Source organism: Quercus suber, unplaced genomic scaffold (genome assembly GCF_002906115.3).
Source record: "Quercus suber isolate HL8 unplaced genomic scaffold, Cork oak 2.0 scaffold_292, whole genome shotgun sequence".
NCBI classification, from domain to species: Eukaryota; Viridiplantae; Streptophyta; class Magnoliopsida; order Fagales; family Fagaceae; genus Quercus; species Quercus suber.
Genome location: NW_027069748.1, coordinates 452358 through 524446, shown reverse-complemented (window position 1 = coordinate 524446; position 72089 = coordinate 452358). Strand labels below are relative to the sequence as shown.

General features: G+C 33.2%; 3 protein-coding genes, 2 long non-coding RNA genes and 1 other non-coding gene across 8 annotated transcripts in view; 4 read left to right on the top strand and 2 right to left on the bottom strand.

Annotated features, from left to right (window-relative positions):
• LOC112015721 (coatomer subunit delta) overlaps positions 1-3543 on the bottom strand; it is a 10297-nt gene extending 6754 nt beyond the window's left edge. For 2 of the 3 annotated variants that reach the window (XM_024048147.2, XM_065782174.1), the window contains exons 1-4: positions 3436-3543; positions 2509-2596; positions 1213-1252; positions 1-15 (exon numbers count right to left, since the gene is read on the bottom strand). The exon at positions 1-15 is cut by the window's left edge and continues 209 nt beyond it. In XM_024048147.2, coding sequence (XP_023903915.2) covers positions 1-15; positions 1213-1252; positions 2509-2511 — 58 coding nt within the window. In that variant the 5' untranslated portion in view covers positions 2512-2596; positions 3436-3543. The remainder of the gene's footprint in view (positions 16-1212; positions 1253-2508; positions 2597-3435) is intronic. The other variant, XM_024048149.2, reaches the window with a different exon arrangement.
• A 1898-nt stretch (positions 3544-5441) lies between these two features.
• LOC112015730 (G-type lectin S-receptor-like serine/threonine-protein kinase At4g27290) lies at positions 5442-10274 on the top strand. The gene is made up of 7 exons (XM_024048162.2): positions 5442-6563; positions 7298-7414; positions 8623-8783; positions 8890-9100; positions 9232-9469; positions 9556-9706; positions 9860-10274. Exons 1-7 carry the CDS (start codon positions 5537-5539, stop codon positions 10163-10165), a joined length of 2211 nt encoding a protein of 736 aa, XP_023903930.2. The 5' UTR covers positions 5442-5536; the 3' UTR covers positions 10166-10274.
• A 6861-nt stretch (positions 10275-17135) lies between these two features.
• On the bottom strand, positions 17136-18673 carry LOC136071183 (uncharacterized). Its single transcript, XR_010632495.1, has 4 exons — positions 18601-18673; positions 18422-18508; positions 17684-17764; positions 17136-17511 (listed from the first exon to the last, which is right to left on the bottom strand). It is a non-coding gene; the product is annotated as an uncharacterized LOC136071183 (long non-coding RNA).
• A 9670-nt stretch (positions 18674-28343) lies between these two features.
• Positions 28344-29240, top strand: LOC112015587 (uncharacterized). The gene is made up of 2 exons (XR_010632494.1): positions 28344-28996; positions 29104-29240. It is a non-coding gene; the product is annotated as an uncharacterized LOC112015587 (transcript).
• Positions 29241-30737: 1497 nt separating this feature from the next.
• Positions 30738-37652, top strand: LOC112020563 (E3 ubiquitin-protein ligase MIEL1). Its single transcript, XM_065782173.1, has 12 exons — positions 30738-30914; positions 31043-31130; positions 31277-31333; positions 32596-32628; positions 32736-32810; positions 32928-32971; positions 33068-33108; positions 34185-34267; positions 34401-34492; positions 34592-34661; positions 36218-36256; positions 37180-37652. The coding sequence occupies exons 1-12, from the start codon at positions 30841-30843 to the stop codon at positions 37300-37302; spliced, it is 819 nt and encodes a 272-aa protein (XP_065638245.1). The 5' UTR covers positions 30738-30840; the 3' UTR covers positions 37303-37652.
• A 5567-nt stretch (positions 37653-43219) lies between these two features.
• Positions 43220-45806, top strand: LOC136071187 (uncharacterized). The gene is made up of 4 exons (XR_010632498.1): positions 43220-43520; positions 43733-43785; positions 45357-45471; positions 45577-45806. It is a non-coding gene; the product is annotated as an uncharacterized LOC136071187 (long non-coding RNA).
• The last annotated feature ends 26283 nt before the right edge of the window (positions 45807-72089 follow it).

The following is a 72089-nucleotide window of genomic DNA, read 5'->3' as shown; positions in this document are numbered from 1 at the left end:
GCCTTGAAACAAGCACTGAAAAGAAAAAAAAAAAAGGAATACAGAGCAAGGAATCAATAACAGATCCTGGTCTAGACTGAACACATCTAGGAACAGTCAGCCAAAAAAAAAAAGGCAAAAAGTATTTTCTGCCCAAAATGTAGGGAGAAAGAATCATTTCATTGATATGAAATATATATATATACATAGACACACAGATAATATCATAAATACAGCAAATACCATAGTAAACACATTTGACAACAGAAATGCTCAAGGCTCTATGATAATATGAGTTTTTTTTTCAAAATACAAATCAACCAAATTCCATAAACAACATACCATGTGGTTTGACCATAAGGAAATTGAGTACTTTTAACCAGGCTTTATTAGGAAAGTGGCTTTGAATATTGGAGTAGAACAGGATCAGTTGCGAAGATGTGTCATTGGAGTGAAGTACAGAGTTTTAAGAAAAAAGAAAAAGAAAAAGAAAAAGAAAAAGAAAAAAAGAAGCAATTTCTCTTCTAGTGGACAGTAAATAGGATGTCTTGGAGGTCACACAATCTGGTAAATTTGATATTAGTTCTTACCATTATGAAGCTTTTACAGAAAAATTTGAAGAACATATGGAAGGTAATGGTTCTGAAAGGTTGCAATCTTTGACTGGACAACTGAATGGGGGAAGATTTTTTCAATGAACAATATTCAAAATTTGGGCATAATTATAATGGATTGGTGTAATATGTAAAAGGAAAGATGAAACAGTAAATCAGCTTTGACTTCACTAAGTGGTAGCAAGACAATTTAGGTTAACTGTTTTTCTTTCAATGTTTGGGGTAAGAGGGATGATTCCATATACAGTTACTAATTTGTTTGCTTGCTGGCAATGAAATCTGACCAGTCTAAGAATATCTATTCCACTATTATGTGGATGATTTCAGGAGAAAGGAATAGCTGGACTTTTGAAGGAATTGAGTTTTCATTGGTTTCACTTAAATCTCTATTCCCGAAAACCTTGTTTGATTGGATATGCATGAAATTCTCCAAACCCGTAAAAAATAATAAAATAAAAAAGCAAAAATAATTGTAATAAATTTTGTTAGATTTATCAAAGAAAGACAGTTGATCAAGTTGGATGGTTGTTGAGAATCTTGAGATTTATAGCAAGGGAATCAAGGATTTTTTATTACTCAACTCAAAAGAAAAAGTGCAAGTGACGAGCAAAGAACTCACCTTTCCCAGACTTGCTTATGATGGAAGCCGCAAGAACAACCTATATCACAAATGAGTGTGATTAAGAAGCAATTCACACACACACACACACACACACACAAAATCCTATTCAGATAGATACTACAAATATAGGAAAAGCCAAAAAAAAAAAAGTGCCAAAAGTGAATTGAAGCAGCATCCAAACTAGGTTCAGTCTTAAACAAAAAGTTCAGGGAAAGCTTAAAGGAGAAGAACAGAGAAGAGTAGGAAATTTATCATATACTATCAAGCTTTAGACTCTCCACCTCATAATCCATGTTGTTACCTAGTTTATTTATTATTCAGTAAATGATCTGCCCTTAAGGTATAGAGTGGGGATCAAAATGTTCAAACCGGAGTAAATTTTTATTTCTAAGAAAGGAATTTGAGCATTTTGTATGTATATATCTGGAGCAGATAGATAAGAAGATCAAATTCATGCATAAGGCACAATTCTTCAAATTTAACTATTACAGAGTTCTTCAATATTTCATTTTTTATAAAGGAGCTCATATAGAGTTCATATAGGAGCCCCGCCATAGCAGAACTCAACCAACTACTTCGTGTTAATAGTAAAATAAAACATCCAGGTATCCTTGTCAATATAGGGTCGCTTCTAAATTGGTCTCTTGACTTACACCCTGAGTATTACAACAATGTCAATGTATCCCTTCTGTCAACATCCATTAGAATCTTGGTGTTAACCAACCAAAAGCAAAATTGTTTTGAACATAAAATAAGGAAAAAGAATGATGTCATTTTGAACATAAAAAAGAAAAAAACAGTGTTGTTTGTAGCCCGGTTAACAGCAAAAATGTGACAGACCAAAATAGAAGGGTTACATTTGACATCGTTTATCTGAAGGTGTAAATTGTAAGTTTAAAACTTGAAGGACTGATTTAGAAGTAACCAAAAACTAGTGTCAAGTGCATTTTAGCCAAAAAGTTTCTATACTTCTAACAGACCACCTTTCACGATAATCATGCATCACTCTATGGTAATGCAAACTTTTATGAAGATTAAAGTTCTAAGGGTGGCATTGCAGTTGAATGCAATTTTAAGCAGTAAAAATTGTTAACCATTCAAGAAAATGAAGAACTACTATGAATGATACTCTGTGTGCAGCAATGCAATATCCAGCAAAGAGACTTGTCTCATTCCACTTAATGAATTATGGAATGAAATTATATCCAAATCTCATAATTCCTTTAAGAAACAGCATTCAGAAATGAGAAAACAAAAGATTAAGAAAAATAATAATAAAGTATAAAATCTTACCATCTTGGATCTTGGTTATTCAAAACTGAGAACCGACAGAGACCAGCTGCAAAAGGCAGGCAAGAAACACTGTCTTTGTATCAAACACCTAAAGAATAAAAAATCCTCATCAACCTCACAAGTATCACAACCACTTATATAACACAAATCATACAACCAACTCTTACAAATGTGCGCACACACACACACAAATCTATATGTAGCAATAATAATCTCATGCAACGAGTATATGCATCCTCCCTCTCACTGTTTGTGAACCCCAAATCTGTTGCACACGTGCACACACATTTGTTATAGCAATTATCATCTTTTACACACGTGCACGCACACAAACACAGAGCTCAACTATAGCAATAATCATCTCAAGCAACAGAGATATAGCTTATAGCAATAATAATCTCATGCAACGGTTATATGCGTCCTCCCCCCTCACTATATATCCGATCCGACCTTCGTTAACTAACTATAGGCATCATCTTGCATACAATTTCCATTCAATTTGTCAAAATCTAACGAATTCAGAAATTCAGAATCAGATCAAGAAACATTTTCCTCCACAGAATCCAAAAAAGCTGCGAAAATATCATAATGACAATGATAATTTCAACATTACTACATCAATAATCGGCGAGGTTAAAATCTGAAAATCAAATCACGAAACTCAAAAATTACGAGCGGATCAATCCGGATAGCAAAAAAAGATCGTTTGGTAGCCGAGAAAATGTAGGAAAATGAAAGAAAAACTCACTGAAACCTAATCTCGATCTAAAATTCTGATTACCACAATTCAATCACTAGGCAAATTCTACATTGAATTGAATACTACGAAGAGAGCGCTGAGGAAAATGAAGTGAATTCTAGGAATAAAATGAGAGAAAATTCAGAGATTAAAGGGATGAGATCTGATCTGAGAAAGAGAGAGCTTACCAGCTTGATCTACTTGATACTTCGTCTTCTAAATTCTAATTCTCTTCGAGAGAGAGAGAGAGAGAGAGAGTGTGACAACGAAATCGAGTGGGAAATTTTTGTGAGGAGAAAGATAATAGGAGATTAGTTTTATGGGCTTTTTCTTGGGCCGATTATGTTATCAGACACTTTTGCATGCAAGATTGCAAGTGCAGTCCATACTATTGGGCCTTATTGGGCCAGAATTTTGGGCTAAACCTTAACGTAGACCAAATAATTTTTATTTTTATTTTAATAAATATGATCTTACTTTTAATTTATAACGCCCAATTGCTCATTATTATCCGGGTAAGGCATTGATTGATATATATATTTTTTTGGGTGTAAATGGGGTTCAAAGTTCAAGCCCAAATTTCTTATTTGATGATAAAAGCCTTTACCGATCAAGCTAATTGAAATCCACTATTTTAATTTTTTTTTTAATCAGCTAAATTCTAACTAACCCAATTCTAAAAGTTTAAAATTATAAGGGAAATTAGACCAATCTTCTTTGAGATTTCATCAAATAACACTTCTTCAAATGTTTCAAAAATGACACTTAGAAGTTGTTTGGTTCGCTGTGATGTGCCCTTGATATTAGGTACATTACGATGATATGACATTAAGGTTTTTTATTTAATTTTTTTTAACATTACCATAATTTAAAATTATAAAATATATTATATTATCTTAATCTCATCACCTTCCTAAACAATGTAATATTGTATTGAGATTACATTATTACATTAATGTAATAATGTATTTTTTTAAAAAAATTATTATATATATATGTACTAATTTTAGCAATTTTGTTCTATAAAATTACATTTTTTCCCCTTAAACAATATCATTGATTCTTTTAAGAGTAATGCTATACTCATAAACTTTTTTACAACATTTTTACAAACTGTTTTGGTAGCAACTTCTTATTGGTTCGCACATGAACCTATCACTCACATTATTTTTTTATTTATTAGTAACCACTTATTACATCAATAATTTATAATAATAATAAAAATTTGTAGCACTAGTATTTCCTCATTTTGGCGACAATAAAAAAATTTATAGATCTAAAATCTAAAACAAAATATACAAGCCAAAAAAAAAAAAAAAATATACAAGGAAACTTATAAAAAAAAAAAAAAATCCCAAAAAAGAGAAGAAGAAAACTTACAAAAATTAAAGTACAATTTCAAATAATAAATATGGATCGTTTACTCTACAAATATTATATTTTCTGAATTATGCATTTTTGTACACACTTGCTAAATTCGTGTTTTATTTTTTATTTATTTTATTTATTTTTACGTATACACAACGCATAACTATCATCACTCTTTGATTAGACCATACAAGAAAAATTCTGCCTAACTTTTCCTCACGAGTCTGAGCACTAAAAATATTCGGTCCTCAGAGACAGAAATTCCTAAATTCTGACCATGGAGATGGAGGGTCCTCTTGTGGCTTCAATTGCCCGAAAGACTTCTTGTTACAAATATCCTTCTCCCCTCACAATCTATGCGACAAGGCAGTAAGGCGCTCTCCATTTTCATTTGAAGACAAAATGCCAATAACTTTCCGTGTGGACTTCAGCATACCAATGCATGAAAAAGCAATTCTCATGGTTGAAATGTAGAAAAGTTCTCCTTTTATGTGGGGCAAAACTTTGTGTAGTGCTCCATTGCACTTGATTGGTTATGTTGAACACAAGTCAACCTTTGTAGTTCACAACCTATACGGCTATACCATTTTAAGTGCTATACTATATAGAGGTTTATGTTTAAGGAGGCCTTAAACTAGAAAGTAGAAACCAATGGGTATTATTTCCTTCATTCTTTTCCATACTTCCATAATATTTTTATTCTCCAAAGTCTCCTTTACACTAGATAGCATTACTACATCCCAATTTATCAGTGAAGAAAACACCTTAGTTTCCCAAGATGGAACCTTCGAACTGGGTTTTTTCAGTTCTGGTAGTTCCAACAATCAATACTTGGGAATATGGTACAAGAATATCCCAGTTAAAACCATTGTTTGGGTTGCAAATCGACTCAACCCGATCAATGACTCCTCTGGCTTGTTGATGATAAACGATAGTACATGCAGTGTTGTGGTTATGAGTCGGAATAACAGTGTTGTTGTTTGGTCTACAAAAGCACGAAACCAAGCCAAGAATCCGGTGTTAAAGCTCCTGGACACTGGAAATCTTGTACTAACAGTAACAGATGAGAAAGACGAAAATTCAAGAATCACCTTGTGGGAAAGTTTCGACTATCCGACTGATACATTTTTACCAGGAATGAAGCTGGGATGGGACTTAAAGAAAGGTGTTAACTGGTCTTTTACAGCATGGAAGAAACCAGATGATCCATCTCCTGGAGATTTCACCTATGGGATATTAGAAATGGGAATTCATTCATATCCTGAAGCATATATTTGGAAAGGCAACAAAAAATTCTACCGTACTGGTCCATGGAATGGCCTTAGGTTCAGTGGTTCACCAGATTTAAACCCCAATCCAGTTTATAATTACAACTTTGTCTCTGATGAGAATGAAGTGTACTACACGTACACCCTCAAAAATATGTCTCTAATCTCAAGAGTAGTGGTGAACCAAACCACCCATACTCGTGATCGCTATACATGGATTGAAGCAGAGAAAGTTTGGAAGGTTTATTCAACAAGACCTAGGGACTACTGTGACAGTTATGGCCTTTGTGGAGCCAACGGAAATTGTGTCCTTACTGCATCACCAGTCTGCCAATGTCTAAAAGCATTCAAGCCTAAATCACCAGAATTGTGGAGCTTAATGGAGTGGTCTCAAGGCTGTGTACGCAATAAACCATTGAGCTGCCATACAGATGGGTTTGTTAAATTTGTTGAATTGAAATTGCCAGATACTACATATTCTTGGGTGAACAAAAGTATGAGCCTTGATGAATGCAGGGTCAAATGCTTGAACAACTGCACCTGTATGGCTTATACAAACTCGGATATCAGCGAAGGAGGTAGTGGCTGTGCCATCTGGTTTGGTGATTTAATGGATATTAGACAATTTCCAGCAGGTGGGCAAGATCTATATATCAGAATGTCGGCTTCAGAGCAACTAGGTGTGGGGTTACTTTTGGCTTTAAATTACTTTTTCCAGCATGCTTTCCATTCAGTTTCTATTTTGTTTGTTTTGTTAGAATAATGGTTAAATAATTAAATTTTATTATTTTCTAGTTGGTCATCATAGAAATGATCATATATGGTAAATTGTTTCCTATTGCTTAATGTGATGTCTTTGAAGAGAAAGAAATAGTAGGTGTTTTGAAGATAATGAGAAATCTGTACCAGACCTCAAAATTTTTTTCATTAGGACTTTATTAGATTGGTTGGCTACTTTGCGAAACCAATCATATTCTTCCTTTCTTGATTTTCTTGATTCTTATAATTTTTGTTGACCCCTTGTACATTCCCTGTGTACTAAGGTATCCATTTTGTTGATATCAATAAAATTTATTACTTATCAAAAATTTTATTTTTATTTTTTATTTTCTAATAGTTTAAGCTATTGGGACAATCAGTAATTTATCATGATATTAGAGTCAATGAAACTAAGTTCGAACCTTGTTTTTACTCTATTTTCTATTTAAAAAGTTAAAATCTCAAGTGTTAGACCCACATGTGAAGCGAAGTGTTCGAAAAAAGGTTAAATGATTAAGCTTAAGCTTTGTAATTCAACATTTTGTAACAACTTAACTTTTTAAATTTATAATGTTTAATGCTTCTCTTGCCTTTTCATATCTTTTAGCTGTATTCTAACTATATTACCTTTGCTGTGTCAAATTCAATTATGAAGAAAAAAGACAGGGTACTAAGATCAAGATTGCAGTGACAGCTGCTGCTGCCCTTGCTGTAGTTTCTGGAACACTCTTAGTTGGCTTTTATATTTGCAGAATCAGGACAAACTTAAAAGGTAAATAACTTCACTATGACAATGAGTTAAAAGGCTTTTTTTTTATAGACAATCAGGACAATGAGTTATGAATCTACTTAAAAGGCTTTTTTTATTTATTTATTTATAAATGGAATCTATTAATAATATAAACAGAATCAACTTATTCCCATCTCATAATACAATATTTTGGACTAGGATTATCATGATGTATGATATAATTTTGTTCAAAGTTTGTCAGTGCTTTGCAAAACAATTTCACGAATTGAGCCTTGGCACTGTCATCAGACTACGCAAACTTGGGCAATTTGTTGCTTGGTGAATGGTATGATATGGACCTTTAATGAACTTGAATTCCATGTGGACATTCTTGAACAGGTTGGCTTGTGGCTTACACCTATAAGGCCTTCATCCACTCATCGTGTTATCCTTAATTACTGAGCAAAAGTAAAAAAAAAAAACAAAATACTGGATTCCAACTTCCAAGTGGACATTCTTGAATATATAGGCCAGGGTGCTCATTTTAGTATACATCTGTTGGAATGGTTAAATTAGCAAGATGCTTATTAGACTTGGCCTGGTCTTAATTGATACAAGTTGAATTTTAAAAGCTTTTCAAGTTTGATTAGCACAGTTTTTATTATGTTAATGGTACCTCGATATCTTTTAAGTCACTATATAAGCATAACTCTGTTCATATTGCAATGTATTGGATTCAGTTTCATTTTAATTTCATTGCTCAAGTTGGATAGTATCTTTCTGGTAGAAAGAATCTGCATTTTTTTTTTTGATAAACTTCAATGCATTCACAAGAAGGAAAAGAATAAAAGGGGTAAGCAACCTTACAGATTGCCGCCAAGGCAGGGGGAAGATTACCATTATTGAAAAAACAAGAGTGTTTAGAGGCCAGAGCAAATTTTGCAGCTGCGTGGGCTGCAGAATTGCGGTTCCTCTTTTCCCACACAAAAGAGCAGGAATTAAAGAAAACAGCTAGGGAAACAGCATTAGAGACGGTGGTCTGGATGTGCCAGTTGACAGGATGGGTAGGAGAAGAATCTGCGTGTATAAATCATTATTATTGCTGCTATGATAGAAATTTAGTAATCTGAGATTTTGGTTATTATTGCAGCTAAACTAAACCCTGTCATTCTCAATTTCATGTTTCTTTCATATCTCAGTTCTTTCCCTCTGTTTTTGTTTTTGTTTTATAAATTTCTTTTCCATTTCAGCAAAAAAGGAGCCAAATGGAACTATAAGTCATCAGAACAATGAAGATCAAAAGGAAGACCTTGAGCTCCCTTTCTTAGACCTATCCACAGTAGTTGGTGCCACTGACAACTTTGCACTCAACAACAAGCTTGGTGAAGGTGGTTTTGGACCTGTTTACAAGGTAAACTTGTGATATGCTTGTACAAAAAAGTGACAGATGATGAGACAATCTTTTATTTTGTTTCTGTTACAGATTTTAGAAATCTTTCTGCACATGAGAATTTCAGGGCATACTAGAAGACGGACAAGAAATTGCTATCAAGAGGCTTTCAAGGAGTTCTGGACAAGGATTGAATGAGTTCAAGAATGAAGTAAGATTGATTGCCAAGCTTCAACACCGGAATCTTGTAAAGCTTGTTGGTTGTTGCATTCAAGGAGAAGAGAAAATGCTGGTTTATGAATACATGCCCAATAAAAGTCTAGACTCCTTCATTTTTGGTTTGTATCCACAAACCTAATACATTTAAGCTAGTGTAACTAAGTTATCAATATTTCATAAAATATAAAAAATTTCCAATTTTGGCTGAAATTTAGGGATATATAATTAACTTAAACTTGAAACTTACTAGATCAAACAAAAAGTAAACTGTTAGATTGGTCCATGCGCTTCCATATTACATGCGGAATTGCTCGGGGGCTTCAATATCTTCATCAAGATTCCAGATTGAGAATCATACATAGAGATCTCAAAGCAAGTAATGTTTTACTTGATAGTGAGATGAATCCTAAAATTTCAGATTTTGGAGTAGCCAGAACTTTTGGAGGAGATCAGTTAGAAGGAAACACAAATAGAGTGGTTGGAACTTAGTAAGTATATCATAACATGCTCTTAACGTAAATCTACTTTCTTTCCTAATTAGTCTTTCTCACTTAAAACTACTGATATCCTGTAGTGGTTATATGGCGCCAGAATATGCTTTTGATGGGCTATTCTCAACAAAATCTGATGTCTTTAGTTTTTGGATTTTGTTGCTTGAGATCATAAGTGGGAAGAGAAGCAAAGGGTTTTATCATCCACAAATCAGCTATAACCTTATTGGATATGTAAGTTTCAAGTAGTTGATTTCTTATCAAGATATGTAGTAGAAACATTGTTTTTGTATTCTAAGCCTACATACATCCAATTTCATATGTTGTTGACTATTTCAGTAATGATGAAAAATTGGTGTCTCTAACAGAATTGTTTAAAATTTTTAGGCATGGAGACTGTGGAATGAGGGAAGGCCATTAGAATTGACTGATGAATGCTTAGGACAATCGTCCACATTGTCTGAGGTTCTCCGTTGCATCCATATTAGCCTCTTGTGTGTGCAACAGCGTCCTGAGGATAGGCCTAGCATGTCATCTGTGATTGTGATGTTGGGCAGTGAGGGTGCATTGCCTCAGCCCAAACAACCTGGTTTCTTCTTGGAAAAAGATTCAAATGAAGCACATTGTTTCTCAAGTAAGCAGGAACCATCTTCAACCAATGAAATAACAATTACATTATTGGAGGCTCGGTAAGAACTTTGTACTAAAAAAACTCATAGAGAATTGTCGATACAGAATCAAGTTTGATTATAATCTGTAATCATTTCCTACATTCAAGTAAGCTATGTCAATTCTATTGGTACCTAAGTACCTTTAATTATTTGGACTTGTGAAGAGAGCACTGAGGAAAATGAGAGAAAATTCAGAGATATAGGTGGTTGAGATCTGAGTTAAGAAAGAGAGCTTAACCGGCTTGATCCAAATTCTAATTCTCTTGCTGTCTTACACACAGAGAGACTGAGATGAAAGAGTGACAACAAAAACAAGTGGAAAATTTTTAGGAAAGGAGAAAGATATAATAGTATGGTTTTATGGAGTCCAAATCTTCTGTCTTATTTTTCTTGCTCCACTCTATACTCTACCAATAAATACTTGTCACGTGTTCACCTAATTAATTAAATACTATCATTATTGACTTATTAATACTACAGTTATTAATTAATAGTAGTATTTAATTAATTAGGTGAACATGTGGCAAGTATTTATTGGTGGAGTATAGAGTAGAGCAGGAAAAGTGGGACAGAAGATTTGGATTTGGTTTTATGTGCTTTTTTCTGGGCCAAGTACCAAACAATTGCGATTTCTTGGGCCAGTATTTTGGGCTACATATTCTAAATACTAATTTGGATTAGATAATTTTAATCTTCTCAATCCAAGAAATCTAATTCCAAAAGGTAAATAAATTTTAATTAGTTCAACTGGTAAAATTTCTTGTCATCGAAACCGGTGTCCAAATTTACTCTCTCCATCCCAAATTGTAAGTCCTCCATTCTATTTTGGGATGTCCAGTAATGAAGTTCTCTTTACAAAATTAATAAATAAAATTTCTATTTTACCTTTTACTTTATTTAAAAAGACAAAGTCATTCTTTCTATATAATTTAAATTAATGAGGACAGTTTTGAAAATTTGTACATGACCAACATAAGCATGGTTAAATTTGGATTTTCTAAACATGAAATTTTAGTACAGAGGGAGTATTAAATTTGTCAATGCTTAAAACATTATGAAATTACTGTATTATATTAAGAAATACATTATTCCTCACTTTTTCTCTCTTAGTGTGTATATATATTATTTATTTATTTATTTATTTATCTGAGATAGAATTCTACTCTAACCTAATCTTTAAAGAAAAAAGTGCATATATGTTTGTAAAGTTCCCTCGTGGAGACTTAAACCTTGGCCATTGCACCTCCTACTCTACAAGAATTTATATTTTTAAAGTGACCATCACGCCAAGGGTGTTTAGCAGGATAAAGTATAGTAATTAGTTTCTCTCTAGTATATTGGTCCTCAAATAGAGGATCTTTTGGTTTGTGTTCCACTCAAAAAAAAGGTCACAGGTGAGGCCAATAAGTAATTCATTATTCAAAAATTAGATGATAAAAATGCCAATATAAAAATTTCAATTGGAATAATTTAATAATCAAATAATTATAATCCAATTTAATAATAGGTTAAGTTGGTTCCACAAAATGGACTGGAAAGAAGATTGGCTCAGAACCATGAGTAGCCTAGTCTAACATTTTGTGTATGTGTTTGGATAATACTGAAAGTTGCGGCTGTGTTTTCTATTTCATGTTTCTGAACTTTTTTTTTTTTTTCCCAATGCATGAACAATAAAATCATTATGTAGGAGACAATTATTACTTGTTCTCGCACTGTAGCGCACTGTTCACGCACTGTTTATGAATTAAAAAATATTAAAAATAGGTCCCACGATATTATTTACACATTTAAAAATTATTTTGTTACAGTATTTTCAGCAACAATCAGTTTTCAGCAATAATAAGTTATATCCAGTTTTTTTATTTCTTCCTCATTTTTCCTTTAGATCACATGTCAAATAATACTTATTTTTCATTCATTTTTATATATGTATATACCCATATAATATAAGTTTTTAAAATTGTAGTAAAATCAAATATTTCAATTTTTTTAAGGAAAATAAAATCTTTCAAATAGTTTCTCGAAATTGAGCTCACTTTTCTCTTCAATGGGTAATTTTTTTTTTTTTAAAATACTTTATCAACTTTTTGTTGTCTAAGATTTTTATGGATGTAATCGTGTCTAATGCACCCATTGAAGTAAATAGGTTTCCACTATTGAAGAGAGAGTTGTATGATAACTTTATCAAGTGCCTAAAGAGTAAAGAATAAAGATATTTTAGTTTAAGAAAGGCTTACATTGAATTTCCCCTTGGTGGAATTCATTATGTACCCTAATAATGCAACTTAGGAATATCAATATTATTATTACCGCACACCCTTGGTACGATGGTCATTCCACAAGTATAAGTGTTTGTATGATATGAGAGGTAAGGGTCAGGGTTCAAGTTTTCAAGAAGAAGTTTCACACATGTATACATTTAGATTAGAGTAGAGTAGAATTTCTATCTTTTATATAAAAAAAAAAAAACTATTATTTAATTGATAATTAGCAGGGGAGGGAGGGGCCAAATTGGGTTTAATCTAATAGACACAAAAGTCAAATCTAAGAAAACTCCAATCTAATGGACTCTTGTCTTCTAATAGACACAAAAGTCAAATTTGTTGAAGGAATCTTTTTTTTTTTTGGCTAAATTGTTGCAAGAGTCAAAGGTTTAATTGACTAAGGATTAAACCCACATTTTAATCCTAATTGGAAAAGATTTATTAAGGGGAAAAGATTAAGAAATAATATTAAAGAAAAACTAATTGGAAAAATGATAATTGTAAGAGCTGAATTTGGAAGCCCAAGTCCACTCAGATTAGTAGTGCCTTGCACTTCAACCCAAGCCCAAAAAGTAGAATTGTTTTTGCGCAGAGGTGGAAAGGCAATTACAATAGAGTTGCTACCTAAGCTTAGGGCTAATGAATTGGTTCACAGATAAGGAAGAATGAATCATGCAATTGTTGAAAAAGTACTCCTCAGTCACTTCTGAGGAAAAGTTCTTATATATGTCTTACTTTAGATTTATCAAGCAATACATTGTTCATTTTTCTATTTCTCACCTTGTTTTTCTCAGAAAATATCCCCCATTCCTTGTAGAGCTTCTTTCCTCTTATATATCCACCTTCTTGGCATCTTGACTCTCCACTTGTACGCTCCAAAACTCTTCCCTAGATACTTGTCCCATCAAGGTTCTGTTGAAGGTGGTAGAAGGGTTTGCTAGCAATACACTGTTTATTTTTCTATTTCTCACCTTGTTTTTCTCAGAAAATATCCCCCATTCCTTGTAGAGCTTCTTTCCTCTTATATATCCACCTTCTTGGCATCTTGACCCTCCACTTGTACGCTCCAAAGCTCTTCCCTAGATACTTGTCCCATCAAGGTTCTGTTGAAGGTGGTAGAAAGGTTTGCTAGCTATGAAAACATTGTTCAGGGGTCATTTATTCATTAATGCAGCTGACAAAGTTGTTATAGAGCATTCAATGCGGGGGTGGAAGGTATACCCTTTCAGGAAACTTCCTCCCACCATATTGATCCTCTCCTAGAATGCTATTTCTCCCATTCGGGCGCTCATCAAATTCTAAGCACCTTCCCTATCTTCTTCTTGGGTAGACTAACTTTTCAGGTCAGATGTGCTTTACAAATGAGTGGGTGCAGGACATCGCACTCCTTAATCTTCTCGGTCCTTAGACACCCCACAATAATTAATATAAGTAACAAAATAAATTAAAATTTGATTGTCATATGAAATATTATGCACATGTAAATTTTTATTGCAATGACATAAAAGACAAGTCATAACTAAGGATTCAAAAAACTTTTGCATGAAATTTACTTGCACAAGAAAAGGTTGGATATCGATTTTAGTTTAAAATTTCAATATTAAGTGTAATTTAAAAAAAAAAAATTCTTAAATAAAATTTATGAGTATATATTTTATTAATATCTGAATTTGGAATTCTTTGGGGAGATGCCGTTTAATATTCATAACACAAATGTAATTTTATGATTTAAATTATATTCATAACGTATTCTTAAAATTTATACCAAGTGGTTCCTCAAAAAAAAAAAAAAAACCAAGTAATTGGCAATAATAATAATTCTTCTAATATATTTATTTAATCCTTAAATCCAAATGTAACCTATAAAATAAATGTTGTATTTTAATTAAAAGAACTTAAAGAAATCAAAGAATTAAATTTGAAATATATATAACATTTTAAAAATATGACGGCAACATTTGGAGAAACTTTTCTTTTTCCTTTTAACAGGTGGGTTGGTTGATTAAATTATTCAAAATTTGTTAAACTTCAATTGAAAATATTAAAAGAATGTTTGACTTTTTAGAGACATAAAATCCAAGATTCCAAATTGGATTAGCGTTCAGAGAGAAATTAAACACTTAACGTCAAATTCCAATACTACCATAGGATGTGGCTTGGTAATAAGAGTCCTCATGTCGTTTTATATAATGCTCGGTAGAAATTCAGTGGTTCGAATAACTGCGTTTCAACTAATCTTTTGTGCCCATGATGATAAATCCATTAAGACCCTAGTGGTCTATTTGTTATTTCCTATTATCGTCGCCATAGCAGACAAAGACTTGTAAGCACATCGAGTACTAAAAGAAGACTCTAATCTATATAAAAATTCTTGTGAGAAGTACACTACGGTCAACTTTTTTTTGACGGAAACACTACGGTCAACTACTAGTCACTCTGAAGAGAGAGTTTTATGGGAATTAGATGTCGGGTCATTCACGAAACATGATTCTGATAACTATTTTTGGTTGGGATAAATCCAACCAGTTGGTTTTATTCAAGTTTACTCGGTCTTACTTATAAACCTACTGGCTACTGACATGTAAGCTTCGTGTTTTCAATGCCAACTCGATTAAAAACAGAAAAAAAATCTTTCTTCCCTGAAATGTAATGTTAAAACTTAAAACTTAAAAAGAGGACGTATCACCCTTTCGATCATTAAAGTTACAATTTTCTTTTCTTCTCTTTATGAGACTCTTTTCATTGGTTTGGGGGAAAAAAAAGTCAATTACTAATCAAATACATGTATTTTTCCAGAACTACCATTCAAATATAAGAATGCATGGCTCTCAAGGTAAATAACAACCTAACTAGTTGAACTATTTCCTTTTCCAAACTTAACTAAACTTTTTCCTTTTAGGGTACATTGCTTAGGGGGAAAGAAATAGCTGTAAAGAGACTTTCAAAGAATTCTGGACAAGGATTGAACGAGTTCAGAAATGAAGTTATAATAATTTCCAAACTTCAATACCGCAATCTTGTGAAGCTGCTCGGTTGTTGCATTGAAAAAAATGAAAAATTGTTGATCTTTGAATACATGCACAACAAAAGCTTGGACTCATTTATTTTTGGTTTGAACTTTGATCTTCATTGAATCAAGCACATTCATGTTTAGCCATTTCATCTTTTATTGATAAATTATGTTGTTGAGGTTTTAGTTGAGTATGTACTAACAACAATATGAAAATTGACAGACCAAACAAAGAGTAAACTACTTGATTGGCGTATGCGCCACAACATTATTGGTGGCATTGTTAGAGGGCTTCTTTATCTTCATGAAGACTCTAAATTGAGAATTATCGATAGAGATCTCAAAGCTAGCAATATCCTACTAGAAAATAATATGAACCCAAATTTTTTTGACTCTGGCCTAGCTAAAACATTTGGGGGAGATCAAATAGAGGTTAATACCAATAGAATTGTTGGAACATAGTAAGTATTCTTAAACTTCTTCTATAGTTTATGCTTGGAGAATTGTTTGACTGCTTTTTATTTTTACAGTGGTTATATGCCTCTAGAGTATGCCGGGTATGGACATTTCTCAGTGAAAACTGATGTTTTTAGCTTTGGAGTCTTAGTACTAAATATCGTGAGCGGGAAAAAGAACAAGGAATTTTGTAACTCTAGCCAATGCCTTAATCTTCTAGGATATGTAAGTATTAACATTGACATTCCACTATTTCAGTGGTATTAGGATCTCTCCATTGGGTTGCGATGATGGAGATGGGTTCCTTTTGGTGTATCTAGTGTTATTAAAACTTTTAAATGATAGACACTTGTACAAAAAATGCTATCTGTGCAATGAACTCTCCATTTCAAGTGAGTATTAACATGTGAAATCATTCAGTCATACATTGCTAATGTAATTCTAGTGTTCCAACAATATCTGATTTTTGTTTTAGGCATGGAGACTATGGATTGAAGATAAGCCACTGGAACTGATAGATGAATTCTTAATCTCACACGACTCAAGCACATTATCTGAAGTGTTACGATGCATTCATGTGGGCTTGTTATGTGTACAACAAGACCAGAACATAGGCCAAACATTTCATCCGTTGTTCTAATGTTAAGCAGTGGGAATTCATTGCCTAATCCAGGGCAGCCAGGTTTTTATACAGAAAAGGCTCCACTTGCAGAAGATTATTCATCAAGAAAGCTTGAAGCGTCTTCAACAAATGAAATCACCTTTACATTGTTAGAAGCAAGGTAGGATATAGTCACTTGAGACTTGACAGCAAAAAAGAGCGACCAAAGAAGAAAGATGCGAGGTGCTGTTGTTCACGACAAAATGTACGGTCTAATAAAAAGGAGTTAATATCTTTCATTCAGAGGGATGAAGCTTTTACAAAGAAACTTTTTAATTTGTTTGCTTGCTGGCAAGGGAAGTCTGATCAGTCTACAAATATCTATTCCATTATGTCTTACATGGACAATTTTAAGAAAGAAGGAATACTGGACTTTTGAAGGAATTAAGCTTCTATTGATTTCACTTGAATCTCTTTTCCTTTTTATTTTTTATTTTTTTTATAAGTCTTAAATCTCTGTTCCTGACAACTTTGTATGATTGTACGTTTGCTAGTTAGTCTTCATTCATCTTTTGTATAATTTGTTGATCTTTTAAAACTTTGATTTTGTAATTCTTTAGGAGTAGTCATGTATGCTTCTTGTCTATCATAGACTATTGCAGACCTTGGAATTCCATATTTTGCTTATTAATATCACACACACACACACACACACATATGGAAATTGAATATAGAAATGAGGTGAAAAGAATAGCTTGACTTTGAATTAAAGCAAGCATCAAGGAAACATGCAATGTTCAAAGCCTCTAAAAAAAAGGTATACTCACCCATGTTTTTGGCTGTGTTCACATCAAAGATTCTAATGAATGCTGATAGAAGGGATACAATGACATTGTAGCAATACTCGATGCTGTAGATGACTGGTTTTCATATTCAACAGACCGATTTAGAAGTGACCCTAAAGGTAAATAGTATTGTAGCAAAAGAAAAAATCATCTCCTGATTTCCAGTCTATACCTAGAGGGGCAGATCATTTCCTGAATGATAAACTGTGTATTAATATGGATTATGGAGTGGAGAGTCTAAATCTTGGTAATATATGATAAATTCTCTACTTTGCTCAGTTTTGTCTCCTTTAAGCAACAGCATTCAGAAATGAGAAAAACAAATGATTAAAAAATATATATATAATAAAGTAAAAACTCACACCATCTTGGTTAATCGGAAATGAGAACCCACAGAGACCCGCTGAAAAAGGCAGGCAAGTAACACTGTACTTGCATCTAGCACCTAAAGAATAAAACATTCTTGTCAACCACATAAATATTACAACATGAATCACAACTGCTTATGACCCAAATCATACAACCAACTCTTATACGCGCAAATGCACACACGCAACTCAACTATGGTAATAATTATTTCATACATCAGTTATATGCATCTTCCCTCTCACAAGAATGGGCCCTACAATTATATGGGACCCACATTCTTTAAGAGGGCTGATACATTTATCAGAGCGCACAAAGCTCAACTGTATCAAAATAGTAATAACTATCTCATGTATCAAATATATGTATCATCTCTCTAACAATCGTGTAGTACCTATACAATGTAAAAGATGCATGTGGTATCATCATCATATAAAGAATCATATAATTGCAATGTCATGTCTACTCAGTACTCTCTAATGCTTTACAAAACAACATTCAATTTGTCAAAATCTAACTAATTCGGAAATGTTGAATCAGACAAAGCAGAATTATACTCCACAAAATATTTATTTTTTTATTTTTTTTAAAAATTGCAACATCATGTTAAAAATAATAATAATACAAATAATTAACAATTCTCGGTGCGGTTTAAAAAACTTAAAAATAAAATCACGATTGCATAAAAGATCGTTTGGTTGCCGAGAAAATGTGGGAAAATGAAATGAAAGCTCACCGAAACCTAATCGCGATCTGAATTCTGATTAACACCATTCAACCAAACGGCAAATTTTACTTCGAATTGAATACTACGTAGAAAGCGCTGAGGAACATGAAATGAACTTTACGAATAAAATGAGAGAAAATTCAGAGACATAGAAGGTTGAGATCTGATCTGAGAAAAAGAGAGCTTACCAGCTTGATCTACTTCGTACCTTCTCCTCTAAATTCTAATTCTCTTTCCCAGATAGAGAGCGAAAACGAAAACGAGTGGGAAAATTGTACGAAAAGAGATAGTTATAGGAGTTTGGATTTATGGGCTTTTTTCTGGGCCCAAGTGCTTAATGAGAAGCCGGTTATGTTATCCGTTGGGTAAACTTTTGCATTTGACCCAAGCTATTGGGACTTTGGGTCAGCATTTTGGGCTGCCTTCTGACGTGGAGGAAATAATTTTAATTTTAATTTTTTTAATCAGGTCAATTCTAAGAAACCCAATTTTAAAGTTTAAAAATCATAGGGAAAATTACACAAATCCTAACCTTTGAAGAAATGACTTCCGAAATGCCATAATGTTAATGGTAATTATAACAATAGTCAACTAGAGTTTGACAAGAAATACTTTAATATGAATGGCAATTATAACAACAATGAATGGTAATTATAACAACAATAGCGTAGGAATAAACCCATTAATAGTATTCAAAAACGTTCTCACCCATGAATAGTACCCAAAAACGTTGACAGAATAGTCACCAAAAACATTGTCACATTGGAACTGAAGAGAGCTTCCATGAACACAACAACTGATGCACACACACAAAATAAGTTGATTTTTTCCAACAATATGGGTTTATAAATAATGCAATGGGATCCATAAATAGTATTAAAAAAAAACCTAAAATCTTTTTTTTTTTTTTTTTGAGAAATAAACATACACACAAGGGAAAAGGAAAATAGGTTTTAATACAAAGGCACATCACAAACTCCCCTCAAAAGCCATGATAACTTTTAAGGGAGGGTGAAGCAAGTTATACTATACATAACACACTTTCTTAAACAATGTCGGACAATTACCCTCTTTTTTTGTTTTTGTTTTTTTTTTTAATTTATTTATTGAGAAACAAACATACACACACACACACAAGGGAGAGGGAAATGGCCAAAGGGGTAGCTAAAAGTTGATTAAATCTAAAGCTTAAATTTGATTCCAAACGCATTCTTTAGTATAGGGGTAACAATTCATGTTCGTGTGTCATGATTAATGAGTATTCGACTATATAGGTCAACATTAATCTGACATGTTTATCAAACGGGTCAAAATTTCTTAACCTTAACACAACCTATTTATTAAACGGGCTAGTTGTGTTGACCCATTTATCAGATTTTATCAAAGCGGAAAAAAATTACAAATTTCAGTATAAACTAAATTGATCTAAATTATGAAAAAAAAAATTAAATATAAAATTTAGAACTAAAGACTAAATGCACCACAAATAATCATTTAAAATTAAAATATATCTCAAATTCACAAATAATAAATCACAATTTGTTAAGGAAAATAAACCACAATAACTAATAAGTTTATATACTTAGGGTTTGACAGGTATATTGGTGAAATATCATTTAATTAAACAGGTTAGACGGGTTAAATTGATTCCATGGGTTGGACATTAACTCGACCAGTTTATTAAATTGGTCAGTCGTGTCAACTCGAATATGACACGAACTCGTTAAGTCTCAACTCATAACCTACTAATTTCATGACAAGTCATGTCGTGTTCACGAGTTATGTCAAATTTTGCCACTCCTACTTTAGTGTAAGAAATTTCATCTTATCCATTGAGATAAAAGACATCATTGTGTGTTTAAAGCTAAATGATTTTTTTTTAAGGAAGTGGTTAATTACTCCTTACCTATATGACAGCTTGAAACACTATAATATATTGAGTATTTGCATCCAGTTTCTTCAAAGCATTCTATTTTATCATCTCAAAACTTACTTTATTAATTATAACATACCATTTTACAACACACTCAACATCTCAACTTTTATTTCCTATACAACATATTAAAACAATATATTTACACAATAAAATATATAACCCAAAAAGTAGGAGAGGGAATTTTTGTTGGAATTATTTAGGGGTGTGCATGGTCGGGTTGGGTTGGGTTCAGGGGATTTTTTGACCTAACCCACTATGGTGGGTCAAAAAAAATTTAACCCAACCCAACCCATTACATAAGTCCAACCCAACCCAACCCGGGTTGGGTTGGGTCGGGTTGAACCCATGGGTTAGAAATTTTTTTTTTATTACTATTATTATTAAATTGAGTAGAAAAAAATATATCACACTTGCCACCTGAATTGATAAACAAAATATACATTAATATATAAACTAATATTCCAACTTAGTTGTAAAAAAAGTATATTTAAGTATCCAACTGAGTTGATAAACAAAATATAAATGAACTAGTATCCTAATTCACTTATAAACAAAATATACATGAGTTCCTAACTCAGTTATAAACAAAATATATCTAATTTTTTTTTATTAATTATATAATATATTTAAATATATATTAAAAGAACTATTTATATATATATTAAATTAGTATTAGTAGGAGGAACTGAGAAAGTGCTGCTCTATAACTGGTTTTTTTTTTTAATTATTAAATATATAATATATATTTAAAATATATATATATATATGTAAGATCAGAATTTGTAGCCCAAACCCAAAACAATGAATTTTTAGAGAGTGGATGAAAGAGCTGGGTTAGCTGTGAATTTAATAATTGTTAACTATACTAACCGGGAATGAACTAACGTAAAAACACACCTAAAAGCTAAACAAAATGATGTCCAAAGAGGAGTATTATTGATTGAACAGTGAATACAGTTCTTAGAGCTACAGTAAAATCTTTTTTCCTCTCTTATTCTCTTTTTTCCCATCCGCCTTTCTTTAGAGACATTTCTTGTTTATATAGCCTTCTTCTAAACCATCTTCATCGTCCACTTGTTCTTCATCTACGTATCTACTTGAGTATATGTCACATCAAGTACCTTCTTTAACTCTCTTTGAGTGGTGGTAGCTGAGATTACACTGTTCAGGGGTCTTCTCCACATAAATGCGGCTAGGAAAGTTGTTGCAGTGCATTAAACATGGTGGTATCAGCTTTTTCTTTTAGATACTTCTCCGTTCTTATCATCTCCAGGCATGCCCAAAGCTTATCCTTCTCATTGAAGTTGTTAGGAAGATCACTCGAACTTTCCAGATATTTGCTTGATCGAGACTTTTTGTATCCGAGGAGAATAAACTCTTCGGACCACTAGCAATCTCTTCGAACTATATTCCTCTTTCATTTCCAGGTATATCTCTTTCACATGGATTCCTTCTTAACCACTTTCTTCTCTTCGGATGCACAGTAATCTACATAAGGTTGGGCTTTTACCCCCCACAATATATATATATATATATATATAAGTGCCCTACAGCTAGTTTAAAAAAAATTATTAAATATATAATATATTTTAAATATATATTAAATATGAGTGGGTCGGGTCGGTTTGGCGGGTTTGTAATTTTATGACCCAAACCCAACCCGACCCGCTATAAAAATAATTTTTGTAACCCAACCCAACCTACTAAGCTCTAAAAACCGACCCAACCCGACGAGTTAGGTTAGGTCGGGTTTGGCGGGTCGGTGGGTTTTCTGCACATCCCTAATCCATGGCAATATATGGTAGCTTTGTCCATTTTGTAGGGTTCACAATGAGAAAGCAAAAGAATAGGCCCAAGTGAAGAGAACCACCAAGTCAGAGGCCTACCAAAATACTCAGCCTTCATGGCCAAGCCTAACATGAAATCTTAGCCAAAACAGCCAATGTATGCAAACTGACCCCATTGGAGAACTCCATTCAGTTCTGCCTTTTGTTGCCTCCCAAACCAAATTAGGAGCTGGCTACCTGTCCCACTGTCAACTCTGATGTGAACAATACCAGAGGCTGACACTTAAAAGGCTAATGGACAATAAATACCCTTCTTCCCCAAGTTTTGGTCACAACTCAAGGAAGCCATAACTAATACCTCCATGCTCATGAAATCATCAACCAAATAGTTTATTTTATTACTAAAAATGTATGTATTTGGTTCATGAACCAAGCCCATGAATCCTAAAGGGGAAATTTTGGGAATATGTGGTTTGGAGGGCATAAAAGGATCTTCAGCGGAATTCTTTAAAGTGCACTTAAACTTTGACACTTGGCTTGGGGTGTTGAGTCCTACTTCCAAGAGTTCAAATCTCAGTTATAGTACTATGATTCCTCCTTAATACCTGACTTAATCCCATTGGCTTAACACAATCTCATAATTCTTAGCATTTAATGCAAGATTATACTGATTTTTACCCGTGTGTGACATTGCCTAAAGAAGCAAAACAACTCCAAAAGCAAATATCCAATTTTAGGCCAAATCCTAGGATAATTAAGTCTGTTGTCCTATCCCTAATCAGTCCTTCATTTTTGGACTTTTGCTAATCAATCCCTTAAGCTTCACTGTAAAAGGGAAATACCATCAACTCATGGAGGACAACAAATCTTATCATAAAATTTCTCAACCATCATGCTATTTTCAGCCCATAAGTTAGTACCTTAGTTCAGAAACTAGCCTTTAGTCCATAAATGCTCATATGCATTTACCCATAAACATCACATTCCATCTTCTTAGAAAACCCTAGCACTTTAAAATAGACAAGGTTTGGCCAAAATTGGGAATTAACAGTGTTTTTCAAACAATATAATTAATAGGCACTATTACAAAACTATATTTTTTACTAATATCTCGAGTTTAAAAGACTCGATTTTGAGCTTATAAATTGAGTCTTTGAGACTTGATTTCCATGGTCTGATCACGTCTGATTTGGTGTATTTTTCACGTGGCGTCAACTTGGAAATCGAGAGACTCGATTTATAAGCCAAAAAAAATTGTCTAAGTCTCTCGTGTACAAGCCATTCCCAAAAATACCAAAAAAAAAAAAAAAATTAAGAAATCAACTTAACAATCCTAGCACAATGAAACCTCCTTACACACATGTTCAGCTCTCTCACCATCACCATTCACCACCCACATCAAAACCTGCCCACCACCATGGGGTTTGTAGAAGATCATGACTGAGCAAACCCACCACCAAAAAAAAAAAAAACCCAAGGCAAGCAAGCCCAAATCCATGGCAAGCAAAACTCAAATCTACGACGAGTAAAACATAGAACCACGGTGGCAAACCCAAAAATGATCTAGCCACCACTCCGAGGAGACCCAAATCAGATAGGAGAGAGAGCTAACCTCACCTCACCGGGTTGTTCGCCAAATCCAAAGAATCTAGAGACCCAAACCCAGATCATCGTTGGCTGTGCGATTGAACGAAGAGGAAAGCGATGACGGAGTTTAATCGGGGGCAACCACTATTATTGGAGAAATGGGAAAGAGAGGTGGCGGATTGTGGAGGAGGTAGCAAATTGTGGAGGAGGTAGCGGAACGGCAACGGAGGAGGTAGTCGTTCTCAATCTTCGATTGATCTAGGTTTAAAATGGGATTTCTTTTTCTTTTTTCTTTTTTCTTTTCTCTCTCTTTCTTTTCTAATGAGAAGGTGTAAAAGGTGTGCAATATTATACTTGTTTATAAATCGAGTCTCTAAGACTCGATTTCCAGGTGGTTGCCACGTGGAAGAAACGCCACATTAGACGTGATCAGATCATGGAAACCGAGTCTGTGAGACTCGATTTATAGGCCCTAAATCGAGTCTTTTAGACTCGAGATGCTAGTAAAAAATATAGTTTGAAAATAATGCCTACTAATTATATTGTTTGAAAAAAACTGTTAATTCCCAATTTTGGCCCACCAAACCCCCTCTAAAATTTCTGACTTTTTTGTCACTTTGTTTGTGGTTCAACTCTCCCCAAGCTCATAAATCATTCCCCTTAGCCCACACTCACTTAGCCTCAAACATTCCTTTTCATTTTTCTGCATATTCACAGCCCATAAATGTTTCCTAATCAATCACAAACAACTCTTTACCCATAAAAGCCTTAGCCTCAACATTAACTCCATCACACTACAACAAGCTTAAATACCCATTTACTCAAAAATCTGAGTTCAATATGTGCTGCACTGAGTTGGAATCTCTGTCTCCTTTCATTCCATCCTATTTTTTCCTCTTTTACTTGTAATTGTGAAACCTTTAATCCTTATTTATTGTTATTTTGATGAAAACTATAATGTTTTGGATACTATGAAAGTTTTCCCTTATGATAACTTGATAATAATAATAAAAACTATATGATTTTTATCATGTAAACACATTTATTGACTAATCAAACGTTACTGCTGGAGATCTGTCATATTCACTGCTGGACCGTTTTTCCTCTTGTGTACTTGTTATAATGGGCCAACTTTTATATTAACCAACTATGAAGGAAATACATAATTTTTACTATGCAAATACATTTATTGATTTTTCAAACATATACTATTGGACATTTCTCTTGCTTACCGTTAGACTATTATTTAAACACTTGTTATGGTGGGCCATCATTTGTGCTAGCTTATCTTTTCAAGAGGTATTTTTGGGGCCTTATTATAATCTTTGTTGGATGCAACCTAGACTTTGAGCAAAATGGGCCTTTCACACTTCATCGATAGCCTTTGGGCCATGTTCTAAGCCTAAAGTCGAGTCTCGGTTTTGACTCCTCTAACATCATGCGGGCAACGAAAAACACCCCCAACAATAAATTACCTCAGCAGTAGGCTCAAATGGTCCTTGGGAAAGATGGGTTTCATGAATTACCTCAGCAATGAGCCTAGATGGTCTCTTCTCTACCTAAGTTCCTTTTAAGTTTTATCTTTTATTGGACCCCAGGCCGGGCCCACTTTGCGAATTTCCTTTTCAGGCTAAAGTCTTCAAGGTAGATTTAGGTCTACTCTCTCACAAATAGGATTTAAACATATAATATCTATTTCATGATTATTATTGCACATAATTTAAGCTCTAATTGTTTCAACATTAACATTTTTTTATGGAAAATGAATCATTTTTCAAAAATCTTTTTTTTTTTTTTTAACTATGGGGCTGTTTGGTTTTTGTGTTTCTATCACCCATAACTCTGTTTCCATCACCCATAACTCAAAATATGTAGGTCCCACGACTGAGAAGTGTGTTTGGCATTGTTTTTAGTTTTTGTTTCTACCACTTAATTCTCTGATTTTTGAGTGATGGGTTATAGAAACTGAAAACTCATTTTAGGTGTTTTCAAGTTATGAAAATAGAGTTTTGATGGCATTTTTGAAAATACACACACATTTAGAGATCCACAATCAGACCTTTTGCTCTCTTCAACACATGTTACCTTCTTTTCTTTTTCTTTTTTTTGTCTTTCACGCTGGGTCTAGGACACATCTTTCTCTATTCTCTTCTTTTTTCTTTTTTCTTTTCCTTCTTTTCTTTCCTTTTCACATTGATTTCTAGGTTTGCTTGCAATTTTTTTTTTCTTTTTTTTTCCATTCCTTTTCATTGGGTTTCTGGGTTTGGGTTCTCCCTTTTCTTTTTTTTCCTTTTTTCTTTTTTTCACATTGGTTTCTAGGTTTGGTTGCAATTTTTTTTCTTTTTTTCTTTCCTTTTCACGTTGGTTTCTGGGTTTAGTTGCAATTTTTTTCTTTTTCTTTTCACCGGATTGGAAAATCAATGAATCAAAGAGGAAATTACAAGCACCAAACCCATACAAACGAAACCCATACACCCATAGATTACAAGCACCAAACCCATTCAAAAGAAACCCATATACCCACAAATTATAGGCACCAAACCCATTCAAAGATTACAAACACCAAGCCGATATACCCACAAATTGGCACTAAACAGAGTTATGGGTGATGAGTGGGTATTGCTGTTTTTCTTCTCCATTTTCCCCGTCGGCACTGCTATGTCAGTCTTAGACCCATTAAAAAAAAAAAAAAAATCAAGAACCAAACTTTTCAAACAGAACAATACCCACAAAAAATCTTTACAAATTTCACCGATAAAACTTAAGGGATCTATGAAAAATCAAGCCTTGGTGACGGTGGGTTGAGAATGTGAGAGATCGACGCCGTTGGGTTGAGAAGGCAGGAGATCAACGCCGCCGCTACACGTCGAAGGAGATCGGCGTCGTCTTCTATCTTAGCTGGGTTCGGGTTTGTGTTGGGAGAGTAACAGGGCCATGGTGACTGAAGGGGAAGAAATTGAAATGAAAAGAGTGAGGGTGAGACGGGTAGGTTAACAGAACATATGACATGGTGCTCAAGTATGGGTCCCACAAAAAGTAGAAAAAATTGAGTGATGAGAATCTGAAAATAGTGTGCCAAACGAGTGGGTTTAGGAAATTAGGGTATTTTAAGTGATGAATGATAAATGATGAGTGATGAATGACGAGTGACAAAAATTGAGTGAGGAGTAATTAGTGATTGTTTTCAAAAAACCAAACAGCCCCTATATCATTTTATTATGTTTGGTATAAACCTTAAAATGAGTTGGAAACTATTTTTTTGACTTCCTTTAATTGACACCTCTCCATGCACAAAGTGCTTGAGGGTCCAGGCGAAAAGAGTTCGAGTTGTAAAGTTAGCAATATATTATAATTATCTAAATAAAAAAAGCTTTACATGAGATAGTATTGTTTTTCTTATTTAGTTTCGCGTGATATACATTTTTTTTCCAAACAAATTTAGTAGAAAACAACTCTATCTCACCCAAACTATATTAGGGAAATTAAAAATAGTTTTCTCTCTATTTTTCTTTTATATACGATACTACCAAATATAGGAAAATGCTAAAAACTATCTTCACATAAAGTATTCCAATGAAGCAAAATGAAATTTTTTATTCGACAACAAAATATTTTATCAATTTAAATAATTAGAATTGACTGACATCACATAGATTTAAAGAATCACTAAAAAAATACCATAAACTTTTTTTGAGTAATGCTAGAGTTATGAAAATAAAAATTACAATATAAGGGTATGTTTGGTAAGGGTATGTTTGGTAACTGTTTTTTCCCCTCATTTTCTGTTTCCAAAAATAATTTTCTATTTTTGAGACTAAAAAACTTGTTTGGCAACTCAAAATGGATAGAAAACAAAAACTATATTCAAAACTCAATTTGTGAAGGAAATTGAAAACATGCAAAAGGCTGTTTTCAGTTTTTAATTTTCAAAAGTCAATGAAAACACGCATTTAATTAAATGAATCTATCTCATTTAATGAGTTAGCATTAGAGTTCAAATCCCAGTAACAATATATTTTAGTATTTTCTATTTTTTTTCTTCAAAAAACTATCTTTTTAATTTCAACTAACCAAACATGTTTTTGATTTCAAAAATACAAGAAATTTGTTTTTTCTTTATATTCCCAAAAACAAGTTTTTGAAAATAAAAAACAAAAACTATTACCAAACATAACCTAAGATTTACATATTAACATGTCATTAATCGCAAAGAAATAATTCAAAACATTCATTTCATAGTTTTGTTTAAGCGACAACAATCATATCACCATATCAATTTGTAAAGCTCATTGTAGTAAAATTTGTAATAATTTTAGTTCTTTTTTTAAAACGATATTAGGGATACTAGAAATTTTCTTATATAAAACTTACGCCCAAAAATTGTAGTAGTATTAATATATTTTTTTTCTCTCTTTTCTTTGAGAGTAAATACATTCACTAGTCTGATTAAATGGGGAAAAAAAATTATTCATTAGGAGCAAAAGAGGGTGAGGACCATGGTCCATTTGGACCATTTCTACCTAAGTTCTCAAAAGGGTTTAAAAACTTTTAACCCATCACACAAGGTAAAATTTGCGAAATAGTAGTTTTTTTGAAAAAATTTTGGTGCATAGCATGCGTTTGAACTTATTTTGTAAGTTAGACTGTTTTTGGAACTCGAGTTTGGGCTGAAACTTGAGTTTGACAAACTCAAGTTCTAAGTAGTGGGCAACAATATTGAATGGAACTCGAGTTCTAAAAACAATCTAACTTACAAAATAATTTCATCAATTTGTTGCTTTTCTAAAATTTTTCTAAGATTATGCTATCTAGCAAATTTTTCCCATCACTCAAAGCTCACAGAACGATGGGCCCAGCTTAACCCGGATCTTCGGGTCAACCAGTTACGTCCCGACCCGCTTACCATTTTCCCGAGAAAGGAAAAGAGTGAAAAAAAGGGAAAAAGAGTGGAAACTGTGAAAACGAGAAGAGATCACAATCAAAACCCCAGCAGCCATCTCTGCTTATCTATATTCTCACTCCAAAACCTTCGTCTCAATCCAATTCTCACTCATTTTAAATTATTATTTTTCCTAACATCTGTTTGGCAACCGAGAAAATCACAATCAAAGCTCTCGCGTCCGGGAAATTCAATGGCTCCGAAGCCCAAAGATAAACCAAAACCCTCTCATTCGCCGTCACAGCCTCCTCCTCCAATCGAAGATCTCTTCGCTTCCCTTAGCAAACACATCGAAAGATCCGATTTCGAACAAGCCGCCAAAGTCACAGATCAAGGTCCATTTCTCGGTTTCATCACCTTCTCCGAATTCCTAAATTTATTTTTCCTATTAAATTTCATTTTTTGATTTTTGATTTTTTTTTCTTTGGGGGTTTGTTTTTAGTTCTAAGAGTAGCACCAGGAGATGAGGATGCGATTCGATGCAAGGTTGTGGCTTTGATCAAGGCGGATAGGATCGACGATGCTCTCTCGACGATTCAATCCACAAAGAAGGTCCCGATCGATTTCACTTTCTTTAAGGTACGTAGTTTCAAGCATTTATACCATTATTATGAAATTATCTTAAATTTAATTTTGTGCCAGTCTCTTTCTCTGCTTGAATTCGAAGTACATTGCATTTACATGCTTTGATAGGTGAATTTTCTTATCAAAATGCTTCAGAGAAATTTAATCACTAGGCATTGCCTTCAAATTAAGCGTTTTCATAAAATTAAAAAAAAAAAAAAAATCCTAATGTTCTTGCGATAGTATGCCGGGATTACTTGGAAACTGGTTATGGTGTGTGGGGTCAGCTGCTCGTAGGTTTTACTGGCAAGAGGAGCGTCCAAAGGGCCCTTCTTTGGAGTTCTCGTGTTAGAGCACACTTTGTGATATGCCTATTGATTTACCTGGAAACTAGAGGCGCGTCCAAATGGTTCTTCTTTAGAGCTCTTGTGTTAGAGCACACTTTGCGATGTGCCTATTAATTTATCTAGAAACTGGTTATGGCGTGTGGGGGTTAGCTGCTCATATATTTTACTAGCTAGAGGCACGTCCAAAGGGCTCTTATTTAGAGTTCTTATGTTAGAGCACATTTTGTGATATGCCTTTTTGTTTTGTGGACACTTGTTTCTCAATGATTGTATAAAAGAATTAGGGAGAAATTAAATGGAAAAGAATAAAAAAAATTTGGCAAGTTTGGTGCTTATTGATAGGTGATATCAAATTCTGCTGCACTTGGGTATTTCTTTTATCTGTGAGCAAATGCTAAATTTAAGGGGTTTTTTTTTTTTTTTTTTTTTTTTTTTTTCCCTGAAACTAACACTCCCTCTCCGTTCTTCTATGTCATTCCCTTGAATGATCCCCAAAAAAAAAAGTCCACCTTAATTGCTTTGCTTGCCTTTCTTATATCGTTCCTTTTCCCCTATCTTCTCCTTCCTTCTGTTGATCATCCATTGGCCTCCGCTCTGACCCTCCGTCCCATCAGAGGTCTTATCCGTACTCAAATGGCTCACCATGATCGATGTTGCCTTGTCAAGGGGTTACATCCCTATTAATGTGGCCAGGGGGGTTAGGTGAGCGCATTCAATGCGGAGGTGACAGCTCACCTAAGACTTGCTCCTTCGCCGTACTCCCGTCGCCGACGCGTGGCACTGGGCCCTCTCCTCCTCGGATATTCAAAGAGTCCTTTGGTGAGGTGGTCTTCGTGTCCTTCCGAGGTCTCGAACGCCCGAGGACAGGGTCATCCTCGGATATGCTCCTCGGGGGTTAGTCTTCGCGCTTTCATCCTCGGACTCATCATGCATCCTTGGTGTGGGCCATTTGGGCCTGATTTGGAGTGGGCCAAGGCTACCCGATTTTCTGACTCCACATAATATTTAAATTTTCAAAATATATAGGCGTGTTACAAAAGTTGAAGTCTTTTGCTATAAAATTTTTTTTTAACCAAACTTTATAAAAAAAAGAAAAAGAAAAAGAAAGTTAAAAAAAGCCCCAAGGCTAAATGGAACAAAATAATTGGGAAATATAAATTAGAAACAAATAGTCCCCTTCTCTTCCCTATCAAAATCATAATAAACCCAATTGTCCAATTCATCTTTCAACCCATTGTTACTCCCTATAACCCCCAACATTAACATCAATGGAACAACAACATCAACACGATTCTGCGACTCCTCTTACCAAACCAAAGGATTTTGGAAAATCTGAATACGGGTTACAACATCTGTTTCATCACACTCTCTCGTCCACTTGCTCTGCTTTTTGGTGCTTTTGTTTTGTCGAATTTGTGGGTCATGGAAGTAACTGCCTGTGTTTTTTTTTTTTTTGTTTTTCTGGTTTAGGTGTGAGCACTATATGAGACGATGCAAGATTCGAGCCCCATGTTGCAACCAGATCTTCCCTTGCCGCCACTGCCACAATGAAGTCACGGTCTCTTTCTATATATTTTTGTGCGTGCGTGTGTGTGTTGGTGTTTATGTGTGAATTAACTTCTAAATGCATTTATTGGAAAATTTTTCATCTGGGTATTTATTTATTTATTTTTTTCTTTTCAATATTTTGATGATTTTTTGTAGAGCAACCTGAGCAACCCAAAAGATCATCATGAGCTGGTCAGGCAAGATGTTAAGCAAGTATGTATGTGTTTTCAATATTGACATGTATGTGTATTTCTATAAGTTGTAGGTGATGGGGTTTATTATTAATAATAATTAGGACAGTGGTGGCTCTATGAATATTTTTTAGGGTCTTCACTCAGAAATTTAAATTATACAAAATTTGATAAAGAAGATATAACTTGAATATATCGACGTTCCAAACAAAAAAAGTATTACAAGTTTTTCTACTAGCAAAGAGTAAAAGAAAAAATGGACTGATAAGAGATAAAAGGGAGAATTGAGAATGCTGAGATGATAGTAATAAAATAAGAGAATTGAAATGACAATAGAAAAGAGAAAGAAAAACTGATGATATTTGCTGTAACTACGAGCTACGTCATTAAGGAAAGCAAAATTATTGTAACTGTAAAGCCAAAAAGAGCATAATTGCTAGCATTGCCTAGGAAAACTCATGAACTACAATATTATTCTTGAGTCCTTATTTCAAGGAAAAATGAAATTAGAGATTATTTTTATGTAATAGGTTGAAAGAGTTACAAATTTGAATAATTATTTATATTTTTCTTTTTGAATAGTTTTTTTTGTTGAATAATTTGTTAACTCATTTTTGTTTGGTCTAGTCTTTTTTTCCCCCCGGTTATTTTTGTTGTTATTTAAGTTTTTTTTTTTTTTTTTTTTGGGGTGGGGGGAGGGTTTAAGGGGTGAAGGATTATTTTTGTGGGGATAGACTTATTTTTGGAGTAATGCTACATCTACAACAGTTTTAAAATAAATCTTATGCAATAATTTGTGATTAGTGGGTTAATGATGTCAATATTGAGCCAAAATTAGAATTAGTAACTGCTTTCTGCTTGTTACATAAGATTTGTTGTGAAATTATTGTAAAAATGTTGTGAATATAGCACTACTCTTATTTTTATTGAATCAAAGTTCTTATAATTTTCAAGTAAGGGTGGTCAATATTTTTATTAGGGTGGTCCAAATAGGTTAATTTATTGTGTGTATATATATATATATATTTGCAAGTATATATATACATTTTCTGGCAAGTCAAGGGTGGTCCTGTGACCACCTTGAGTTACAAGTAGCGCTGCCCCTGAATTAGGACACACATTCAATACTTAAATTATAACTACTTGCAGTTACAACTTAAAACTGTTATATTGTTTTTAAGAGCCTATGATTGTGCGCATAGCGTATATGAAGAGGCTAGTTGTTATTATTAATGAAAATGGTTGTGGAATATGATTTTATTTATTTATTTATTTATTTTTCAGGTTGTATGTTTGATTTGCAATACTGAGCAGCAGGTTTGAAGTTGTGGTTTGAATGATTCTTCTCTCCTTTTATAAGTTGATTTTTGTTATGTTTCTGAATTGGGTTAATGGGCAAGTATTGTTTTTGTGTTGTGTTGCAGGTTGCTCAGGTTTGTTCTAACTGTGGTGTCAACATGGGAGAGTACTTTTGCGATGTTTGCAAATTCTATGATGATGTAAGATAGTTGTCCGGTTGATTAGTTATTTGGTCAAAGCAGACTTAAGCTTCTGGATGTTTTCATGGTGTTAAAATTTTCAGTATTTGATGCTATACAATGTTGCTGTTTGTGCAGACTGATAAGGGGCAGTTTCATTGTGAAGAATGTGGGATTTGTAGGTAAGTGAGTGGGTTATCTGTAAATTAATTTCATGGGTTGATCTAATTTCAGTTTTCTGCATAAATGTCTTATGCTAATTGAATTGTGACTTTCAGAGTTGGTGGTCGTGATAACTTCTTTCACTGTAAGAAGTGCGGTACATAACTTCTTACCTTGCTGCTCTTTTGATATAGTGATTTATTTATGAGATTGTTTGTATTTCAGTTATACATACTTTCATTTTTCTGTATATAAGTAAGGTGATTCCTTGGTAAGATTATTAGATTATCATAAGATTGGGTTGCTTTCATTTCCAATCATATTTACTTTGAAGTTGGAGCATTTTATTGTTGATTGATTGTTAAGAACAGGCTTTCAGATTAATGGGTCAATCATTCTAGTGATATAAGTTAGTTATATGCAATTGGTGGTTGATCATGCTGGCATTATAGTTACATTGACGTTTTACTACAAGAAATTTATTATGATTAATGCTGGGCTTTTATGCATCCAAACAGAGTAAAGACTTTGAAGAAACCTAGGGCAAGTACAATAAAAATGCTGGGTTTGTGTGTCTATTTATATATAGAAGTTGAGTTTGTATGCTGCATGAATGCTTTTAAATTGTACATTACCCATTGAATTGCCATCATCATGTGGAAGTTTTTATTTATGTTTCTGACAGAATTCATGGGAGAGCAGAATGTATAAAAAAATTTGGACACTAAGTGGGGGGGAAATTGAACCTGAAAAGATGATGGTGAGATGGATGAAAGGGTGAAGATTAGGAGGTTGTTGTAACAGCTAGGTGGAAGGTGAGGTTGTGGGTTCAAGACCCTTTGGGTTTATTTGTTTACCAATAGGAAACAGATAAGTGAAAAGAAATATTCGGATTGGAGCATTACCAGCAAATAATGCCGTAAGAATTTTCTAGATTGGATTGTTATTTACTTGTTATGGTCTGATGTTCCAAACTTCGAGTTTGTCACTTGATTAAATGTTGTACAGAATTGGCATCCTTATTTTCTGAACATCCTATCAACATATATGAAGATGTTTAAGTCTAAGTCTGTTCTCTCATTTTAGTTTAGTTTTGTTGCTGTCTTACCTAATGTTTGTCTTTTTTATTATTGAACACTTGATCCTCATTGCTTATATTATATATTATTCTGTATATTTTTTTTTCAAGCTAGTATTTGAATATATTTTGGATCTTTATGGTCTTGAGTTCAGGATCTTGCTATTCAGTGAGTCTGCGTGATAATCACTTATGTGTGGAGAACTCCATGAAGAATTTCTGCCCTGTTTGTTATGAGGTCTGTGAATTTGATTTCTTATTCAAAAAAAGAAAAAAAAGAAAAAAGAGAAAAAGTCTGAGCTTTTGAGTATTACAGTTGATTTAAAGTTTAGAAGAAAACTGTGTTTTAACTATTTACTTTTACGCATCAGTATCTTTTTGACTCAATTCAAGGCACCTCAATTATGAACTGTGGACACACAATGCACACGGACTGCTTTCATGAGATGGCACGGCAGAATCAGTTAACTTCAGCTTGCTTTTGCAATTTTTTATTTCATTTATTTATTGATAATAAAAACAATTTTTTATAATCTGTAAATGCGTTGGATTTATCACCTAGGTATCGTTGTCCTATCTGCTCCAAGACAGTGCATGAGATGTCTGATCACTGGAGATTGTTGGATGCGGAGGTATGGAGTTTTTACTTTTCTTATTTTATTGCAAAAAGAATACTTTACCTCTTTCTATTAATTTATTTTGTAGTATTATACATTTTTTAGATTAATTGTATTGAAAAGTTACCTATCAAAAAAAAAAAAAAAAAATAGTAATAATAATTGTATTGAAAAGTGCAAAAAAAGAGTGCAACTCTAGGATGCATTTCTTATTCATTTATTTTGTATAGTTATCCATTTATCTATAAGAAGGAACTGGTTTGGGTTCAGGATTAAGCATGGTTATCTAGAATCACATTATCCCAGCCTCCAATTGTAGTGGTATGAGGTATAATGATAAAAGGATTGGGTTGAGCTTGAACATTACCTTACATCAATTGAGATAGCTTGAACATTACCTTAACAACAAACAACCTTTGTAAAAGACATGTGCTTGTGCTTGATTGGTGCAATATGTGCAAGAGATGTGGGGAGTCAGTGGATCACCTTCTGCTTCATTGCCCCATAGCTTGGGAGTTGTGGTCATTGGTATTCAGTTTGTTTGGTTTCCATTGGGTTATGCCTCATACAGTTTTTGAGTTGTTTGAGTTTTGGCAGGGAAAGTTTGGGCGACATCGCAACATAGATGTTTGGAGAATAGTGTCTCATTGTTTGATATGGTGCATTTGGTGAGAAAGAAATGCTAGAAGCTTTGAGGGATGCAAATGTCCTTTACTAGAGATTAAGTCTTTTTTCTTGCACACTCTCTTTGATTGGAGTGTGGTCTTTTCTCATTTTTCTTGTTCTTCTCTTAATGTTTTTCTTAATCGTTATAATTTTGGTTCCTGATTTGTGCCCCCACAGTACATCCCCAATGTACTCAGTTTGGCAATTTTATTAATAATATGTTTACGTTATATATAAAAATTAAAAAAAAAAAAAAAAGTGAGATGGTGTTGAAGCTATTTATAGGAAAAAAGAGATAGTGTTGAAGCTATATGGCTTGGCTTGTTTGTTTCATAGGTGGCAGGAACCCTGAATGGTATCTTAGTTTCTTTTTCTCTTACTATAAGTTTTAGTATTTAGATCTTATAACTTATCATATTAGCCAAGAGGCTTGTAGCTCAATTGGAACCTCCTTTTGTTTTCAATGGAGACATCTAGGTTCAAATTTCCCCACCCCCAACTATTGATTTATACCCAAAAAAAAAAAAAAGTCCTTATCATATTAAGAATATTTTGATCTAAGGAGCTGAGTTTAAGATTTTATGAACTAAAATACACGCTGCTTATTTTGCTTAGCTTGAATTGAAAAATGAAAATGCTATGAATTCTTGCACCATAAATAACCCACTTTCTGGGTGGGTTTGCTTAGAGCTCTGCTTTTGGTAGCCCTGAATGTTGAAGGAATGTGTGACTTTGTTATATGCATGTTTGTGTCTATATGCATGAAGTTGACTGCAGTATGTTTATACGAAATTAGTAATTATTGCTGAATATTATTTTTTTCCTGCTTGTGATGACTATTTCCCACTCCTGCTTTTTGTCTAAAGTGGTTCTGTGTTAATATGGCTATGTATCTCCTGTGACAGATACAAGCTACTGCCATGCCTGAGGAATACCAGTATGAGGTAGTTTCTTCATCCATGCCTTTCTATGTTAGTTTGCTTTTAAGTATGCATTACATGCCTCAAATCCCACATTAGCTTAAACTTGATTTGGATGAAGCTCGTAGAAAGTAGGAAGAATAATATTTACTGCCCCGTAAAAATCTTTCAACTCATTCATAGTAGTTTGTGATATGATTTGTCAGTTTTAAAAATTGTGCCATGTGGAACCTTTATACACTGACCAAACCTCTGAAGTAGACTGTTTTTAACATCCCCTGAAGAATGTGGTTCTTTTTTTATTTCAACAGTGATACATGTCTGGCTGTTCACAGCAACTCATTATTCGTTTCTTTTCTGAAGCATAGAGTGCAAATAAACCTTCCAATGTAACTTAGACATTTGAATCTGAAATCTAAAAGCCTTTTGTGAACATCAATTATAACTTAAAAAATTACTTTTCTAAAATTTAAAAGGTTGTTTGGACCTAGTTTTCAATTAGCTCAATTGGTAAAGTCTTTTATTATTAGGTAAGAGACTTGGATTTGAATCTTGCCTGAATAAAAAAGAATCAATTGGTGTCTTACCCTAATGGTAAAGAGCTACCATCATGGAGCGGATACCATAGGTTTCGATTCCTATCTTATCTTTCCACTCTACCATTATCTGTCTATAAAAGTGTCTCTAGGATGATTATTCTGGTTCTTTGCATTTCCGAAGTGCATAAAACATGGTACATGTACTAAGTGATTGAGGGCCTTACTTGTGCTGCAACAATTATTCCTCTTTCTAAAAGAGAGATTTTTTTTACTAGCTTGTTCCTATCATTCCTGATCTGGAATATAGCAAAACAGTCTATACTAATCTGTGTAGTGGTTATTTTGATCTGACTGCTGCAAGCAGCTAGTCTACTAAACAACATACTGAGTTGTATGTGTATTTTGCAGGTTTCAATTCTTTGCAATGATTGCAACAATACTAGCAATGTTCGCTACCACATTTTAGGGCACAAGTGCAGCCACTGCAATTCATACAACACCCGCAGGATTTCAACACCAGATAATCAATGAGACATCAGCTGATCAAGAAAGCTGGTTAAACAAACAATACAGATTAGGCTATAACACACATTATACATTGTTTCAACGAAAAACTTCCACTTTAGCAAGTGCCTAGGCAAAGTATAGGAGAGAATGTATTGCTTTGTAATTGACTAGTTTGCATAGGTTCTTTCAGTATGTCTCAAATGAGTAGTTTATAAGACATCCATGGGATTTGAATGGCCTCAAAAGGCTTGCTGATTCATAGTTGAGATTTTTAAGTTGGATTCAGATATTGAATTTTGAACGGGAGAGTTGACCCCAAAAGGCTTGCTCATGTTATTCCTCCAATATATGCAATTAGTAAACAGTTACTTGAATCTGTATTTTCAAGCTGAATACTTGTGTTTGTGATTTTTAATTTTTATTTTTTTTAATTTTAATTTTTTGGTAATCCATGTGATAAGATTTCATGATTGTAGCACGAACGAAGGGTCACTAGTATACAAAGGTACTCTATAACTCTTTTTAAAAAATGATTAATGCTGCAAAGTAGTTATGAACTGGATGCAAAAACCGCTCCTGCATACAGCGTTCTTGTGCATTGGATGCAACATAAACATGACATGTGTTCTAAAATGATTACGTTGTTCCATCTAGCGACTGGAGTTTTGAATGGAAACTTTACAGGGTGATAATGGGTTGGAATGATCACTTTTGTAAGACAAATGTACATTGTTGCCCATTACAAAAGATGGCACTTTATATGTGGAATGGTTTGTTTAGGTTTGACGTGTGACCTGGGCATACTGATTTCTGAGTTAGAAGTAAACACTACTTAGGTTGACGATTGGTACCTTTTAATTTGCGGCAAACTAAAACCTAAATCTGTCACAATAAGGGCTATTGATACGGACTTCGGTGTGACAAGAGTCTACGTTGTGGATTATAGAAATAGCCTGGTGACTATCCCAAAAACACTAGCTAGGTCCCTAATATGGTAGAATGAAATAATATTGCCTATATAACTATCTAACACAACTGTGATAATCATCACATAAGCTTTCTCAATATCATGATTTTTTTTAATCTTCTCAAAATGAGAGAATGACTCCAAATATCGTAAATTCTCTCACCCATAATTAGTTGAATTTCAAACTCTAAGAAAAAGAGAAAATTATAATATACCATAAAATCAATTCATTTCTCTCCAATTCCCTTCTTATTTGAGATGAACTAAAGAGAATTGTAGAGGTTTTCATTGATTTTTCTCGCAGAATCCTTAAACCTCGTTGAATGTCAAACTAACTAATTAATTCTAAACTGCTAAGATATTGTGGTATAATAATATTTTAATATTTTTGGAAATTTTCTTTTGTAAGATTGTACTTTATATGCTTGAAATGCTCTCCTAGGATTCAACGAAAACTCTAAAATGTAATAAAATTGAAAATTATTGATATTATGCATTCACACAACTACCTATGCCCCAGGCTAATGGATATTATATATGCATGTAATCACTATAAAGGGAGAGCTATTGGTTAAAATCCATTATACACCCAGGGCAATCACACAATATGTGATCCTATATACTCATGCCCAATATGAAGACTCTTTCCTTTTTTATTTGAATAGAAAGTGATCAAATGGGATTTAATTCTCCCTTTAATCTGACAGTAACAAATCTTAGCTATTCGCAAGCAACTCATCTTATTTGATGTCTCTACTTAATTAGGTGGTTAAATGCTAAAGCTAACATATGAAATGAAAATTCTTGCTTTTTGCGAATAAATTGACAAGTTATCAATAATCTTTAAAAACATCCCTGAACATGTCAAAGCGTTTATAAAAGCTGAACAAGTAAACATTAAGCATGTTACAAAAGATACTGAAGTTTAACTAATTGAATTTAACATTTTCTATCATTTAAGCTTTTGGAACCAAGCCAATCCTCCTGAAAAATACACATTATAGTCAACATCTCAATCTCTGTCTCTTGAATAACCTTGGATGGTTAAATGCTAAAGCTAACATACGAAAAGAAAATTCTTGTGAATAAATTTACAACTAGTCACCAATTATACTTGAATACATCCCTGAACATGTGAAGAAACATAAATGCCGCACACAAAGTGTTAATGAACTGCTTGTTACATAAAGGTTATGTAAATGAATTTTATCCTATCCTATCATTTTAAGACTTTGGTACCGAGCCAATTCTCGTGAAATAACAGATTAAGCAACATCTCAATCCCTGGCTCTTGCATAGGCTGTGATTCACCTTGCAATAGCTCTTCAGCAAATGCTATATCCCAGTCAATCTCCTCCAATGACTCATCCACTCTAGGAGATTCAATCGCTAATTTCTCTGGGGGTGAGTCCTTTGAATCCAACTGCTTTCCTACTAATGTAGTTCCAATATTGTTGATCACTACTACATCTTCACTAGCGGAATTGCCGTGATCATCATCATCGGTCAAGTCAATAATAACTCTATTACTGACATGTTGCAACTCAGCATCAATAGCTGCTACCTTACTAGGATTTGTGGTGGTTGTCTTTGCTGATGGTATGCCGTTGTTACATATAGGCTCCAATTTTTTGTTTTCTTGTGTTTCAATTGAAACCACCTTTGTTTTCTTGCGTATATGCTCAGGCTTCGTCCTTTGATCACCTTCATTCTCTTTCATCTTCTTTGCATTCTCTGGTTCTCTTACTTTTCTCTTCTTTTCTGGTTCATCATTCTTTTTAATTCGACAGAGAACATAATCTGGGAACTGCAATAGATGCACAAATTAATATCTAAGTTAAGAGTCTATCAAAGTAGTTGACCATCACTGATGGGTTGTCTTTAACAAATGTTCAAATAGGATAATGCTAATAAAGTAGATAAAAGGCAAAGCCAAACAACAGTGCCAGAAGTAATTGGATTTGTTTTTCTCAATTAATTACATAAACTTATATTACAAGAAAATTGAAAAGAAATTGAATTGAATCTTGGTCACGATGTGATTGTTGTCTACAATCATAATCTTTTTGTAGAACCTATTGATATATGAAGTTTAGTGGGTCCTTGAAAATATCAATACGTAAAGCTATTTACATAAAAACCAATTTCTTAATTTCTAGTGTGCCCCATATATGTTGGATCTAAACTCCAAAAAATTTCCAGAACCCAGACCAGAAGGGCGAGAACCTAGCAACTGCCAACTTAATTAATGACATGGTCTCGTTTAGAAACCTAAAGCAACCAGAGAAAATTTCATGTGGTTAGAGATATTATGCCCAAAAGGCCTAAATTTATTGTAGTTTATCATTTATGTACTTGTAAAGCAAACATGCTAACCCTAAACTAATTTAAGGTTAACCTGGGGTTCTTTAATATTATAAACCAAACCCGGCCTATACCGAAACTTCTCAAATATTAAAAATTACACCTAAATTTTTTAAAATTTTCAAAAGATGTATGGTTGCCCCCCAAATTTCTCCAATATTAAAATTTTACCCCTAAATTTACCTAAAATTTTCAAAAGAAATATGATTAATTAACCCCCAAAAATCTTCTTATTTCTTATATAAGACTATTAAATTGTTTCAATTTTTATATTTGTTGTTCTTATTATTATTATTTTTTTATAGTCCAAAGGCTTCCAATTGAATCAATTAGATATCAAACATTGATTCTGTGTCTACTCCAAAACCAAATATATCTATCTGTATAATAATTATTATTATTGGCTGTGCACGTCTAAAATATATATTGAAAATAAACCACCCAAAAAATAAAAAAAAAGTTTTGAAAAAGTAGTAATTAATTTGCTTACTTTTGCATGAGGAAGCATGGAGGCATCAAGGCTATACTCGTACATGATCCAACGCCCATCATCGTTCACCGACTTAGAACTACTCTCATACCGATATCTTTTCTTCACCCCATGAACCCTGATCGGCGGCGTTGCCGTCTCAGTCTCAAGAGCACTAGTTTTGTTGTCACAATAAATCTTGACGCCGGAGTCCTCGCCTTTCCATGCACCCTTGTCCCCTACCGTCCGATCAAAACGTGTGCCCTTCACACTCTTCTTCTTCAGCTTTGTGAACACGTAAAGCTCTTCGTTTTTCTTCATGTTGTTCTTATTGTTCCCAGTTAACAACAACGTTGTACTACTAGTCCCATGATGATAATGATCACTCCAAATCTTGCAAGGCTCATCACCATACAAGTCACACTCTGGGATATTGAATTTGAGACTAGTACTGTCTGATCTTCCTGTTGCTTTGTTGTAAAGGTGTTGGAGGAGGCTTTCTTGCACTGTGGCTTGAATCTTGTTGATACCCATGATAGAATACGTTGAGAGTTAATCAATTAAAAACAAAGAAACTATGTAGATTTTTCTTTTTTTGGGATGAATAAGCTATGTAGGTTAATTTTGTGAATTAATGTTAAGAGAGTGTTATATATAAAATATTTGGTAGGGTTTTTACTTTGTTTTCCTTGCACTAATCGGAATCCTTCATTGGCTAGGTTAATAGAAAGCCTACGAACCGACTTACATTACCAAACATATATTATTTCAATGTCATAGAACTTAATTATCTGTTAAGTCTAGAATACTAATTTAAGTAACACACACCAATTAATTAGAGCTATATAGCAAGAACTAAAAGACTTGTGTATATTATAAAGAAGCTTATGTGTTGATTATTAGGAAACAAATAAAAACTTATTTGCTGACCATTATCACAATTATTATAGTTATTTTATTACAAGAATTTCTACTGAATTTTATATAGGTATCATATATTATTTCATTCTACTAATTCCATATTAGGGACCTAGCCAATTTTTGGAATAGTCACCATGCCACACCTAAGTCAGTAAAACCTCCATTCTCTTCCAACACCACAATTACTTCAAGATAGGGATCTTCTCTCCCTCTATCTCTGATGCTGTATATATATATATATTGTTATTTACGTTCCTCGTTTTTCAATAGAAATAAGTTTAATTGATATGTCATTAGAGTTTTCTATGTTCTCAACCAACCCATATGATATTGGTTTCAGCTATGGACACCAAGATAGCCCTTATTGTGATGGAATTAGGTTTTAGTTTGCCACACAAATTAGGAAGCTATCAATCCTCAACCTATGTAGTGTTTTATTTCTAATCCAGTAACTCACATCCTAAGAGCATTATTATTGCTTAATTTAAAACCCAACAAAATGCAAAATACATGATATTAATTGTTGGAAAAAAAAAAAAAACACCCCATATTTGGTGAAGCATTTTGAATAAATTTTTACAACTTGGTTAATTAATTAAATATACATAACAATTGTAGCATTGTGTAAAATCAATTTTATTCTCTCTCCTGTCTTGACTCGCTTTCTCTCTGCTCTCTCTAAACTACTAAAGTAAGACATTTTAATGTGAGTACATGGTACAAACTCCAAGTGTAGAATGATACTGTACTCCCCTCTCTCAAATGATAAAGGATCACATTAATGAAATTTATAGTAAAACCTACCTACTATTCACGTGAAAGGAAAGAGAATATGCCATTAGTGTGGTTTCAAAGTATTGTATAATTTTCCCCATATGAGATGGTTGAATTTAATAATTTATTAGCAACAACCAAAAGATCACAAGAAAGATAAAGAAATTAAAGCTTCTAGCAAGGATAAAGGAAGAAGGATCAAAGAGCTAATGGATGATAGCAAGGATCATGCAATTAAGGAATCAGTTACATAATCATCAAGGACAATGGAGTTGTCTAATACTATATATAAAAGCAAAAGATTTTTCCTACAATTAAGGTGGTTCTGACATGTAGGAAAAATCTCCACCTAAAAATCTGCCGTGTATAGAGTTTAATTTGAAAATTTACATCGTACGAAAAACTCAAAGCCAAACATTAAACCCATTGATTCCAACCCAAGCGCCTCAACCCAGCAAAAAACTTCAAGTCATTTGCTGTTTCAACTTCCAATTCGTTAAACACACAGCCAAAAGAAAAAACTTCCCTACCATCTGCCCTTTTTGACTTTGCACTCTTTAGTTTCTGACAGAATGCCTTTCTTTTTCTCTCAAAAAATCTTTAACTCACTTTCGTTAAAACTAAGATCAGAGTTCATTCACCTTTTTGATTTTTCCAGGGAAAGAAGCAGAAGAAGGAAGATGATACCGATTTCGGAGTCAAGAACCAAAAAAAGTCCCCTCCACCCACATACAACGCCTTCGATGGGTTCTATTCTTTCTCTGATTTTTTTTTTTTGGGTAAATTAGATCAATTATATCTTTTCAAAATTTTCAATTTGGTTCCAAATTTAAATTCAGAAATTAGGGCTAAGGAAATCAGGTTTTAATATGTGACTATTCGTTTTTTAATTTTTTAGGTAATAGATTTTTTCAATTTGTCTATTTTGCAATTAAATCATTCAATTTCTTTCTCTCCAGAGATGAAGTGGAATCTTTTCACAATCTAGAGTCTCTAATTTCATCAAATTAAGGTACTGATTTCTTTTCCTAAAAACCGTAAAACAAACGCACAGTACAAATACCACAATCAATGTTAATTTTTACTGAATCCTTATTAAACACCATTATAAGGTTCTAGTAAATTATACTTCTACAATGATTGCGATGTGTATATATATTGTGATTGAAGTTATTTTAATTTAGGCTTAGGTTTGGGTATATCTCTTAAGGTTTCTGATATTCTCATAATTTGTTTTTGTGTGTGTGTGTTAAAAATGTTGTTAAGGTTTATCATCTTATAAACATTTAATGCCTGCTAATTTTTTTTATTGGTTCTAAGTATGCACATAATTGTTATTATTATTATTTTAATACTTGATGCGTAGAATTGGAATATGGGTGAATTAGAAACTGAAATCATAGATTGATGGGGTTGGATCCGTAGTGGGTTTTGATCATTCAAATTTACTGTGTGCATTAGATTGTTATATTGCTATTTGTGTTGTGATGTTGATACATGTATGTTTGTTGCTTTGATGGACTCAAAACTGCAAAGTGTGTATCATTAATTTCACTTTTAGTTGGTAGATCTTAGATCACATTAAATTGATAGGTTCCCTTTGCTCAAAAGTCCATACCTTACATAAGATTCATTGGAACACTACTGTTTTTTGTGTGTGTGTGTGTGTGTGAGAGAGAGAGAGACATAAGTATTCATTGGAACACCACTGTGTTTCAATATGTTACAAATTTTGAAACATATTATAATGTTGAAATCACTTTTGGCATGAAATGAGACGTAAATTTATATTTCTTAAATTACTCTCTTTTACCCCTTCTACTAATTACATATGATGAGGCATTACCATTTTCATGAAACTTATGTTTTGGGTATTTGGGCTAGGTTGGTTTTGGTTATCTATCTATTATTGATGAGGCTGAGGCAACCGCTATACAATATGATACTTAAATATATTTGGTTAAATAACTCACTTTTCCCTCTTTTACGAATTACCTACAATGAGTCAGGGAAATGGTATTTCTAAATTTAAGCTAAGCATATGGATAGAGTATCTAATGTAGAAAATATTTGTATATAAATCCTTGGATTAATTTACAAAAACGTTACTTTGTAATTTTTATATCTTAAATTATGCTTGGTTTATGGCTTCGAGATGATGCTTATGTTTTTTGATATGACATTTGATTTTAGTTCTAATGGCACAGTATCTACTGAGTGCATACATTTAAAATTTGTAGAATGTACACATTTAGAAGGTGTCTATATATATCTTTGTGATAAATATTTCCTATAGAGTGGTTTATTTAGAAGCCTTTCTTGAGCAATTTTTCAAAATTTATTAAGGATCATAATAACGTTTGACTATGGTCCTCCACTAAATATGCATGTAGTTCTAGGGTGCAATTTCTTCACTTTATATGTTGTTTAAACATATAATATTTTTGAAAGTTATCTCATGTTTTTTTTTTCCTAGTTAAATAACAATTTCATTTCAATAGAAACAGGAAATTGGATATTGATTTGGCATAAATATTGATGTGTATATTTGGTTATAATAAACAACAAATTTTTTTTTTCTAGAATAGATGATTGTTAAAGGAGGCTTACAGGCAAATAACTCACTGTAAAAATTCACCAAGTTTAGATTTTTATGTCAATCTTCTTGCACTACAGAAGCTTGACGTGATGCTCAAATGTAAGTTGAGTTTTATTTGCTTAAAGTGAAATCATTATTATTTTTAGATAAACACTATTCTCTCTTAGGTGTGGTAGCTCATAAACCGAAAATATTCTTTGACAGGAAATATTAGATGGTTTTGAAGATATTGTATTTTTGTATGCAAAATAGAGGAGCATTATGGAGAATTCCCTTCATTCGAACTCATTTCATGTGTTCCTCCAAGTGGCCTCTTTGAGAAGGGAAGTACACACATGAAATGATTCGAACATACTAATGTTTTAACATTTTTTGGGAATATTGGATACTGTATGTTTAAATATACTACATTATTTAAGTTTGAATGTATGTAGTGGAAGTGGGAGAATTGAGTTTATGTTGAATGCGAGGTATCTTAATTCAGAAAATGATCTCGCACATTGCACGGGTTAAATGCTAGTTTACATAATTATGAATGATCATGCAAAAAGTTATAATTAGGAGCTGATTGAAACTATCTCTAAAAAAAAAAAAGTAATAGCCCAATTATAATCATCCTTTATGGTGACATATATTTGTAGAGTTATATTGTACGCAACATATTCTTTTCACTAATGTGGGATAATTATTCATTTTTTTTTTTTGTGCGAAACAAACACACACATGAAAGAAAAATAATGAGAGATATATCCAAAAATCTCTGATAGTTGAATAAAAGATTTTGGGTTTAATCCATGCCTACACTAAAAACTGATTGGTATCTTGGTCTAATGAAAAATAGCTATTATCAGGAGTAAATGTCATAAGTTAAAACTCTCTAAAAAAAAAAAATAATAACGAGATTTTAATACAAAGACATGCCACAAACTCCGCTCAATGTCTTAAAACTTTGTGTCAATTTATTCTTTCATAACGCAGGTGGTGAAGCACAAAAGAAAGGCCCTAGAGACGAGTATTGTCATGAAACATTTGAAGTAGAAACATTGGTAGGCATGCATGCACTGCTAATTTCCTCGCCTTCTCAATGACCCACTGTTTCAACCAACCAATTGGAAGTAAGCCCAAAAACACGCGAACCATTATATACATGAAAACAATATAACCGAACCATCTTAGTGGAACCGGCAAGATAATAGATGCTAGCAAAGCCACTAAAAGAGCAGCCGAGACATCACTGGTGTGACCACAAACAAGCACAAATATTGCACGATTGAGTGTGGCTTCAGCCATAGATGAGATACAGTAAAGAAGCAAGCTGAAAATGGAAACATTCATGGTTTTTGGGTGAGTATCAAAAGGAGTAAAATTCTTGTTTTCATACTTCATTTGTATAAAGCATAAAAGTACAGCAATTGTTGATGCAAAGATGGCATGTCTGGTGGAATCAGGGACTGGGCTAGGCAGTGAGCTTTTAATCCAGTGAAAGTGTAAAGGTAGGGATGATGTGAACCCATTGGCTAGTCTATAGAAAAGCGAAGACATTTACTTCTAAAGGAATCCAAAAAACGTGACGATAACAAAAACGAAGAGAGACAAGACTAGAACTATGACTTTTGAATCAATCGTTTTCTTAGTAGGATAACGAAATGGAAAATTGACAAAAATATAGGATTAGATTTGAGGTTAGTGAGTAAACGAAATGAAAAAAAAGTACTGTAGAAGAAGAGGAGGAAGAAGAAGAAGCGAAAAATCTAGGACCATGTACAGCTTATTTCACAATTTTTTTGCCACAATTGTGAGGTATGAGAGTGTGAGTCACAGGAAAAAAAATTGAATTATTGTATAAGTGATAGATAACCACTCAAAGTTAGATATATTAGAATTATAGTAAAAAATTATAAAATAGTGTGTAGTCTTAGAATTACTAAAATAAAAAACAATACACACTCATCACGTCACATATTTAGTAACACCCAGGGGCGGAGGCGGGGGGGCACCTGCCCTATGAAAGGGGAAAATCTACATAGCAAAAACTCCACCAGGTGATTTTAAGGTCACCAATCCTAAGAATCCACTATTATCAAAACAAGTGATTACAAGTAAAGGAATCCCAGTATCTTATACCAACCTACAATTGAACCTTATCCAATACCCAATTGGACTTGTTTTGTAGTGAGAATCTCTTCTTTTCAATGCACGGCTCCCAGTACGTGACTAACCAATTGCGCGGATCTCAGTACGCGACTTGATCACCAATTTAAGAAGGATGTTGGCTGCAAAATTCTTTAGTTCATCTAGACAATGAAGATCATGAAGTTGCTTAGTCACAAAACTCTATGGTGTACAAACACAGTAGCTTCTTCAAGAACTAGGGCAAATTAGGTTTTCGGTCACACTCTTCTTCACATTTGTAGAATTGTGCTCTTGTGCAACTTGTGTCACCTTTTTTGGCCCTTAAAATAATCCTTATATATGTTTAGAATTGTGAAAAAAGAAAGCCTAGACATACATTCACGGATTGTATGAAAAACAATTTTGAAAAACTAAGTTTTATAAACCTCGATAGATGACTAGCTGTCGAGGCATGGGCTTCAGCAGCTTTTAAACCTCAATAGATGCTAGCTATCGAGCTTTAAAAACCTGCTCTTTCTTACTTGATTTTTGGATAGACTTGCATAGTCTTAGCACTTGAACTTGAAACAAGGTTTCTTGAAACATTAAATACATCCTAAATCTACCAAATTACAAGTAAAGTGTGTTTGTCAAAGAATTAGCCAACTACATGAAATAGTGACATAAGTCCCTAGCATTGGATCACATATGTCCTAACAACATGTTTGGAGGAAGCAGAGACTAGACAAGTGAGCTTTTAATCCAGAGAAGTGTAAAGGTAGGATGATGTGAACCCATTGGCTAGTCTATAGAAAACGAAGACACTTACTTCTAAAGGAATCCACTTGAGGATAACAAAAACGAAGAAGACTAGACTACAACTATATATAAATTTTGAACCAGAAAGTATATATAGACCTTGACTTGTTTATTTATTTATTTAATATATATATATTATATAATTGATAATGGGGGTGTAATTTGAATTTTGGATTTCTTATTTGAAAGGGGGAAAAAAAAAAACTATGAGATGTCAAATGAGCTATAAGGCTATTGATTTATTATTATTACTAGCCTCTAAGTACGCGCTCATGCGTGTGTTTAGAGACTCTTCTATTTTTTTGGGTGATGGCTAATAATTTGTATCTATTATAATTTAGAAATATATATATATATATATTCAAACAAATAAAAAGGATGAAACTTTTTTTTTTTCTTTTGAGAAGGAGATCATGAACTTTCCTTAAAACAATTGGCCATAATCAGCTATAAGTACATCATGAAGGTAGGGAGGAACATCTTCCATCCACACTAAATAACGATTAACATGTCTAGCATGTCTAGTTAGGTTATGTGCTATAGCATTACCTTGTTGAGAGAAACTTATATTTCTAAAGGCATTTATAGTAGGTCTTATAGCCGAAATCATGTGATCATAGGTTGCAAAAGACTCATCATTGCTCTTCAAGGCTTTAATAACTGCTTTTGAATCACCTTCAATGATAATTGATGAAAAGCCAAACTTAGCAGCAAAAGAGATGGCTCGAACAATTGCTAATGCTTCAACATCATTAGAGGAAAGGGGGGGGGGGGGGAGAGAGACATTCTCGGATAGAGAAGCTAGGACCTACCATTAATGGTCATGAACTACCACTCCCAATCCAACTATGTTATCATCTCTGAATACTACCCTGTCAAAATTTGCCCTGAGTTCTGCCACTTGAGGAGGATGCCATCTAACTTGTTGAACACCTGCACTTGATATCTGGTTTTGCCGATCAAGGAATACCTATAGTCTGTAGAAAGTCATGTAGTAGCTGGTTGGCCTAAGGAAGAACCTGTGCATATGAGAAATCTTTGTCATTGACCCTGACTTGGTTTTTGCAATACCAAATCATCCATGCTAATGTGGCAAATTGCTCTAAATCTTTCCTAAAAAGGATAAACTTTAGAGATAAGTAATAACTATAATTTCTTTTTTGAACGTGAAGGGAAAAAAATCCTAAATTTCAAGAATTCTCTTTTTGAATTTAAAATAAAATTTGTTATTTGACATTTATGACCATATTTCTAAATGAAGTTACTTTTCATTAATGAGAGTATTTTTGAACTACATAAAAATCCAGTTAAAATAGGGAAATCCTCTTATGGACAAAATTTAGATACAGTATCTTATGTACAGTACATTAGGTTTCTCTCTTGAAATTAAGCCACCTGTCAAATTNTGTGTGTGTGTGAGAGAGAGAGAGACATAAGTATTCATTGGAACACCACTGTGTTTCAATATGTTACAAATTTTGAAACATATTATAATGTTGAAATCACTTTTGGCATGAAATGAGACGTAAATTTATATTTCTTAAATTACTCTCTTTTACCCCTTCTACTAATTACATATGATGAGGCATTACCATTTTCATGAAACTTATGTTTTGGGTATTTGGGCTAGGTTGGTTTTGGTTATCTATCTATTATTGATGAGGCTGAGGCAACCGCTATACAATATGATACTTAAATATATTTGGTTAAATAACTCACTTTTCCCTCTTTTACGAATTACCTACAATGAGTCAGGGAAATGGTATTTCTAAATTTAAGCTAAGCATATGGATAGAGTATCTAATGTAGAAAATATTTGTATATAAATCCTTGGATTAATTTACAAAAACGTTACTTTGTAATTTTTATATCTTAAATTATGCTTGGTTTATGGCTTCGAGATGATGCTTATGTTTTTTGATATGACATTTGATTTTAGTTCTAATGGCACAGTATCTACTGAGTGCATACATTTAAAATTTGTAGAATGTACACATTTAGAAGGTGTCTATATATATCTTTGTGATAAATATTTCCTATAGAGTGGTTTATTTAGAAGCCTTTCTTGAGCAATTTTTCAAAATTTATTAAGGATCATAATAACGTTTGACTATGGTCCTCCACTAAATATGCATGTAGTTCTAGGGTGCAATTTCTTCACTTTATATGTTGTTTAAACATATAATATTTTTGAAAGTTATCTCATGTTTTTTTTTTCCTAGTTAAATAACAATTTCATTTCAATAGAAACAGGAAATTGGATATTGATTTGGCATAAATATTGATGTGTATATTTGGTTATAATAAACAACAAATTTTTTTTTTCTAGAATAGATGATTGTTAAAGGAGGCTTACAGGCAAATAACTCACTGTAAAAATTCACCAAGTTTAGATTTTTATGTCAATCTTCTTGCACTACAGAAGCTTGACGTGATGCTCAAATGTAAGTTGAGTTTTATTTGCTTAAAGTGAAATCATTATTATTTTTAGATAAACACTATTCTCTCTTAGGTGTGGTAGCTCATAAACCGAAAATATTCTTTGACAGGAAATATTAGATGGTTTTGAAGATATTGTATTTTTGTATGCAAAATAGAGGAGCATTATGGAGAATTCCCTTCATTCGAACTCATTTCATGTGTTCCTCCAAGTGGCCTCTTTGAGAAGGGAAGTACACACATGAAATGATTCGAACATACTAATGTTTTAACATTTTTTGGGAATATTGGATACTGTATGTTTAAATATACTACATTATTTAAGTTTGAATGTATGTAGTGGAAGTGGGAGAATTGAGTTTTTGTTGAATGCGAGGTATCTTAATTCAGAAAATGATCTCGCACATTGCACGGGTTAAATGCTAGTTTACATAATTATGAATGATCATGCAAAAAGTTATAATTAGGAGCTGATTGAAACTATCTCTAAAAAAAAAAAGTAATAGCCCAATTATAATCATCCTTTATGGTGACATATATTTGTAGAGTTATATTGTACGCAACATATTCTTTTCACTAATGTGGGATAATTATTCATTTTTTTTTTGTGCGAAACAAACACACACATGAAAGAAAAATAATGAGAGATATATCCAAAAATCTCTGATAGTTGAATAAAAGATTTTGGGTTTAATCCATGCCTACACTAAAAACTGATTGGTATCTTGGTCTAATGAAAAATAGCTATTATCAGGAGTAAATGTCATAAGTTAAAACTCTCTAAAAAAAAAAAATAATAACGAGATTTTAATACAAAGACATGCCACAAACTCCGCTCAATGTCTTAAAACTTTGTGTCAATTTATTCTTTCATAACGCAGGTGGTGAAGCACAAAAGAAAGGCCCTAGAGACGAGTATTGTCATGAAACATTTGAAGTAGAAACATTGGTAGGCATGCATGCACTGCTAATTTCCTCGCCTTCTCAATGACCCACTGTTTCAACCAACCAATTGGAAGTAAGCCCAAAAACACGCGAACCATTATATACATGAAAACAATATAACCGAACCATCTTAGTGGAACCGGCAAGATAATAGATGCTAGCAAAGCCACTAAAAGAGCAGCCGAGACATCACTGGTGTGACCACAAACAAGCACAAATATTGCACGATTGAGTGTGGCTTCAGCCATAGATGAGATACAGTAAAGAAGCAAGCTGAAAATGGAAACATTCATGGTTTTTGGGTGAGTATCAAAAGGAGTAAAATTCTTGTTTTCATACTTCATTTGTATAAAGCATAAAAGTACAGCAATTGTTGATGCAAAGATGGCATGTCTGGTGGAATCAGGGACTGGGCTAGGCAGTGAGCTTTTAATCCAGTGAAAGTGTAAAGGTAGGGATGATGTGAACCCATTGGCTAGTCTATAGAAAAGCGAAGACATTTACTTCTAAAGGAATCCAAAAAACGTGACGATAACAAAAACGAAGAGAGACAAGACTAGAACTATGACTTTTGAATCAATCGTTTTCTTAGTAGGATAACGAAATGGAAAATTGACAAAAATATAGGATTAGATTTGAGGTTAGTGAGTAAACGAAATGAAAAAAAAGTACTGTAGAAGAAGAGGAGGAAGAAGAAGAAGCGAAAAATCTAGGACCATGTACAGCTTATTTCACAATTTTTTTGCCACAATTGTGAGGTATGAGAGTGTGAGTCACAGGAAAAAAAATTGAATTATTGTATAAGTGATAGATAACCACTCAAAGTTAGATATATTAGAATTATAGTAAAAAATTATAAAATAGTGTGTAGTCTTAGAATTACTAAAATAAAAAACAATACACACTCATCACGTCACATATTTAGTAACACCCAGGGGCGGAGGCGGGGGGGCACCTGCCCCCCCTGACTCCTAAAAGTTTCATATATGTGTAACCTTCATTCTTAAGTAGTTACTCGCATAGAGGAAAAAAAAAAAAAAACAAAGACTCCCTAAAACAAAGTGAGTCTGACACAAGGAAAAATAAAGAAAAAAAAGTTTTCTCAAACATCAAATCTATCAACTTTCCACCTATTTTAGTATTCATGTAGGTAGTTTTTGTCTTGTCCTTTGACACCTGTTTCACAATTTTTTCTTTTTTCTTTTCTATTATTTTTTTTACCATTTTCACTATTAATGATATTTTTTACAATATTATATCATTGATTGATGTTAGAGATATTACAAATTTTACTACTTATATTTTACAAATTGATATGTCACCAATCACAAAAAATAATTTCAAATTATATATTTTTTAAGTAACACTAATAACATTTTTACCACATCAATTTATAAATTTTTTGTTGTAAATTTTGTAGTATGAATTGGTTATTTTTTTAATTTAATTTTAATGATATGGAATATATTTATTTTCTTACCATTGTTTATTTATTTTATTATTATTATCGATTAATATTTTTTAGATCAATTTCACTTTAAATAATATCTTTTAATTTTCCCCCTTTGAGCTAAAATTCTGGCTCCGCCACTGGTAACACCTGATGAATTTACAAATATCATTTTCATTAGTCAGTACCACCTCAATTTTAGTATCTTTTTTAAACATGTTACAAATGAGAAAAGATACCTCAAATTCTTGAGCCGAAAAGGAAGAGCCATTCGTTGTATTTAATTTTCAATTTTCATGCAACCTTGATGGATTTTTATAATAGCTATATTGTTGATTATTGAGTCATTTCCGGGTAACGGGATCCACTGAAGTTAACGAAATTTAGGTTTGTAGGCCGGTGGAGGGTGGGCTCCTGTGTGGAACCCATGAGTAGGATCTACGCCCTCTTATAGTTGAAGTATTTATAGGTGTAAGTGTTTTTTTCTTTTTCTTTTTTGATGGGCATAGGTGTAAGTGTTGATGATGAAGGTTAAAGACCATGCATTGCCTAAAGTTTTATTAACCGGTCTTTAGGATATTTATTAATAAGTTATTTTAGAAAAAATTTGATATTACTTTAATAGAAAAAATATATAAATATATAAAAGAAATCAGCTATTTTTTTCCTTAATTTTTTTTAAAAATATTTCTTAAAATCAATATTTTTAGAACATTCATTAACATATATATATATATATATTTTAAGTTACAAAATAACCATGTATTTATAATTTAATATATATTTGCAATTTGTTATTCTTTAAAAGCAAAAATAAATAGACCAACAATGAAAAACAAAGACAAAAAATTTTATCCATAAGATTTCAAAGATCATGAAAATTTTATTTTTGAAAATGGAAGTTCACCATTTTACATTTAACTTCAAAAATTTGTTAAATTTTTATCTTAATTCTGCTAATAGCTAGTAAGGGTAAAAAAAATCAATTGCCTACCAATTTAGAGCCCGTTTGGATTGAGGGAGGAGAGGGGGAGTGGAGGAGAGTAAAGTAAAGTTAAGCTAAAATAAGATAAAATTTTGGTCATTTCTACTTTGCTCTACTCTAGCTACTCTCCTTCATTTCCTCTTAATCCAAATGGACTATTAATTACAGAGTGGTTATACTAACTCTTTCCATTTCTATTGCAACTATTAACCGAACATTCACCATAAATATTGTTTAAATTAGATTTCTCTACAACACCGAATACATATGACTTTTGAACGGAATCTTTTTTTCTTTTCTTTTTTTTTTTTGAGAAAGTTTTGAACGGAATCTTTGATTTTGTATAGCAAAAGATAAATTTTGACTACATTTAAAATAGAATTATTCATAAATGATTTAGGGACTCCAAAAAAAGTGGAGTTCCATTATGACATATTATAGATAAATGAATTAAAACTTTTCTATAGTATAACTTTATTTCTCATGTATGTTGGAGCATTTTAATATTATTTAATTAAAATAAATTTATATGACAATATAAATGTAAAGACGTGGAAGTTAATATAGAAAATAAAAAGTTAGTGAAAATGTTTAATTCTACATTGAAAATGAGAGGGACTATTTTATTTTTTTAATTGTTGTAATTAATAGACTGATATGTATTGGAGCAAAAATTGGGCTAGATACATTCGGAATATTTTCCATATTTGTTGGTGAGTAAATGACATTTTTATTATGGAAAATAAAGAGCGATTAATCCACTTAATGGACTAGCCGTTTGAGCCTTTTCATTATTCAAAAACTCCTCATCTCATCCATTAATTTTGTAACTCCAGCACATTAGATTTATGTCCAGCAATTAATTTTGTAACACCCACTACATTAGAATTATAGACCTGATTAATCAGATTAATTTGGATAATAATTTTGTGAGGCCCATTGAGCTTATAAATAAACTCATTCAGACTCATTCCAAAGTATACCAAAAAAAAAAAAAAAAAAATCCAGCAATTGCAAGCATTCTTATACACTAAACAAATAGAGAGGTTCTTGGCAAGGAAGTGTTCTTTCTGGTAGAGTTTTGCGCTTGAACACTTTGTGCAAAGATTGTTTTAGCTATATGACATTTGTTGGGTTGTTGTATCCTAAGGAAAATAAGTCAAAGAAGGTTTGCACCGGTTACAAAGTTTAGCCAACCAAGGACTTAAATCTCCTTAAAGAGATCGAATACTGCTCCTCAATCCAAATAGTGTTGTGTATTTCATAATATCAAATAAATAATATTTAGAAGTATTATTTAGTTTCTTTTTGTGTTATTTTTATTATTATTGTGTTTGTACTGACAATGTATTTATTTCTTTTTGACTTTTAGTGTACATTTGAGATGTGATTAATTATAAGATGGTATAAGGGAACTTTTTTCTTCGTTTTTTCCCTACTTTTTGTGAATCTCACTTGTGTGCAACAAAAAAAAGCTTTTTTTTTTTTTTTTGCTCAATCGAATAGGTATTGTTTTTGTAGGTCACACTTTAATGTTTTTGGTCAAAAAGCCAAGAACAATTCACTATTTGTGAGTCTCACACTATGATTTTTGCTCAAAATATCATACCTTTTTATTTATTGTGGGTTTCACTTCACTTTTTTTTTTTTTTGGCTATAGTACTTTCAGCAAAAAAATCAACTTATTTTCTTACTCTTTAAAATTTTCTATAGTACTTTTGATAAATTACAAAAAAAAAAAAAAAAGTATTCCCAAATGGATACTTAATATATATTCTTTTATTCTTGAACAACCAGTTATCTTATTCATGTTTTGGCCAATTAAAGATAAAATCATGATTCTATCTCTCATCAAATATAATAACCAAATTTTGGTTATATAGTTCCTTCAATGACATCCGGTTAGTTGACTCAATGAAGCTTATGTACAGTACATTAGGTTTCTCTCTTGAAATTAAGCCACCTGTCAAATTAAAAAAAAAAAAAAAAAAAAAAGCAAATAGCATTAGAAATACTTCTCCTTTGAACCATGACAAACCCACTGGCTTATGGTTCAGATCTCTCAAACTTCTCACCCTCAATCTCTGAAGCATCGATGGCTTTAGATATCTCTGACAAATCTCATAAGAACCCAATGGCTTCAAATGGGATTTGGAGCTTTATACTAGGAAATGAGCTTTTTGGATTGCTCTTTCCCTTTAAGTGTCTCTATTGATCTTCATTGTTTCTTCAAAAGACATATCAATGCTCTGCGCCACTGCCTATAGATGAATAACCTATTAGAAAACTCCAAATCTTAACAGAGTGTTGGTTTAGAATTGATTTTTATATTTTAATAGATATAGATTGAAGTGGGGAACAATTTCCAGCAACGATTTCCAGCTCGTTTATCCTTCTTTTGCTTGATTTTGATGAGAAGTCTACAGGATCTGAACTCATCAGGTGTTTATGAGATTGTGGGTGAGAAGTTTGAGAGATCTAAACTGTGAAGCCATTGGGTTTTCTCACAGGTCAGGCAAAAAGGAAGAAGAAAGACGTGCACTGTTTTAATGCCATTTGCTTTTTTATTTTTATTTTATTTTATTTTTTTTAATTTGACAGTTAGCTTAATTTCAAGAGGGAACCTAATGTACTGTACATAAGGTACTATATCTAAGTTTTACCCTCTTTTTACTGTCTTACATATAGTATAAATTAATAACAGAATAATTACAACACTAAGAAATAAATATTTGAATCCTACTTGTCATTATTTAGACAATTTTATGTTCTAGTCATTGCGCTCTAGTCCATGGGAAATGAAACCACAATGAATATTTTGGTAGGCATGAAAAATTTGTTGAAGTAGAAACACCGGTAATATTGGTAGGCATATATTGTAGTGCTTTCCTTGTTGTCTCAAAAACCAACTGTTTCAACCAGCCAATTGGAACTAAGCCTAAAAACTGTACATGAAAATTAAACAATGTAACCGAACCATCTAAGTTGAACCGGCAAGATTATAGAAGCTAGCAATGCCATTAAAAGAGCAGCTGAGAGATCACTGATGTGACCACAAACAAGCACAAATATTGCACGATTGAGTGTGGGCTTCAGCGATAGATGAGATACAGTAAATAAGCAAGTTCAAAATGGAAGCATTCATGGTTTTTGGGTGAGTATCAAAAGGAGAGAAATTCTTGTTTTCATACTTCATTTGTATAAAGCATAAAAGTACAGCGATTATCAAAAATGGTATGTTTGGTGGAAGCAGGGTCTGGACAAGGCAGTGAGCTTCTTATCCAGTGGAGGTGTAATGGTGGAGATAATGTGAACCCATTGGCTAGTCTATAGAAAGTCGAAGACAGTAAGGTCGTGAGGTTAACAAGAAGAGAGACTAGACTACATGCATATATAGAAATGAGTTCTGGGAGATTGGGCCAACTGCCGCATAAATTTACAGCAGATTTCTTAGAGCATCTCCAACGGACTAGCCTTCTTTAAATTTTGAAAAGCAAAAGTCACTGTTCACGCAAAATCACCCCTCCAACAGACTCGGCATCTTTTTTTTTTTTTTTAAGATTTGCTACAGTAGCTCTCCATGTATGAAGAGCATTGTAGTAATTACTGTAGCATATCTAAAAAATATTCACGCTTAAAATAATACCCGGTTGAATAAAAAAATAATTCTTTCCCTCTCATCTCTTTTCTCTTTCGTTCTTCAATCTTCACTCTCTGCTTCTCTATCGCAACGGCTACAATCTAAAACATACCACAATCAAAACAAAAACCCAATCGAAAGATTTGAAACACAAAAAAAATCTTTCTCATAAGCCTAATTAAATCTGAACAATAAAATGAAACTAATCAAACCAGAAAAAAAAAAAAAAAAAAAAAAAAACCCCATGTAGAACGTCGATCTGACCAATATGGTGATTAAGCTGCATGTTCTTAGAAGTGGGGAGGACTCTAGTCTTTGTTCTTTGCCGGTGATCTATGCGTGTTTGAAAGAGAATTTGTTTGTGTGAGATTGAGGGAGAGAAATTTGTGTATGTGTGTAAGAGAAAGAGAACAAAAGATAGAGGGAGAAGGGGAGAAATGTTCTGGAGAAAACTAGAAAGACAAAAGGTCAAACAAAGGTGAAGATAGATATTGGGGGTAGGTGGACGTGTATGGAGCAGGAAAAAAAAAAAAAAACGTATGGATGAAAAAAAAAAACGTATGAAAGAAAGGAAAATAATATAAGGAATAAAAGAAATCAAAATTGAGTAACATTACTATGATATTTTTACAATATTTTCACAATAAATTTTAAGTAATAAATTATTATTAATTGATATTGGTGAGTAAAAAAAATAATTTAAATAGTGGATTCAAATTAGAACTAGTAACAACTTTCCATATAAATTTTTTTGTGAAAGTATTGCGTAAAATATTATGAACATAACACTTCTCATTGAAAAATATAGTTATTAAAAAAAAATAATGATGATAAAAAAAGAATAAACAAGAATGAATAAATAATATTTAAATGAGATAAGAAAAAGATAGAGAGTCTGTTGAAAAGTGTATTTGAAAAAGTGGTANTTGGTACTTCAACCATCATCAATCATGATCAAATTGCATGTCCATCAGCTACAGTCTTCCCACATTTTTTCATCCAAAGGCTAATATGATGCAACAACTATGTCGAAACTAAGCTATAGTAATTGATGAAGTGCAATACCTTCTGTATCTTTTTTCCATCTCAGGTGTCTTCTTTTTTTTTTTTAAAACGTGAGCCTCTATTTATATGTAAGATTTTGATGGTTATAACAAATGGTTATTTATGACATGGTGTAGCCTCTATTTATATTTAAGATTTTGATGGTTATAATAAATGGTTATTTATGACATGGTGTATCATCTTTGACTTCTAGAATATTTGTCCATGGTATTATCATTAGAGCATCCGCATCAGATGTGGCAAAAATTATGTCATTTTGCCACATTAAAACCTTACTTTATTATTTTACCACATTATTTTACAACATTCCATTTATCAGATGTTTTATACTACAATTCTATACATTAAAATAATATTTCCTACACATTAAAATAATATAAATAACACAATAAAATAATATATTTAACAAAATAAATAACAACCACAACAACCACAACACTGCTGCCGCTGCCGCCACCACCACCATCATGGCAGCCACAATCCATCGGAAAAAATCAGAACAACAACAACAAAAAACCAGAAACAACAAAAAACCAGAAACCGATCGGAACTCCCTAATCAACCAAATAGAACAACAACAAATCGGAACAGCCACAATCCATCCACCATCCAAACTCCCTGATCAACCAAATAGAACAACAACAAACCCATCGGAACAAATCAGAACACCTGCATCACCACACCAAAATCGGAACAAACACATACCCATACCCAAATTTTGGAACAAATCAAAACAAACACATACCCATACTGAAAATCTGAAGAACACCACCCTCAAACCTCAAACTCCGATCATCGTTGCAGTAGGAACACCAAGCACGGGCCAAAGAGCAACGCCTGACCCATGATTCGACCCATCGTCAAACGCCTGACCCATCGTCGCTGTAGCTACTGCTGCTTCGCCGATCTCCGAAGATGCCCATGATTCAACCCAAAGGACCGGTGAGAGAGAACAGAGGTGAGAGGAATCAGTGAGAGAGAACAGAGGTGAGAGAGAAGAGAAAAGAAAAAACTGAAGAGAGAGGAGAGCGAAAAGATAATAAAAAAATGTTTTCACTTATACCATTTCCGTCTGTACCGTGGCATATTTGCCACGGTACTGTTCATATGTGGCAAAATTTATGGCATTGGAACATCTGATAAAAGGAGGTTTTAAGTGTTTGGTATGCTAAATGTGCCAAATATTTGGCATTTGGCACATTTAGCACAACTGATAAAGATGCTCTTAGGTGTTAACTTCTCTATTAAAATCCTAAAAAGATAGTAAATGGTGCTACCCACTCATAGCACTTTTAATGAGGAACCTTCATCTCATCCATCATGTGTTAATCATGCAATTTCATTGTCTTTGTAGCCCTCCATGACTTGTCAGTTGTCACACATGTTTTATCCCTCTTGTGTCACTTATCATTTTATTATATTATTAATAATATGATCATCTAATTCGCCCACTTGTGTCTGTGTTTAGTATCATAAATACAAAAGAAGAGGGTTGTGGTAGTTGGTTGACAACCATGGTAAAATTTAGTCATTTTATTATGTGGCTGATTCATACTAATTTGTTGAAGATTTATAGTCAACCAAAATTTGGGATTAAGACTTGATTGCTGTTGTAACAAAATTACCATATAGGAAAATCACTAGTGAATAATAATAAGTAGCCTTATAAGTTATAACAACAACAAACTTGTTCTAGTTTGTGCAGAGAGCCAAAATATAAGTTTAAAAAATATTTTTTTCAGCACACAAATTTATCAAACATAATGATAACATGCAGTGATTCTAGAGAGCCTAGACTCGTCTTGGAAATTGTCCGATCAATTGCATAGCTTAGAACAATTTCTAAAATGGTTAAAAACAAAAGGTGTACCATTACGACTCGAGAGAGCACACAAACAAAAAGTACAACATATAATAGCAATGAAGAAGATGAAAGTTCAGAATTGAAAAATATGTACGTACAGAGAGCATGAGAGAAGAACCAAAACACGTTCATCTCTCTCTCTCTCTCTCTCTCTCTCCAAGGTTTCGTAACTTGGCTTTACCAAACATTTGATTTCCTAAAAAACTAAAGCAATTGCTAAAGTTACGATGAAATGACCACTCTTCTCTTCCTGTGTTGTGTCTCTCTCACCCAGTTATTTCCTCCCAACTCCCAACACACTCACCTCTTTCTCTCTCTCTCTCTCACCAGGTATATTTATCAAAAAAAAATTTTTATTTCCTAAAGCTCTTCAAATTTCAATCAACCCCAGAAAAGAAAACTATATATATATATATATATATTGTAGGGTCTGTTTTTGTAGCCCAAGCCCAAAAGATATGGGTTGAAAGCCCAACGAACCCAGAACAATAAATTTGTAGAGAGGAGGCGAAAGAGCTGGGCTGGTTAAGAAGTAAACAATAGTTGGCTAGGTTACTTGCAGTGATGATAACCTGAAATAATGCTTGAACAACTCCATGAATGGATGTCCGAAGAGATGTTTTATTAAGTGAACAGTGATTACAACATTCAGAACTACAGTAAAGTTTTTCTCTCTTTTTCTCTCGTCCCCCATTATCAGGGACCCTTCTTCTTTATATAGCATCATTTCCTATCATCTCCATCGTCCACCTGTTCTTCATCTGCGTATCTACTCAAGTGCGTGTCACGTCATGTGTCTACTTTAGTTCTTTGTGAGTGGTGGTAGCCGAGGTCACACTGTTCAGGGGTCTTCTCCACATAAATGCGGCCAGAAAAGCTGTTGCAGTGCATTAAATATGGTGGTAGCAGCTTTTCCTTTAGATATTTTTTAGTTCTGATCATTTTCGGATCCATCCAGAACTTATCATTATCATTGGGATTGCTAGGAAGATCAATTGGACCTTCCACACGTTTGATTGATCAAGGTTATTTGTGACCGAGGAGTAAGACATCTTCGGACCAGTAGCGGCCTCTTCGGACGGTACTCCCCCTCTATTTCTGGGCTTCCTGCCTTCAGATGGGCCATTCCAACCAACTATTGCTTCTCAGAAATTTAATACTCCTCAACATGGTGCCCCAGACCCATTGAGTAGCTCTGGGTTTTTACCCCCCACAATATATATTCCAATATTCTAAACACTTCTTTCAAAAATCTTGGCCCCGTCCAATACAATTTTACATTGATTTCATTCTAAGAACATTTGCATCAAATGTTGTAAAATCGCATAAGACCCTAAATCAATATATACATTGATTTTGTGTATATATTTTGATTGCATTGTAATGTATTAGGAAACAATGATTTTGTATATTTTTATTTATTAATAGTTTATTAGTACTAAATGGATGTTTATTTCAATTTTCATGATTATTTTTTTACTTATGCTCTCGCCCCCCAACTTAAAATCTTGGTTCCTTCCCTTTACCCAAAAGATACTAAAGCTACTATTATGGCATGTTTAGTTGGGATGATTTTGGGGAGGATGGAAAAAGGTAAGTGGAAAATAAAAGAGGAAATGGCTAGGAGATTATTTGGTTGGAAAGAAGGGAGAACTGATTCGACCCATCGTCAAAACGCCTGACCGCATCGTCGCTGAAGCTGCTGCTGCTTCGCCGATCTCCGAAGATGCCCATGATTCGACCAAAGGACCAGGTGAGAGAGAACAGAGATGAGAGAATCGAATGAGAGAGAACAGAGGTGAGAGAGATGAGAAAAGAAAAACTGAAGAGAGAGGAGAGAGAAAAGAGAATAAAAATGTTTCCACTATACCATTTCCGTCCGTACCGTGGCATATTTGCCACGGTACTGTTCATATGTGGCAAATTTATGGCATTGGAACATCTGATAAATGGAGGTTTTGAGTGTTTGGTGTGCTAAATGTGCCAAATATTTGGCATTTGGCACATTTAGCACAACTGATAAAGATGCTCTTAGAATAGCAAAATTGACAAAGGCTTGTACGAACCATTCGTGTACAGTACAAGCTACACATGAGCAGTAAGTAGAGATAGACTAGACTAGCCTACAACTATATATATATATATATATATACTTTATGTGTTTTATTTATTTATTTTATAAACATAAAGATAATTAAAGTTATGAATTTAAATCTTTAATATCTTATTTGAAAAAAAAAAAAAAAAAAAGATGCTAATTGAGATATACGATTATTGGCTTTTTGAATAAAAATTATAATTTGATTATTATAACAATAATTTTTTTTTGAACTCTATATATTCCACAAATTAAAGATCCACGATACTTTTGACATTTATTTTTATAATCATTATTATATTCTAGTCATTGGGTTCTAATCATGGGAAGGAATCACAATGAATATTTATAAAATTGAGATGAGTAATAAAGAACAATTATCATGGAACAAACACCATAGGTTAAAATTTATTATATAATAATAATAGTAATATAATAATAATAAGGACCTAATTAGAATTCCTAGCCCAAAAAGTAGATGGATATAGGCCCAAAAAGCTAAAACAAAAATTTGTAGAGAATGAGTTAGAAAATCAGGCTTTAATGAATCGAACAAGTAATATAGATCTTGATGACAAAAGAATGAAATAACAATTTACACTAAGGAAAAATGTTCTCGGCAATGTCCGAGGAGATTGGTTCCTATATATCTCTTTCAAAGTTTGACTATAAGTTTGATTCCTGATTGCTACAATATTTCTCTTCTTAATTTTTCTCCTCTCCCTTTTTTCTCCAAAGGTCTCTTACATTATATATATCACTTTTAATGATCTTGGCCCTCCATCTGTTGATCATTCAAGCCAGTACTTGAGTGCTTGTCCCATTAGACACCCTCTCTGATCCTCTGTGAGTTGGAATAGTCAAGGAGCACTGTTCAGGAGTCTTCTCCACATAAGTGCGGCCATAAAGTTAGCTGCAAAACATTTAATGCGGTGGCAGTAGCTTTTTCTTAGATATTTTTGAGCTTCTATCCCTCTTGTACGTTTATAATACACGTCCCTATTAGTAGAACATCTTGGAAGGTCACTTTGAATGGTAAGATATATATTTGATCTCTGCTTTGCTTATCCGAGAAGATAACCCTCCTGGGACTACATTTCCCAGTCTTTCTGTTTGCATCTTACTCATGAGATTCTGCACTTAACATCTTCACTACTGTTTATTCGTTCTCAGACCAATTAACGTCCTCGGTTAAAGCCTAAAGCCCAAAGCCCAAATATACAGTTTTTAAGCCCTTATCCCTACAATAATAATAATAATAATAATAATAATAGGAGTGATGCTAGGAAGGAATATACATTTTTAATTTCTAAAGTTAATCCACTAAACATTTTAGTCCTAAAGTTTAAATATGTGTTTTAAGTCCCTAAAATTAAAAAAAAAAAAAAATGAGGTCTATTAGTTTTTCTATTCACTTTTATTAATTTTCTAGTCTAAAGTGTCTAGCTGAGCCAAATAGCATTTTTAAATGACGTGACAAATATTTCTTATTTTAAAAAGCACTGCTAGTTGATCGAAACCCGTATTTGTTTGGTTCTTTTCCTAATCAAACTAAAACCCAGACATGTTTCTATTTACTAGTAGAAACTTGTGTGCCCTACAATGCCAACTTAAGGACTAGGCCTAAGACTCCTATTACAAAAAGCTCCACCTATATTATAAAAAGGCTTAAAATTTTAAGATAATAATTTATTTAAAAAATAAAATTTTAAAATTTTTTAACAACTTGAGGTCATAATTTTTGTAAATCAACATCTTACTTGGTAGATTCTCGACATTAGCTATTTAATCTCTCACATGATCACATACCAAATAATTTTTATCTCTTTCTTTACACTAAAATATTAATAAAAAGCTAGATTACAACTTTACTTAGTTATACATCACCTTATTCAAGATAAACATTATTTTTTAAAAATTAATTAAAAAAATTTCTTTTTATTAAGCCTTATACTTTTTTTTTGATAAAATTAACCCTTATGCTTGAACTATGATATTTGATTCTCTATATGAAAAATTAATTTTAGTTTGGTCAATATTTTTAATTAAAGATTAGTTTGGTTGGAATTAATTCAATTTATAAAATTAACATATGTTTGGTTAGTTTTAAAATTTGGCAAAAAAAATATTAAATAATAGTTCGGAGCTAATGAGGAGACACCACATCATCATCTCAACATCATCTTCCTGGTCAAATTATTGAAATATATGGGTTCCACTTCTGCATCTAGAATAACTAAAGTTATTTTCCATTCTGAGTTAAAGCAGCGTACACATGTCTGTAAATAAAGTTGGAGTGGGTGTCCTCGCCTCTAACACCAAGGAAACATCATAGCAATGAAGTATGAAGACTAGCTAGGAAGACCTGCAAACAGATTCCAGGTTCCAACACCAAATCCGGGTGAGGCATGGAGGTTTGGTTCTAAGAAGAGGCGGACGACGTTTGGTTTTGGTGTTTGGGTATATTGTTTCCTCTGAAACGGTTTTGCGATGGTTTTTTTTTTTTTTTTTTTTTTGAAATTTGGGATATATTAAGAAGATGACGTGGTGCCCCTTCATTGGCTGGCATAAAACCCAACTTTTACACTAGCTCCAGACTGAATTTCAGCTCTTTATTTAACTGATTTAAAAAAAAAAAAAAAAAAACTCAACTTAATTAATTTATTGTATTAGATCTCAAACTCTATCTTGTTAGCCCTAAATGTAGATCCTGTCAGCTGCTTGGGCTGAGTCCATTTCTGTGTTTGTTGTGATTTCCCAGAAACTATTTATATAATATTTTTTTGATGAACACTATTTATATAATATATATGAACGACTGGTATTACTATTATTTACTAAACATATCATTCTTCTCTTTCTCTTAAGTTTACTTCAAACTTTCTGTTGGGAACTTGTTCAATGTATTGCTCTCTCTCTCTCTCTCTCTCTCTCTCTCTCTCTCATTTAGGAATGCATCAAAATTCTTTCGGCTTTGATTTTGATATTTGAATTGACTAAAAGAACCAAATAGAAACAGGTTTGGGTTCAAACTAGCATATGTGTAGCATTTTGTTTTAATAAGACTAATGGTTCGTTTGGATTGAGGAGGAAGAAGGAGGAGTAAAGTAGAGTAGAGTAGAACATATTTCACCTAAAATTACCTATTTTCAATCAACTCTACTTTACTCATCTCCACTTCCCTTCACCTCTCCATCCAAATGGGACCTAAGTTAATTTTAAGGTAAAAGAGCTTAGTATATAAACTTTATAAACCAACAGCACATTTCGGTATATTATAAATTTACTATATATAATCTTTGCAAACTGAATTGTCATTGGTCTTTTTTCACAAAAAAAAAAAAAAAAAATAAATAATAATAATAATTTGTCACTAGAAAAAAAAAATGATTCAATTATTTTGTTTTTAAATTCATTAATCATTTTTAATTTACATACTTTATATTAAATTATTAGAAAAATAATGAATTTCATGTCATATAATAACTTTTTAACATTTTACAAATGAGAAAAGATACCTCCAATGCATTTCTAAGCTTAAAGGTGGGATGGGTTTCAGAAATCTCCAAGTGTTCAGTCTTGCCATGCTTGCAAAGCAAGGTTGGAGGCTCCTTGAGATCCCAAACTCATTAGTAGCTCGAATATATAAAGCTAAATACTGACCCCATGGTGATATTTTTAATGCTGGTTTGGGGTCTTGTCCATCTTTTACTTGGAGAAGCATAAGGCAGGGGCTTGAAGTTGTGAAGAGAGGAACGTGTTGGAGAGTTGGTAACGGAAGATTGATTCATATTTGGGAAGAAAAATGGCTGCCCACTCCTACGACGTATAAGGTTGTTTCTCCTCCTCCCCAAAATTTTGATAACTTTCCCATGGTCTCAACTCTTATTGATTATGATTCTAGAAGATGGAAAGTAGATCTTGTGAAGTCTCTTTTCTTGCCTTTTGAATCAAGATTGATTCTTAATATCCCTATTAGCTATAATCTTTCGGAGGATAAAATTATTTGGGTCAGAAACAATAGGGGTGTTTTCACAGTCAAAAGTGCATACTATATTGCACTTAATTTTGTTGAATCATTCGAGGAAGGAGAATGTTCTTATAATGACCCAAGGGAGCTGTTATGGAGGAAGTTATGGCACTTACATATCCCATCAAAGATTAAAATCTTTGCTTGGAGGGCATGCATTGATGCCCTTCCAACAATGGTGAACTTACAGAAAAGAGGCATTAGGACTTGTGATTTATGTCCTTGTTGTGGAGTTAAGTCAGAGACTCCTTTTCATTCAATTATTGATTGTGAAGTGGCTAAAAGAGTTTGGGATAAATGGGAAGCAAGTTCTGTGGAAAGCTAGCAAGGGCTTGTGGACATCTCTGATGTAGCTTTGGATGTCTTGAGGAATGGCACCAATTGTGATTTGGAGATTTTCTTTAGGGTTGCTTGGGCTGTTTGGTATAATAGGAATCAAGTAGCCTATGTAGCAAAGTGCCAAATGTCGGATCAGATCTGGGGGTTTGCTAGGAGTTATCTACAAGATTATAAAGGTTCTTTGGTGACTTTGAACATAAACCCAGCAAAGAAGAATAATGGGTGGACTCCTCCGCCCCCAGGAGTTTTTAAAATCAACGTTGATGGGGCGACATCTGTGGATGGACGAAACTCTAGTGTTGGTGCTATTATTGGTGATTCGTGTGATGTAGTTATTGCGGCTTGTGGTAAATTCCTACAATGTCAGTTTTCAGTTTCAGAGGTGGAAGCTCTTGCTGTGGAATCTGGAATTTTGCTTGCCTGAAGTATGAAGCTATCCCAGATTATTGTTGAATCTGATGCTTTATTTGTTGTTAGTAGTATTAATGGGAGGTTCATTGAAGGCAGTATTGGCCATCTGTTTTAAGGCATCCTTGCCTTGCTGAACTCTTTTACTAGCTAGAAGGTCAATCATGTGAAACGGGATTACAACAGAAGTGCTCATAAGTTAGCTCATTTGGTAAGAAGAAATGAAGACTCGCAGGTATGGATGGGAGTTCTTCCTATGGTTGTGCAGGAAATTGTCCAATCTGAATGTATTAAATAGTGCCTGAGTTTCTTGTCTTCTTTGGTAGTTTTCTGTTGTACTTCCATTTCTCTACTTGTTTATATGTACAAGCTTTGCATCAAAATATATATATATATATATATTCTTGAGCTGAAAAATGAATGAACAGTGACCTGTTTGCAATTTGTAGGGCACTTATTTTTAGCTTTCGTTTTCATTTACCTTTTGATTTCTCTTGCTAGCTGCAGAGAATTTGGTTTTTTCTAGATAATCAACTGTTTGGTTTCTTGGAATTCATAAGAGGATGTCGTCGACTGAGAGTGAATGGAGTCACGTGAGATGGGGCAGAACTTTGACTCTGTGGTGGTCATATTGTTGGCTGTGTGCAGCATTTTAAATCTCTGATTCTACTACTTAATCATTGAGATTTTTTTTTTTAGGTAAGATCAAAATTATTTTTGTTTAGAATTTTTTAAAGGGCAATGTTATTTATTTTGGATAAAATTAGTTAATTTAGCTTAATTTTATTTTTAGTTTTATTGGTAATTTTTGTTCTTGAACTTTTTATTTTTTGTTGGCTTGTATATTTTGTTTTAGATTTTAGATCTACAAATTTTTTTATGATCACTAAAATGAAAAAAATGCAAGAGCTACAAGTTTTTTATAAATTATTAATGTGATAAGTGGTTACTAATAAGTAAAAAAAAATTATGTAAGTAGTGTGTCTATATATGAACCAATAAGAATTTGTTACCAAAATAATTTGTAAAAATGTTATAAAAAGTTTGTGAGTATAACACTACTCTTAAAAGAATCAACGATATTGTTAAAGGAAAACAAAATGCAATTTAATATAACAAAATTACTAAAATTAGTACACATTATTATATATATATATATATATTTTTTAAAAATTTAGGGGGGCCATTGCCCTCCCTAGTCCAAGGGTGGTTCCATCCCTAGAGTATTGTCAAAGATATGACAATTTTCACAATAAATTTCACACCCTCTAAATTAGTAGACGCACATATATACTTAGATTAAGTTAGAATAAAATTCTATCTTAGATAAAGATAATAATAAAGATAACTTGTCAGCTATCGCCTTAAATATGTGTAAAATTCGTTGTCAATTTTAGTGTCTTTAGACTTAATGCCCGTTTAGTAACGTTATTCTAGTAATATATTTAAGTATTGTAGAAATACATATGAGTGAAAAAGTGTTGCGAAAATATATATTGTGTTATTTAAACAACATTACCAAACAAACCCTTATTTGTCCATGACTCAAACCTCGGTCTCCTTTCTCCTTTCACGGCAAATGGGATCGTGTGTGGAACACGATTCCACGAGTAGAATCGAATTAATCAAATACCCTCTATGAAAGGGAGAGGACACCGCCCAAGGATACAATTTTCAGTGGAAAGTCGCAATATGTTTAAATTCTCTGATGGCGATGACCCACCCATGAGTGGTCAAAATCTATATCGAGACAAAGCTTTATTTACTCACATGTTAGTAGTAGCAAAGCCCATACCATGTGAATGAAATTTTTTAACAAATTACAATGAATTTGATAATTTATATTTGTAGTTTTTTTAAAAAGGTTATGAAGTAAATTTAGATTTATAATCTAAGCTCTATCTCTTATGTTTATAATTCGTTACTCTTAATAAAATAAATATAAATATAAATAGTCCAACTATGAAAAAAAAAGTCTCATCCATATTACTTTATATATCGTAAAAATTTATTTATTTTTAAAATGAAAGTTCACTATTTTTATCTTAACTTCAAAAAGTTCTTAATCCTTTTTTGAGTTATGCAAAGTGTAAGTAAGGGTTAGAAAATCAATTGCTTACCAACTTGTTTATACTTATAGAGTGGTTGTCTTTCTACTCACTATTTAAGTTTCTAGTTTCTACTACAACTATAAACCGACCACTCAACCATGCATAAACATTGTTAAGATTAGATTTCATAACAATATGGAATATATATGATTTTCAAATGAAATCTTTGATCTTTTATAATCAAAATAAATTATGAACAAATTTAGTATAAAATTTGATCATAAACTATTTTAGGGGACTTAAAGAAAGTTGGGTTCTATCTTGATATATTATGAATGAATGAGTTGATTTGTGTCTTTTCTCTAATTTATATTTTGCTAATGTTGAATATAGGCTAAATTTATTTCTAATATATATTTATTTATTTTAAAATTTGAAATATTCATATATTCTCAAACGGTTTATTTATTTATTTATTTATTTTTTTTTTATGTTCTTGTCCTTTAAAGAGTCAAAGATAATTCTGATTCTATCCCTATTCATCAATGATAACAACCAAATTCATCAATGATAACAACCAAATTCATCAATGATAATAACCAAATTTTGGTTTACATGCATGGTTCCTTTACAAACACCTGAGTGGTCAGTTAAATGGATTTGAAAGATGTGTACTTGTAAATTTAGAGATTCCAAATTCCTTATTATACTATTGGTGCATTGGTTTTCCAAAATATCTCATGTGTAGATGATGACAACTTTTGAAACTAATATATAATAACAAACTTATCATATTTATAATAATAATAATAATAAAAACATAAAATTATCAAGAAAAAAAAAACAGAAAAAAGCTTAAATTATTTATTTAATTAAAAAAAACCTTTTAACATATTTATATTGTGAGTCAAAGGTCTACTGCCAGATTTTTCTAACAATGATAATTGATGAAGCTGAGAAGTTCACCAATGTCGCGCAATGCTCTTTTCGCTTGTATGTTAACCTGCACGAAACAAAGGAGAAAACCTATCAAAGGGCACCGGTGTGGTGCCGGCCAAATACCCTCCGAAGGTCAAGTCAGAAAGTATTCTCACAACTCTAGAGTGTTAGAGAGGGTAAAATCATGCGTACCTTGGTTTGTGAGGGTATTGGGGCTTTTATAGTAGTAGAAGGTTGACATCTCTTTCTTGGTGCGGAAGTCTTTTCCTTATAGGACTCTCCTTGTAGAATCCTAAACGTGATGGACAGATCTCCTTCTTATAGGGAAGATCTTTACCAAATATATAAGATTTCCGGAGTCCTACTAGCGCAAGGACTCTGTTTAGGCCCTTATGAGAGTGGGCCAAAATATCCCCCATGAGGGGTCCAACAGGCCCATGGCCAACCAGCCCACCTTCCTTCACTCCGTCCGTATCCGGTCTGTTCACATGAGATCCGTCCATTGGAGGCCCGTGCAAATGATGGGCTCGCTCATCCTGACGTCTGCGGACCATATACGGCCCGTCCAATCACATAAGGCATTCCAGCGTGTATTTTCTCCCTTTCAGTTGCCCCCTCACCCGATGGGTCCGTCACGCATAATGAACGGACCCATGGGGTGACGGATCTAAAACTCGGTCATGTCTCCAGGACACCTATGTTGGTGAACTTTCATCCGTACACTGCTGGATCAGGAGCTAATGCATTAATGTGTTGTGCCAAGTGTCATCCTGTCAATGGCCGTTGTTTTGGAACGAGGCGTCGCTTCGTCTTCCGTGCACCTCTCTTATAAATATCAATCCCCCGCCCCTCATTTCCCTACTTGTTGCTGGAAGAAATTTTCAGAGCGAGTCCGTCACACCTGTCAGAGAACAGTCCGTTCACTCACATACCCGTCGCCTGCTACATCTTGCTTCAATCTTCTGGTGAGTTATTTCATATCTGTCCTTTTTTAATTTTCTTTACCTCTTATTTATTTCTTTACTTCATGTGCCCGTCGTTCTGTCATTACCTGTAGGCCATGTCTAGTGCGTCGAGTAATCAGTCGGTCGTTCGTGACGGGGCGGATTACGAAGGGGTATACCCATCAAGTCCTAAAGACCACGACGTCCCAAGTGAAAGTAGTCCGTCATCATCCTTCTCGTCCTCAACACATGAGGGCCTGGAGATGATCGAAATCCAGGAGGGATCAGACGACGAAGAGCCACTGGTTAGGTCCGTCGTGGGGGTTGATGGACTTAGGGAGTTCATCTTGCCCCTAGAGTGGACGGTACACGCCTTTACATCAACTATCAAGGAGGGCCATTTTAATACACTTAGGGTCCGCTACCAAATCCTAGACCACATCCCACTCCGTCTACCCTATAAGTCAGAAAAATGTTATTACGAAGGAGTTGACGGAGTGGGTGTGTATGAACAAGTGCTTAAAGCTGGCCTGAGGTTTCCGTTGAGTTCGCTACACCGCGAACTCTTAAACTACTTAGGCATATCCGT

Bases quoted from the DNA above. Each gene is read 5' to 3' on its own strand.
- LOC112020563 (XM_065782173.1), top strand. From the start codon at position 30,841: ATGGAACAACAACATCAACACGATTCTGCGACTCCTCTTACCAAACCA. The intron at 30,915-31,042 runs GTTACAACATCT...TTTCTGGTTTAG, and splicing joins TTTGGAAAATCTGAATACGG to GTGTGAGCACTATATGAGAC. The intron at 34,493-34,591 runs GTTAACTTCAGC...TTTATCACCTAG, and splicing joins GAGATGGCACGGCAGAATCA to GTATCGTTGTCCTATCTGCT.
- LOC112015730 (XM_024048162.2), top strand. From the start codon at position 5,537: ATGATAAACGATAGTACATGCAGTGTTGTGGTTATGAGTCGGAATAAC. The intron at 6,564-7,297 runs GTGTGGGGTTAC...TCAATTATGAAG, and splicing joins GTCGGCTTCAGAGCAACTAG to AAAAAAGACAGGGTACTAAG. The intron at 7,415-8,622 runs GTAAATAACTTC...TTTCCATTTCAG, and splicing joins AATCAGGACAAACTTAAAAG to CAAAAAAGGAGCCAAATGGA.